General features: G+C 40.9%; 1 protein-coding gene across 1 annotated transcript; it reads left to right on the forward strand.

Annotated features, from left to right (window-relative positions):
• The first annotated feature begins 20462 nt into the window (after window positions 1-20462).
• Window positions 20463-60065, forward strand: STMN2 (stathmin 2). Its single transcript, XM_059862723.1, has 5 exons — window positions 20463-20697; window positions 45609-45704; window positions 46338-46510; window positions 56188-56379; window positions 58713-60065. The coding sequence occupies exons 1-5, from the start codon at window positions 20679-20681 to the stop codon at window positions 58770-58772; spliced, it is 540 nt and encodes a 179-aa protein (XP_059718706.1). The 5' UTR covers window positions 20463-20678; the 3' UTR covers window positions 58773-60065.
• Window positions 60066-70549: the final 10484 nt, after the last annotated feature.

Consider the following 70549-nt stretch of genomic DNA (forward strand, 5'->3'; position numbering starts at 1 on the left):
TGATTTTTGAAGGAATTCCTAAGAAAATGTCCTTTTGCTTTCTAATGTCACTCATGAAGGATGCTAGTTTAGGCTACAGCTGGCAACATAATTAGTTGATTAGGCAGAGTAATTCTGGAGCATTCAGTGATGTGATGCCTGTGATCTAAATAATGAAACATTTTGTCCCTCCAAATGAGAATGCTTTTCAAGCACATGCCAAAATTAAAAAACATGCGGTTCTGCTGTGGCAGTGTTCCAGAGATGCACCAGTGCTTACAAGATGCACCTTGTACCTTGCACTGGCATGAAATTGGAGTTCAAATGATGATTCAGTACAAATTCTTCTGAATCAGAAGTCAGTCTACAGAAAAGGTATAAATATGCCTTACTGAACAAAAGATAATAGCTTATAATACTGTATTTTAGCAAAGGGTCACCATCCTCAGTGGAAACACATAAACCATAAAAATGTCATTGTAACTGGCAGAAAAAGAAATATCTCTTTGTTTTAATTTATTCAATAATTTTGTAATTTTTGGTAGTAAAATTAAAGCAGCTGCATATTTCCCCTCTCTCCTTTTGAATAGGGAATTGGTTCCCTGGAAATGCTAAGACAGAATTTTCTAGAAATACCAATTCCATCTGACAGATTCATTGGAAAAATTCATATTGGATATGATAAAGAAGACTATTTTTGTATCTGTTTTCTCTTTCTCCATCAGCGATAGTGAATAAATAAACTGAATAACATCTCTCAGCCCACCAGCAGTAACAAGAGTTATTGATTCTAAAATAAAAAATTAAACTTTCTAAAATTAAAGATTTTCACTCCAGATAAAATCTTTGCTTTGTTATTAACAGTTCTGAAGAAATGCATTCAAGATTTTCTGGTAATCCATTGCTCCTATTTACTGATGCATGGAAATTACTACAGATTTCTCCTCTGGGTTGTTCATTTACTTCTACTGTTAATGTGAAAAAAGTGCCTGCCTACATATCAGTCCACATGGTAAATAGTCAGTGTTCAATCAACAGACCCTAACTAATATTCACAACATTCCTCTGAGGTTTTGTTTATTTCAAAAATTATCATCAAAAATTAATCCAAGATAGAAAAAAGAAAATGAATGGACCAAGATTTGAACACATTTGTTAGTAAAGCTTCAGTTGTAAGCTGCACCTTCCTGACACTCATCACACACATTTCTTCCAAGAGAGGGCCAAGAGCTATTACCTCCCTTCTTGTCAAATGTCCCATGAAAAATCAAGGGTGACCTATAAAATCAGAAATTTTCTGTGTTGTTTTCAAAGTAAGCATTTTTCCTTGTTTTCCTGACTAGCTATGAAAGATTAACTGCACTCATTGCTACACAAGTAAACATGAAGACTACTCCCAAAGTCCTTCTACAGAGACATTTTTTACTAAAATACATGGATATGAATCAGGGAGGGAAATTAATTTTATGTCAGCAAGAAGCTTCCTGACCTCCTACTATCTGGCAGCACCACATGTTCCCATTCTGCAAAATGATTCAACAACCCCCTGGAAGCACAAGAACAGCCTTCCCCTGCAAAGGGAAATTCAGAAGGCAGAAGAACCTGGGTTGTTCTATAGAACTATGAAAATCAAGATCCAGGAGCAACAGGAAGAGAAAGCCTGAAGACAGATGGAATCTGAACCTGTAAAAAGATAAGCCATATGAAATTATAATGTTATGGACATCAAATGGGGAGAAAAAAGAATACAGAAAATCAGAAGTATTGATAAGCCCTTGAAAAGGTTTCATAAGAAGCTTGAAAGCAATCCTGAAAGCCATTTGCATAGATTGCACAGGGGAAATGTTCCAAAAATACATGTAAAATAATGAAAAATACTAAGAACACGAGCAGAATAAAGAAAATGTTTAATAAACAGGAAAGTGCACCAGAAACCAAGCTAAAACCAGCCAGCTCACATGACGAGAACTCAGCTTTCACTCAATGTCTGCCTTACCATTTTGCATGCATTTTATTTGGTATTTAGGGGCTTATTGCTATAAAACCCCATGTAACAATATGTATCTACATTGCAGTTTGTGACTACAGCTAAAGATCTCTCACCACAATGGTCTCAGAAGTGAGAGGAGACATCCACTGAGTGTATGAGGGCCTGGGAATCATTTACACTGAAAATATTAATATGTTGTCAGTGGAGAGGAATGCTTGGTTTGATGCATTGTTCACAGGGGTCTTAGGATGAGGGAAGAGATGAGAAAGTTGACTCCATGTTCAGAAGGCTTGGTTTATTATTTTATGATATATATTATGTTACAACTATACTAAAAGAATAAAAGAAAGGATTTCATCAGAAGGCTACGCTAAGAATAGAAAAAGAATGAATGACAAAGGTTTGTCTCTGACTGAGACAGTCTGGACAGCTGGACTGTGATTGGCCATTAATTAGAAACAACGAGATGAGACCAATCACAGATCCCCCTGTTGCATTCCACAGCAGCAGATAAGAATTGTTTGCATTTTGTTCTGAGGCCTCTCAGCTTCTCAGGAGGAAAAATCCTAAGGAAAGGATTTTTTGTAGAACTTATCGGTGACACTTGGTACGTCTGAAGGGATTTGGGCAGGGGGTCTGGGGAGGAAAGGAGAGAGAGGTCATTCCTGAAAGACCTTGGTTAGAAGGCAATATCCTGAAAATGCCACAATGACTTTAAGAGGAACAGGGCTAAATTAGTGATGGTGTAGTAATTGTCAGACTCCAGTGAAAGCCACAGAAAACCTTCAAAATCTCTATAAAAGGGGCCTGTTTTAAAGAGGTTGTCATTGCTGAAAAGAAAAATAATAGAATAATGGGACTAATTCTAAACCCAGCAGGTCAGGAGCTGAGGCCTTGCAGAATAGAAAGGGAAAGCAATCATGTCAGATGAAAGACAACTTGTAAGGGGAGAATATTCTGCTGTGTCCTGTCAAGCCAATTGTGGACTAATGCACATCTCTCATTGCTGCCACTAATTTAAACAGGCTGAACATTCAATCACTATTATTGTGTCATCTTTTTAGCTGAAGGATGAACAAATGGGCATTGAAACCTTATGACTTCTCCTGTACATGGAAAAAAATCTCTGTGCCTACATTTGGTATGTGACATTGCATTTTGTAGCTGGAATTCTACTTCTTGTAAGTAGAATTGAAGGACATATCTGAGAAGAAGCAAGCAGAAAATTATTTGGTGGCAATCCCTCTCCAATGAGTAGGGACAGGGATCAGCCAGGTAAGGAAAGGCATTCTCCCTTCTCACAGACTTTCCCAGTAAGAACACACAGATTTGGGATGCTGGGCCAGGACTGTGGTTTCATAATAGAGCAGTTCTTCTTGTTGTGGGTCCTATGATTATTTCTCATAGAACTGTATGTAAAAACCAACACATCCTTACAGGGCTTCTCCTTTATTTATACAGTCCATGATGCAGATATTGGAGAAAAAAAAATTACAAAACAGAGCTATTAGCAGGCAACTTAGTGATAATTCTATATCTCCAAAACAAGAGCTGTCTCTGTCCTCTAAGTTTTTTAAAGGGTCTTACAACAATTTAGGTTGAAAGGAATTTAGGCCATCTAGGTGGAGCTCCAAGAGCAGGGCCAACTCTTTGTCTCATTCCAGTTTAATGAAGTTGCTCAAGGCTGTGGCCAAGAAAGTTTCAAGTATGTACAAGGATGGCAATTCACCAACCTTGATAGATAAATATTGCAGTGTTTCACATCCCCATTGTGCAGAAATATTTTCTTTCCATCTCTCAGGAAGGTTTAACATTTCTGTATTGAAAGTAAAAAAATGCTAACTCTGGTCTTTTCAGCATGCCAAATAAAGATATTTAAACAAACAAATGCCCAGCTCATTATTAGAACCTTCAGTGCAACCTGAAATACAATAATAAATTTTTAATATCATATGCCTTCCAAAAAAAAAAAAAAAGGGCAAAAAATTCAAGGACTGAGGATTTCTGAGTTATTACTCTCTCAAATTGAAAAATGGAAACAGAGATGAGATATCTTAGCTTTCTATTCTCCTTTTTAAACTAAATAAATGGAAAAAAAAAGAAAACAAACCAACCCACAAAACATTTTCTTTAGATTCTTCCAAGAGGAGGACTTTGATGCAGCTCTATCTCCACACAGTGCACACTAGTACACATAGGACACACACCATATTCATCAGTGAACTGATGGTGACTGAAGTAAACAAACTGGATTGAGTAATGTATTAGGAATTATTAAAGTTATGGTTACTTTTATATGTATCCTATCCTTAAAAGACACAGTTCTGCTATGGGCTATGCAGCACAAAACAGCAGAAGGGTTTCTGTTCAACAATAATACCTCCAATAGAGCCCTCGTAAGCATGGACTGGTCAAGACAGAAGAGAGTAGGAAAGAGGAGCTCAAATCTTCACCTCCTGACTTCTCTCCCAGCATTGGTCTTTCCAAATCCCAGTCCCAGCTGCACTGGGTAGAGACCTGCAGCAGAGGGAATGAAGACTGCAGCATGGTGTGTTTCCTTATCCCGTATTACAGCAGCACAGAGAGAAAGGATGACATCCACTCACACACTGTGATCACCTTTCCCTCCTCCTCCCCTGCCATCCAAGCTGGGACTGTGGGGATCTCAGAGCCAGATGCCACTGCTGGAGAACAGAATAGATGAAAGGGCAGAGACAGCCCTGGCATGAGAAAGTGCTACACAGCAACCAATAACTATTGTGGATACATAGAAATGACCTTCTCTCTGTGACTGGTTTTAACTAAGCAAACTACCCATGCTCAAATCATGACAGTACTCAGGGCAACATTACACAAGTCAATGCACAAAATGCAATTGTGCCTCTTGTTGTCCAAAACCTGTGAGGGATTTGGCAACTGCCAAGCAAGCCAATAGTGCTGGGATTAAGTAACACAATCTTTTTCTATTATAACTATTTCTGGAACTCTATAACTAGAGATGCTCCCTAAATTAATTTACACTAACCTGTAAAAATGCTACTAATGGTAAAACCATTACAGCCCTTAACAAAAAATTGAGATGATTAGTAACCTCCATGGTTAAAAAAGTAAACCCTTTTATAGGCTGAAATACAGGAATCTTTCAACTCCCAGTCCCAATATGTTTTTACACCTGGATCTGCTAAAATGACGGTCCCTTTATCAAACTTCTGTTCTTCATGTAAAACTACTCCAAAGTCACTTTTTTTCCTCCTCAGGGAGCTCAATGGATTAGCTGGCCTTATTTTTTAATGAATGGGTCCTGTTCTTAGAGCTGTTGGTGTTTTCACCACTCCCTGTTTCCTCAAGGCCATTTCCATAACAGGTCCCTTGAACTGTGCTTGTCAGTCCAGCAGCTGAAGCAGGGCATGCCATGGTAACCAGCCCACAATTACCTCTGTGGTCTCTGACAGTGCTGCAACAGCCCCTGCTACGGGAATGGCATGGACACATTTACTGCAATCTCAGGGAGAAACCTGCAAATGATTGTACAAACACACATCATGGTCTTCCATCTGAAGTTCAAAACCATTCAAAACACTAACTGAACAAAGTATTTGTTGTCTGCTTCACTGCTATGGCTATAGAGGTATATAAAGAAGTAATCTGGTTTTATCCTGTAAAAAGAGTGATGCACAATAAGTCTAGGGCTACAATAGTAAAAGCAGACATCTTCACCCTTAAACAGTACTCATTTTTCTTTGTCTCTCTCAGTCACACAAAAATACTGCTTGGAGACATGCTACAGAGGGAATCAATGCAACACTGTGGTACTGGGAGTGGGGCTGGCACCATAAAGCCTCATTTTGAAAAATATGGATTGCTCCCAACACTTCTGAAAGGTGTAATAACTCCCCACCCAAGGCTACAAGGATCCTGGATGGCTCTGATTTTTCTTACTTGAATGTGTGTCATTCCCAATGCTTCCACATTATAGAATTCATGAAGTATCTGCAGAAGGTTTCAAATTAACTCCAAATTTCAAAGTGATATCCAGGAGGTATTGCACTGAATTCATTAGGGTTTGCTTTGAAGCAAAGACCTTCAGGCATGAACCCCAGAGTTCCCTAAGCCTGAGTGAAGCTTTCAGAAACCACTGCAAGCAGTTTAAAATGGAGATGTGACAATGCTCTAACAGAAAAGTAAAACAGCACTGTAAAGTTCAGTCTTTCATACAAATCCAGACTAAACCCATGGAAATACATCTGCTAACTGCAGCTGGTCAGAGCTGTCATAAATGGTTTTATGATATTTAGTGAGGCAACAAACTGCTTTTAAAAAACTACTGAGAAAGCAGTGGAGCTGCTAAGCATGACAATTAATTGTTTCCACTTCAATGAGATGAGGGAAACAAACACAGGAGACCCATGGCAGATAAGCTTAGCATCCATCTTGGGAAGTTCAGCAGATAGCTTTTCGGAGTGCTGCTGCCAAAATCCTTCTGACACAAAACTCTTCAGAGATCAGCTCTGCAAGCCTTGGCCAAGGAGGTTGTTTCCTCTACCTCCTGCTGGGGATCAGCTCAAATCCTAAGGGCTGGCAACTCTGCTCATCAACTGCAGTGCAAGAGCCTCCCCTCTTCCCTGGCCCCTGTTAGTCCTTGCCTGAACTCCTGTTGGGGCCAGGTCTGTTTCCAGTTCCTCAGGAGAGCCCGGAAAGCTGCTTTCCTCCAGCCAAGCAAATAATCCACATTCCCTGCCCAGGCCTTGGCTCTTCCCACCAACGTCTACAGCTGGCAGGACTGAGCCCAAGCTTGTTCATGGTGTGTAAGGCTTTGGCTTGAAAGTTGGCAGCCCACTGTGCAGAGGATTTCTGGCACATGTGAGTGGGCATGGCAGAATCAGGCTGCTATTCCGAGAAATTGGACCAATCTCATCCCAGCAAAGCTAGTGGTGATTTTTGTAATTAATGCATTAGGAACAGTCCTCAGGAACTATGCTGAAATGCAATTTTCCATTAGCCTCAACAGGGCGGCAATTCTACAATGTGACAATTATTCAAAATAACTTCATTGTAAAAATTACAGATTTAAGCTGTGTCATGGGTTTTGACATTTGATAAATTCATGATACTTTTTATTACATGTTCCTACTCAGGTGTTAATGTGCAAAATCTCATAAATGCAAAAAAATACAATAAAACTTCTGACTTAAGATATTAATTAGGTGATTAAACTGTCACACAAGATTTGTTTGGCCTTTATAAATTAGTAACTCAACCCTCATAATTTATAAGCAGAACAAATAATAAAACAAAAGGCTTGGTTCACTAAAAAAACCACTAAGGTTTTGCACAAGGCCAAAGCAGCCATGGAAAATTGATTTTCCACAGCTTACTCAGTCTTGAATAGACACTGCTTTGTAAAAAAATTTTTATTGAGTGGAGCCAAAACTCATTATAGCTTAGACCATTAGTAAAAGTGCATGTTTGCACCATTATTTCTAATGTCATCAACATCACATTTTAATATCATGTATTAAAGTGGAAAGAGCTCAAAGATGTATTTGAATTTTATTACCAGGGTCAAAGAAGAGGACTGTGCAAGAACTTTAGTAAAATGTGGGCTGTTGGAAAAGGAAAATGATTGTGCATTTTTTCTCACAGGATGAACTGTGGATAAAGAGCAGGTTCAAGGTAAAGTGAAGCAGCACTTTTTGTACAATGTACCACTATGGAAGTCATCATCATTGAACCTAAGGACAGCCAACACAAAAACAGCACTGGACAAATTTGGAGAACAGAACATTACACTCAGCACTCCAGGTTCTGCCTAGGAAACCTCTTGACCAGTGATCACTGGAAGCTGGGAAGCCCTGAGCAGCACAGACTATCCTTTCTTCAGAATTTGGTCTCCCTGTGGGAAGCAGGTTGGACCACACACCTCCTGGGGAAGTCTTCCAACTTGAATTATGGTACATTCCTCTGTCCATGCCCTTGGCTTACACTGTTAACATCCTGGCTGGGATGAGAAAATATGAGGGCTACATAGACATTTGATTGAACTGGTATGGAAGACTTTATGCTGTGTAAATAAAAAAAAATTATGTTACCTGATCCAAGATACATTAAAATCAGCAGTCTTCAGTAACTTCTCTAGTCATTGAACTGGTCTAGTTGACTTTGCCAGGATTATCATAAAGAAATTAATCTTCAGCATACTCCACGCAGCACATATCCAATAATTGCATAGGGCTGGGCAACCTGCATTTTACAATTGATACGATTTCTGATCCATGCAAGAACAGCCCAGCTGCTCACCCAGCTCTTGGCAAAGACCTGATCTCATGGAGTCACAGAGCTTAAATCCAGAGTTGCCACTTGTGATCACCTAATCTGGACTACTTTTCACAGGCCATTGCCTTTGTATTGAGCTCAGTAACTTTGAGTTGGACTTAAATACTTTTTCCAGCATGACATCTTGTCTTAATTTGAAAACGAGAGATGGGGAACCCATCTCTTCCCTTCATCATGTATTTCAATGATTAATCACTCTTTCTGTTAAAAAAGGGCACAGATTTTCTAATTTTAATTTGGCTGGTGACAGCTTCCAGCCATTGCTGCTGTAGTATTTGGAATTTTCTTATAGTGAATATGCTCACACATTTTAATGAGATCACCTCTGAGTCTTGTTTTTAATTCACTGACATGCCAATTCCTTTATTTCTCACGGGATGAGGTATTTCTTACAGCTCATGAATCATTTCAGTAGTTCTTTCCCTTGCTCTTTTAAACCTTTGAACCATTATAAAAATATGAATATAATCTGGATACAACATTCCATTTCTCTGCAGAGAAGTAAGACATGTCCACACTCCTATCAGGAATCTGTTTTTTAATGGGCATCCTGCCATTGACTGCAGCATACAAACTGAATTTGTTTGGATGAAATAAAGTAATTTTAGAAGACTGACAGTTACTATATGAGTGAACATTCTTATATTCAAAGGTTTAGTTGAGCATCCAAATTCCTGAGTAAATATTGAAAATTTCCTAGTGAAACTTGTTGGCTGTCAAAGCGTGGCCTTTCAAAAGTCAGATTACCACCTGATCTCAGTTTCCATAACTATAAAATTGGCACAAAATCTTATTAACCCTGGCACAAGAGGAAAAAAAAATGCTTGCTGTTATACTGTCATAGCAATTCTGTTCTTCACCACCACCAAAATTTTCAAATAATTCTGCCACCAAAATTTTCAAAGAATTATGCCACATTAATGGGATTGTTCAAACTGGAGAAAAGAAGGCTCCAGGGAAACATTACAGCAGCCTTTCAGTACCTACAAAAGAACAGGAGAGGGACTTTTTAAAAGGACATGACATGATAGGACAAGGTGGAATGGCTTAAAACTGAAGAAAGGCAGACTTAGATTTGGTATTTGGAAGAAATTCTTGACTGTGAGGGCGCTGAGGGTGCTCAGAGAAGTAATGGATGTCCCACCCCTGGAAGTAGCAGAGGCCAGGCTGGATGGAGCTCTGAGCAACCTGGTCTAGTGGAAGGTGTCCCTGTCCAGAAGAGTGAGGCTGGAACTAGATCTTTCAGGTCCATTGCAGCCCAATGATTCTATGAAAAAATAATTTAATGAAACAGTTCTTTCTTCTCCATAGGCTATTCAAAGCAACTTCCTAGCCTGTAAAACCCCTACATTTGTCAGAAAAGCTTTTATCCTAGTGCTCCAATGGTGAGATAGATGATTACTGAGGTAAAAAAAAAAGGATAAGGGCTGTACTTTGTTAGTTCAAACCTACTGAATTTTGCAAACTTTAGCTGACAGTTCTCATTTTAGAATCGCTGCTGCCATAACAGATGTTTAATAATGCCAATTTAAATGCATTACCAAATTGAAAAAAGAGCTCTCTAAATGTACATTATTTACTTTAGAAATTATTCCTTCTTAGTGATAGGGATACATGGTTTCTCAGAAGTGATGGATGCTGCATTCCTTTTGCTGTTCAGGATTCTTATCATCCTTTCAGACAATTGAATTTCTTCCATTTGTAAAATCTATTACCAGCAGAAAGACTGCAAATAAAAACCAATGACTGGAATCAGAACAGTTTTGGCAATACAGTGAATGAGTATTTCACTGTTCCATATCAGTTACCCAGGAATCCCTTATTTAAAAAAAATATTTGAATGGTATTTACTTTAGACTTAGAAATTAGAATTCAAACAATAGCATGAAAAAGCTCACAAGGGATAAGAATTCATTATATTCATACAACAGATTTCTGTAAAATACACTTTAACTTGGATCAATTTGATTCTTTGATTTTTGGAATGGCACTAAGTAAATACAACTGCATTAAATGTCTAAAGGTTGATTAACCAGAGAGACTGAAGAAAGCAATAGTAGGCTTAGCAACTTTTTCCAAAGAGGTATTTTCTAGGCAGAATCTTCTTTAAATCACATTGAAGCAGCATTTCTCGGTAATCTAAGTGGGACTATTAAAATGACGCTAGTAGATACAAAACTATTTTAAAAAATTGTGATTTCATAAATAATTATTTGCAGAATGACTCAGAGAAAGTAATAGTCCTTTCCAGACTTAAAAATTTATGAACTGATGACGCTCTATTGATTGGAGCATTTACTGCACTTTCAATAGGGCTAATTAACAAAACTGCTCAGAAAATTAAACATAGTACTTAGCAGGATGACACTATGGCCCAGCTCTTTGCAAACATCCGCACAGTCAAACACTTTTATCCTCATGGAGGGGCCTGAGGAGGAGCTGACTGCTTGTCCTAGTGAAACCAGAGGGTTTCTCATTAACTTCAATTGCCTCATGCTTACCTACACAGGAACAGAAAGCTACCTAGAAGACATGTAAATTGCAGGATCTGACCCTTGGTGAAACAACACTGCTAAAAATCAGATGTAAAAGAATACTTGGTTTGTTTCCTCTGTCACTTGACTTTAAATCATTACTATAGCACAGAATATGTGGGAAAATAATTTTTTGTTATTTTTTCAAATAATATCAATTTGAATTGTTATATGTGCCAAAGCAAAGGTGTAGATCCAGCAACAGGCAGTCTAACACAGCAGAGAACAACAACCTGGAAAGCAGAGAATGAAAGGGATCTGCAGATCCCAGTGGAGAAATGGCATGAACTCTTAAAAGCAGCTCTGTTATGACAAGATAAGCTAATACAATTTTTGATCCTGTTAAAAGAAATCAGCAAAAACAGAGAGGCAGTTTTTGTCTGTTGATGACGTCATTTTAGAATAACATGTTTCTACTACTTTTTTTTTTTTTAAGATGTTAAAAAGCAAGGACAGAAATGGAGTCACAAAGCTAAGACTTAAGATAATGCCTTAAGCAAGAAACTTCAGGGACCAAGTCATCTTGGTTTTTCAGAAAAACAACTGAAAAGAGACTGAAAACTAAAACAAAAAAAGAAAATCAGAAGACAGACTTAGAAAGCAGAGAAATTCAGCTGCTGAGCTGGAAGTTTTCATCTAATGTGTTTTTCCATGCTTGATTATTACAATGGCCATGTACCATGGAGCCATTGAAAAAGACTGACAGCTTTTTTGCCTTTTTTTTCTTTTTCTGTCTAAAGTTCTTACATGACTTGAATCTAGTAACATTTGATTGAACAGGAAATCAGATGTAAGTCAGGAATTTTTCAGCTCCAGAAAAGATAAAAGTGAGTTACAGCTTTAATTGGCCATTGAATTAGCTCATATGAATAATAGCTCACAGTCCTTTCAAGTTCTGTGGCTTAATAAGACTCCCTATTCTTTCTTTATCTGAAGATTTACTGGAAAATATTAATTTCTTCTGAACTTAGTGATTACATTCCAACTTCAGACATGAAAAAATAAATAGCAATGCCAACCAAAAACCCAAGTAGCATAAGCTGCTGGGAACACGGGGTTTTTTTACCACCTTTGACATGTCTGATACAGGACAAAAACTGACAGGCCACATTGTGACATGGGATTGCACCAGACAGGCTTTGCAGGACTGCATATAAAACTAAGGAAAGACAAAAGGGGACAGACAGATATGCACCAGACAGCAGAACCATCACCCATGTCACAGAGCTGGAACTCAGGCTGTACTGGCTTTTCTAAGTTCAGAGCTGAACTAACAAACATAGGAGAAATTTTATGCCATTCAAAAACTAAATTCCTATTGAGCCCCATACCTGTAGTGCCCACAAGCATGCACTAACAACAGCCACCTTGTGTGAAACAATAATCAAAACAAAAGGTCAGTAAAGGAAACCATTTTTTATTGTCTGTCATGAATTACTAAGCCTGTAACTCCTTATTTGCATAAACTCTTCCTAAAACCCCATTTTCCCTGCAAACAGTAGCATTAAAGATGTTAATATCTGACCAGACACAAGCTATTAGTGCATTGCCACGATTTTCCATGACACAAATCAAATATCTACCTAAGTTCTAGTCATCCTTGGTGTACTTAACCCCACTACTCAGAGGCAGTGACTCTAGTGACATAGTTTAGAATAAGTTTCCACAAGAGACAGGAGCTCAAAAAAAAAAAAAAAGAAAAAAAATTAAAACACTCCAACACCTTCTACACTCAGCACAAAGTGCACTCATGAACCCTACACATTTAAAATAGGAGTATTGCCATTAAAGTACTCATCACAAACCTGAAGCTCCATACTATCCAAACAAGCAGCTCTGCCTGGGGACAGAAGGAAGCACATGGGTCATCAGCACAACTTTTAATCCCCTTCCTGGAAATCTACCCAGTACAAGGATAATAATAAATTCCTGTATCTATGTCACAGTCTTTAACTGCTATTTTTGCATATGACCACTATGCTATATTCACCAAACAGTTAATCAATACTTTGCTTTCACCTCATAATTCACTGTGTGACCTGTGCTTTGTTCACTGCTCATTATTCAACTGCCTTATGATGCCAGAAATATTAATTTCCTCCAGAGCTTCTCAGTGCTGCTCATCATTTCAACATCTGAGTGCTGCAAAAATTCAAATTAATTCACAAAAATTCACAGCAGCAAAGAAAAGGTACCACTGCTGCTTAAAATACAGGGCAAGGAGGCACAAAATAATTAAAGGCAGAGGTATTCACTGATTTTAGATCTTTATTTCTGAGGCATTACAGACATAATTTAAAAGTATTTAAAAATACTTCAAACACAGACATTGCAACATCACTTGCAGGGGTGATTGCTGAGGAAATTGGATTTTAGGGCTCTAAAAGGGGTCATTAAAAATTAGATAATTAGAAACTATTACACCATTAGAGGTTCCACACAGAATTGGTTTTAAGCACTACATAGGAAAAGTATCTTTTGTGCAACAGTGCATTATTACAGTTGCATGACCTTTCCTTCCCCTCCCATTGTTCATTATTGACTTCCCAGCTGAAGCAATAAATGAAGCAGGAGCCACACGGGCATCACTCGTCTCTCCTGCACAGCCCCAGAGCAGGTCCATCCTGCACAGAGACAGAAATCCTGCATAAAAACAGTATGTGATCACCCATGTATAATAAGGGGACCAAATTAAGGTTGCCAAGCAACCACCTCCCCACATTATGCCACAAATCCCTGTTCTTCATCTCTTCAGCAAACACATGCCAGGCCTGTCTCACAACCTGACTCTCCCTTGTCTGCTTCTGTGACCCTAATTACCCGTTCTCCCAAAGGCTTCTTCATTGCACTTTCTTTGTCCAGCCAGTGCCCATTTTCTCTCATTATTCCAGTTGTTACCCTGTCTTTCTGCTCTTCATAATTAGCATTTTGTTCATCCCATTTTCCTATTTCCCTGACCAGCTTTCAGTCTGCTGACATAGCTAAAAAAAATAAGGGGCAAACAACACTAAAAATATCAGATTAAGATCATGAAGTCTGGCAAAGCCATAAGCAAAAACAGTTGTCAAATGAAATTTCCTGTAAACATTTTAATGCACTAAGAGCAAGACTAGAACTAAAAAAGTTCTCTTACACTTCATTCTCAAAGTGATTTTCTGCTACTGTTTCCTTCCAAGTGTGAATTTCACACTAAGTTTTCAGCTAATATCTTCAAAGTCTGTTTTATCTAACCTCAGCATATTTTTACTTTACCATCATCTGTTGTTTTGCACACTAAATCACCCAGTCAAAATAAATTTTAGTTACAGAAAGAATAAATGATGTGCCTGGTATCAAGGACCTTATCTTTATTTGAGCTCCAACAATATAACACTTATTGCCCAAAAACAAATATTTCTATGGATATGCCTGTCTACATAGAGAAAAATGGTCTAGAATACACTTAGAGCAGCAAAAGGTCTGTTGGTCTTCTTCAAGGCATGTGAGAAAAAGCCATGATGAAACAGCTGATAACCAGGCAACAGTAACAAGAAATTTAATCAATTCAAAGAAGAGCAAAAGAAAGTTGAAATAGCTCAGTACTTTCTTACAGCAGGCAATAAGGAAGAGCAAAGTGAATTAGGCACTTTACAGCATGATTTTGTTGCTGACTTCATGTAACATGAGGCATTTTGCTGTTCAGAAAATTACAGTAATAAAAGCAAATCAGAACCCTGTCAGGATGCACCTCATTTGGACAGAGCACTGGGAGGACACTTTCCAACTAGGCCTCCTGGTCTTGGAATAACTTGTGATTTAGGTCTGATGAACATTGGCAACAGCACTTGTGTTTTTCTAGGAAAATTTCACTGTGAACCTCTGAGGTGCAGCAGATGGTGTTGTTCCCCATCAGCCTAATATAACTCCTTCTGTATCATCTATTTCTCCCATTTTAGGAGTATAGTTGGATCTGATATTCCTCCCTCTGTTAACTTTTACTTTAAAGAGGGAATGACCCTCTGATTCCAGGGCTGAAAGAATAATTAGTATCCACATCAAGATAAACATAACAGGTCTTGGTAAGACACATGCACAATACAAACAAAAGAAGATGCGTCTTCACACAGCAAGGAGCTGCTCTGTGGAACAGATTTCCATGAGACACTGTGGATACCACAGAAGGAAAAAGATTTGTCAAGGGTTACTGAGTATCAAAATTGCATTAAGCTCAGATATTCCTGAAAGCAGTTAGTGGCTGGAATGATCCCTAGGGAAGTTCTGCATGTGCTTTTCCTACTGTCAGCCTTCCCCCAGAGTTTACCTGCAGCCCTGTGATGATAAAGAGAAGCTGCACTACTAGAGGGTAGGCAACTATATGTGCAGAGATTACAGGAAGGCCTCAAAGTGCATATACTGGGAGAATAACAGATTGCCCTTTGCTGCTGCTCCTTGGCATGTGCTTGTGGCTCCTCTTCCTACACATTTTCTCATTTCAAACACAAGCTCATCCCGCTACAAAAATAAAAAATAAGACTTTATCTATGAAGAGTGAAATGAAGAAGAAAGAAACTGGGGATAATATTTATCTTTTCAATAAAGGGAATATTGATGTGGAAGCAAGAAGGCAGGGGAGAGTCAAAGAATTACAAATGTAAGGATTCACATGGAGACATCAGGCTGAACATCTCTAACAGCACTTCTGTGAGCACATTGAATGCATGCAAGGATGTGGGGAGGCTGCCCAGTGGTGGCTAACACAAAGATGGGTCAGGATGAGAAAACCAAAACTGTTCCACTGCCACTGGGATTCCCCTCCAAGCTTCCCTGTCCAAGAGCTGGACATGAGGGGTTCATCCGAGTTGAGAATGCCACTGACTAGAAAATTCTGCTATCTGCTGAGGCCTTGGAAGGGAAGAATATGTAATTTACAGGCTACTGGATAGATGGCTCCTTGGTTTAATTCCACACAAGAGTTCTCAGGGTCTTGTGCACATGCTACCCTCGTTCAGAATTACATTACTGGTTTCCTTCCTCCTCAATCTGCCCAGTCTTCACCCACCAGGTCTATGGTTTATGTATTTTTGGCACAGAACAGATCTAGCTGCAACCAAGTCACTCCCATCATGTGGCCTTGCACAGCTCTAGCTCACATCTCACGGACAAGGTTGCTGAGGGAGATCTCATTATGTTCAATATCCGAGCTAGCACTAAGCCATTGCTTACAGATTTCTATAAAAAAAAAAAAATAAATCCACAAATACCATAATATCATTATTCAGCTTCCCCACAGTGATCCTGAATGCTGCTGAAAGGAGCACCACGTGCAGCCATGCAAGAATAAAAGCCTGCATGAAACCAGGCGAGCGCTAAAGCTGCCTTTCTCCAACATGTGTGTGGAACAAGCAGCAACTGAAATCACTAATGGTGACATTGTTTGCAGCTGGCTTATCAAGCTGCTACCAAGCTGCTTTGCAAGATGATTTTTAGATAGTCTATGCTCAGCAAAAAAAGCACAATTTCAGAAGCAGAGAAATGCTAATGGGAACGTAACAGTACTCCACTGCGTCACTCGTCATAGCACGAGTGTTACACAGGGAAAGGAAAGGATAAGGAAGAAGAAAATGGTCACCATGCTTCAGATACAAGACAGTCATACATACATACATACATACATACATACATACATATATATATATATATATATGCTCTTTCTTTCTCCCTATGTTTTCAGTACACAGCTAATCTTTTCATCTGCTTGAACATTTATACAGTTCAACAGAAAATTTCAGAAAAAGTTACCAAAAAAATCCCAAATGTTACAAAGATTATGAAAATCACACATGCATATATTTGGAGTCTTCTCTCTCTAAATTTCACGCTAAAATATGCTTGCTTATCTGCTTACTGAAACACAAGCTCTGCTAATACCTTCAAATCTGCGGTTAACCTGCTGTGAAGAGAAAGGCAAAACGAAAGATTTTTTTCACCCATGGTAGGAAAGTATTCTGTAAACATTCCTGCAGGAAAATCTTTATTGCATGCATGCTTTCAAGGGCACAGAGGACTGTGTCAAGGTTCCTTTTTATGAGAACAAAATGAAAAGAAAATATCAAATAGTGCTCAAAAAGGGAGTACCATCCATCTTGTTAGGTATGTAGAGAGAAAAACATGGCATGTGAGTGTATAATCTAAAACTCTATCATTATATGAATGCATTGGAAGAATAATTAAGGTTGTATAGGCACCATTCTTTGAGTTTTGAAGACTTCATCGTACAGTCTGAACAAAATCTTTTATCATAAGTTCTGGTGAGGATGTGAAAGTAAGAGAGATGCACATGAACTAATAATGAACTAATTACTAACTAATTTTCTAAAATTTCATAGACACAAAGAGAAATCATTCTTGAAGGCCTTAAGAAGAAGCGAACAAATAGGAAAAAAACCTTATTTAGCTCCTCTAAATAAGGTCTATTACATTTCCTAATGACAAAGGCTAAGTGTAAACAATTATCCCAAAATTCAGTAGGAAAAAAGCTGACTTTTCCAGTTATTTAAGAAAATTAAACAAGGTGGCAAAGCCACAGTCAGCCACATTGCACAGTCACAGAAAAAGAGATTCATGGCCTATTCCCATCTCCGTGACTCACATTTCAGTGCCAATACAGATAATTTACTTAGCAGCAATTGTCTTCAAAGTGCTGCACAAACGTTTTTCTTTCCAGTACCACCTCCCCTTTTCTCTTGTCTGCAATGGGGTAAAAAGTAAAATCTTTCCTAACAAATGGAGAAAAGAACAATTGGGAAAAAATGAACAAAAGGTTGTCAGTGATATGGCCATGGCCAGATAAATGTCCAACAAAAAATGGATGAAAGGAACAGTTACGCCCCACTACTATTTAGAAGCAATTCAGGGGTGTTTTGCCCAGTAGCACATCCTTACAGGCTGCCCAGCCACAGACCTGGAGGTAGCCTGGCCTGCAAACACATTTTAATGTCAATCAAGAAAAGGCACAAACTGTGAAAGAAAATAAGTCCTAGCCTTGGTAGAACATGCTGGGGTTTAATTCATGCTCCCGTAAAATTTATGTGGAACAAAACATCAAAAAGTGGAAGTCAGTGGAACAGAAATGATGAATGAGGTGTCTGATAACTGCTCCTGTACATGCCAAGATTTGACATGACAGTGATTGCCAAGCAATTTCTTGCACCGCTTTCTCGGCACTCCCCGCCCCAGGAACTGCTTCGTGGGGGAGACCCGAACTGTCATCGTCTGCGTCCCGCGTCCCCCACGCCTGACAATCCGCGTCTGCTCCCTCGCAAGGGACTGCGGGGACTCCCTGCCCCGGCCTGGGACACCCGGGGATCGGGCAGAGGGGGAAGGGCGCGGGCAAGCGCTGCGCCCACTGCGGCGGCAGCAGGGAAGCGGGAAGCGAGGTCCCTCCCTCCCGCCAGGCGGGGAACCTTCCCACTCCCGCCCGTGCCGCTGCTTTAGCTCGGAGAACAGGAAAAGCAACCAAATAGAAGAGACAGACGCCGGGGCGGGTCCGCTGCCTACTGGGCGTGCCGGGCGGGGGATGGGGAGCCGAGGAGCAGAGATGCTCTGTGTCAGCTCAGCGCCGGAGTCACGTCCCTCCCGGGCAGCCGAGCCGGGCCAAGCCAAGCGCCGGTGCCGCCCCGTGCCGGGAAGGCATCAGGGCGACGGGGAGCGGCGGGGCCGGCAGCCAGACCCTCAGCGCTCCCCGGGGCCGCGGTCAGCCGCACCGATCCCTGCCTGCCCCCTCCTCGTCGGTCCGTGCCCGGCCTGTCTCCCGCCCCGTCCGACCCTTCCGGCCCCACCAGCACCACGGAGAGCGCCCGGGCACCCTCGGCCCGCCCCTCCCGGCAGGGACCACCCCTGCCCGGGCCCTGGAGCCTCGGCGGGTCCCGCGGCTGGGGCGAGGCTGCCCCCGTATGCGTAGTACTGTGCCGGGGCTCACCGCTTCCTCTCGGGAATAAGCCTCCTTCGCTATAGACATCCAGTCGCAATCCTGTCCCCTGCTCACCAACGCCCCTACTCAGCCACAGAACCGAGGGCCCTGAAGTGACACACCCGAGAAAACCACCGGGTCCCGGGGGCCGCCTTCCTGCTTTCCCCGCGGGCAGGGCATCTCAGGAGGGTGGGTCGGCCTTGTATCCCGATACACCCGTTCTCATGCCCTGTGCCTTGCATCCCGATACACCTGTCCTCATCCCCTCTGCCTGCACCTCAGCAGGGAGCCATCGCGGCGTCTGCCCCGCCATGGGGATGTTTCTCTCCCCAGACTCACTTCTAGCCTTCACTATTCTCATTTAAAGAAAAAACCTAGTTTAGTTTTTAGCATCCTCATTAGTGTCTCCAAGAGAAAGCTAGCCTTATGCTCATGCTCTGAATGATGCTTCACCCAAACATGCTCTTCACTGACTTCAAGGAAGCTTGAGAAGCATAATTGTGAGTGACCAGTTCTAGGGAAGAACACACGGAGTGAGAGCATCACAGTTAGGGATGGCATGCAGTGTGGGCTGTACAGCTGCAAACAGCCCCACACAAGGAAGAACAACGGTGCCAGTGCCCTGCTTTTCCCACCCACCCATACACTCACCAAGAAACTCATCAACAAGTAGTGTCCTCCAAATTGCAAGCTGAAAATTTGCCCAGTTGCCTGTCTGTAGGGAAGCAGTGTGGGAGTTTGGTATCCCTGAAAGCTCTTAACAATAAAGCTGGTTATCCCCTGGGAGAGGCAGATGAGCCCCAGCTGGACAGTGAGATGAGAAGGCAAAGATGGAGCATCCTTCTCTTTGTGCCAAGGTCTTGGATATTGGCTCCTCTAGGCCAGCAGCTGCTTCCAGGCCTATGAGATGTACAAACACGTCTCATCACTGCCCTGTTTCTAGCAGCGTTTCAATTAACCTCTTCCACATTTGTTTAGTGGCTGCCTGTTATGTCACTGGCTTTCCTCTTACCATGGATAGAGAATTCTTAAAATTAGTGTAGGGAATTCTTAGAACGTGTCCATCCCCCTTCATGTAATGACCATATCAGATCCCACCCTGCACACTTTATCAAGGGAATCAAGCTCACATCTTCCCAGTGACTCTTACCATAGTGCATCAGGGAAGTAGTTACTGACTTCTGTCCACATTTATCCTGTTCTGGGATTTCCAGAGCCCTTTGAGACTGTAAGCAGGTCTAGCTGCCACTTCCCAAGGTTAAGAAAAGTTTGAGATGACCAAGGTTAGTTCTGGCGACAGTAAAACAGGTACTAAAATGCAGAAACATTCAGTATAAAACAATTGTATAGAATAACTGTGTACCCTTGCAGGAGGCAAAAATAATCTGAGCTGTTTTACTGAAATGGTCTAGGAAATCCCTTGCAATGGTCCCTCTTCTTGTTGTATCTTTGGAATGAAATATGTTAAAATGAATTTGTGCATGTTTTACAGGTAGCAACAGCAGAGCCCTCAACACCAATAGGCTTTTTTCATGTAAGACATAAAACATTTGACATGGAATGTACTATTAACACCAGACCGAGGGGGGAGAAGCATCCGAGGACTGATTTCCATTTCAAACTGCATTCTGGCACTTTGTACTCCAGCACCATTGGTGGATCAATATTTAATGCCCGGAGATTCTGGCTCTGCAGGAGTCATGTCAGGGGACCTCTCGAGCCAATCTGCTTGGGTAGAGGAGTGATAATTATTCATGGGCTCCTGCCTCTTGCTCCTTCTCTTGCACAGCCCCACTCTGCTGACTCAGTGCCTTATTCAGTCTTCTCTCCCTCTCTCCACTGCTGTAGCTGGACCCCTTTGCCTTCACTGCCTCTGAGAGCTGCACATCCCAGCATGGCTAAAACAGCAATGGGTAAGAAAACGCCTGTCTTTTCCTTCAGCCAACACTACGGGCACTTTCTCCTAGGTCTGCTACCTACACTGGGTGTTCTTCTCGCTCTCCGAAAAGTTTAGGAAAAAAAAAATCAAGAGAACACTGAACGTATTTTTAATTTCATTGATCAGAGAAAAAAGGAGAGGGTGGGTGGGACATGGGGATGTTTTAGTATCCTAATCAGAGATCGGATTAATTATATACCGGTGGGTGAGGTCGGCACATGAGCACAGTGTAATTTTGAAACGGTTTTCATTATTTTAAAGGTGAATAGATATTTTATATATATATATATATATATATATATATATATATATGCATGCATATATATTATACAGATATAGATAGATATTATATATATGTGTGTGTGCATATGTGTGTGTATATATATATAAAAAAGAAAGAAAAAAAATAAGAACACAAACGAACGGTAAAGTTATCCCTATAGTCAGTGTGCCTCCACCCATCCCCGCCGGCCGGAGTCAGCGCTCCCCTCTGCCTCTGAAAGCGCGTGGGGAGAAGAAAAGAGGAACCGGGGAGAGGCTCCGCCGCCCGAAAGGGGCTCGGCGCGGCTCGGGGGCTGCGGGCGGGGCCGGGCCGGGCCGGCGGGGCCCGCGGTGCAGGGCGGGGGGGCTGCGGCGGGGCGGACCCCGCCAGCCGCGCACTGCGGCCGGCCGCGCCCAGCCCAGCCCAGCCCTGCACGACACCGCGGGGCTGCGGGCGAGGGGAGACGGAGCCGCCGCTCGGCGCTGCCCCGGCGCTGCCCGCACCTGCAGTCTGCCGGGGGGGGCCGGGGGCCGGCTGAAGTAGGTCACTGCATCACGGAGAGCTGGTGTGCGCTAGCAGTGCCCGCCCTGCTCTCTCTCCCGGGGGGCAGCTACCGGGGCTGTTGTTACCTCGCGTTTTCCAGCGGCACGGAGAGCATCCCCCCCCACCCCCACCCCGCAGGAGCCGCGCCCTGCCGCCGCGGCTCTCCCGCCCCCGCCGCCCCCAGCCCGCCCCGCCGGGCCCGGGAGCGGCCGGGAGGGGCGCGGCTCCTCCGCCCTCCCCGCCAGCTCCGCGGGGCTGCCGGGTCTTGGGAGCCCCTTCCCGTCGGGTTCCTGTTGGTCCTGGCAGGAGCGAAGGGCGGTAGCCCGGCACCGGCCCCTTTGTTCGAGGGAGGCTGCTGGGTAGGGTGGGAGAAAAAATCCCAATGAGGGTGTGGAAGAAGGAGAGGGAGAACAGTCGTGGAGTCGGGCTGCTGAAGGCGTCCAGACCCTAACGCTCCTTAGGGTTGGGTTTTGTTGGTTTGGGTGTTTTTTGTGTTTTTTGGCGTTTTTTTATAATTTGGTTTTTGGCTTTTTTTTTTTTTTTCTTTTTGAAGAGGAAAGAGGCTGGACCTGCATTTGACGCATTCAAATTCAAGTTTTCACCATCGCTCACCATTAATGTCATGCACACGCAAATCCCACAAAATAAGGATGAAGTGCTCCCAACACAGTTAGTGTCCTCCCCAAGAAGCAAATCCTGTTCAAATTTTCATTTGTGCAGATTCTTGTTACCACTCTGCATCGCATTGCACGAAGTTACACCAAACCCTCCTGGCACCGGCTGAAACCGATGCATTATACCAAAGCATTTATCTGAATGCTCATGTTCCGCTCCCAAGGAACAATTGGTGTGGATTGAAAGCATTCTAGCCCGGCTGTGGCACCCTTGGGAACAAGGCATGAGACAGCTGTAGATGCAAAGAGAGGAGGGAAGTGAGGGCTGTGGGAGCCTGGCCAGCCCTGCAGTGCCGAGCACGCCGTCCCCTCCCCACTGCAGCAATCCGGTAATCAGTATTGATAATTTGTAGTCGGTCGGGGACTTAGCGCTGCAGAAGGCCTGTTAGGAATTCTGTCACAAGGGAAGGAAGGGCTCCTCAGCCTGGTGTTAATGATCTCTCATCGCACAAATATAAAGATTTCTGCGGCAAGAGTGATGCCAGGAATCATTAGGTTTAGCTGGAGACAGAGGGACTGTGTGGCGCCAGTTTGTCTGTTAATCCCTCTTTAACGAGCCACCTATACCAGCTACAAAAAGCTGTGCAGCCACCTAGCTCCAGTTTCCAAAAATACTAATTACAACAACATTCAATTAGAAAATTAAAGTTACTTCATTAAAAGCATCTCTCGTCTTTAAACTCACAAAGCTTAAAGGATTCTCCTCACCATTTCTTTAAACTATATTCTTCCTTGTCATAGTTATAAATAGACAAAATTTCTATCTAGACAGCCTTTTAGAATAAACTACTTTATTTCAAGAGTTACAGCAAAGCAACAAATTTTATTTTCATGTGGAAAAATAGATGCATTCTCAGTAATGCACATTTCCAGTTAGGGCTAAATGAGCTATATTTGTTCTGTACTCAGACTTTACCCAGTAGAACACTGAAAGAACTACAGAGTGCCTGATTTTTTTCCTGTTGAGCACCAGATTTTGCAAAGTGGCAATAAAGGCTGGGTCCTGCCACCACTAGAGCCAGCAAAACATTTCTAATCAGCTTAACCCAGCCCACTATTATGCTTCTGGCCCTGGTCCAGCAAGGCATTTAATCAGGTGTCTGAGCATGTGAATAGTCCTACTGGCTTTGGACAGAACTCTTCACATAACTCAGGTGAGGCAGATGCTAAATACCTTGAACAAGCCTGTGTTTATATTCTGCCATAGAAAGCAAAAATTAAGCCTAAATTTCTGTTAAGCTGTGTAAAATAAAAGGTTTTCATGGAAAGCTCCTTTTGCGTTCATAGGAGTTTCAAAAGCTGCAAGAACTTCTGGAGATCATTACACTCTGAATGCCCACAAGATTCTTCTTTCTGTTTAGTTTACATAGTATATGAATGATGCATGCCACAAGCATCTTTGTTTGTTTTTTTTTTTTTTAAGTGTGTCTTTTCTTGAAATTCCATGTAACACAACTGTACAGAAATTTTGGGGGCTTTTAAACGTCATCCTCCCCCTGTCACCATCTTCACCATCTTCCACATGAGTTATGTATTGGATAGAGGGACTCCTTCATGCCTTAAGCTCCCAAGCAAACAGAATGTGTGTAACATAAATCAGGCCCTTTGCCCTGATTCGTGACCCTGAATCAGGGTCACTACAGACCAATCAGGCCACATATCTGGTTTGATAAACTTACTTATGTAAGGTATAGATGGCAGTGTGAAGGTGAAGCAGTGTGTGATGCCATTGGAACAAAAAAAGTGTTTGAAACCATTATTTCATTGTTTTGGTGTGATGTTTTGTTTAAAGAATATTTATTGTTCTAACATCTTCAGACAACCATCATATAGAAAATTTCAGTCCCATTTATAGTTCTGGTTTATTTTATAGGAAGTTAACAGAAATACATGGGGTATGTGTTAGGAAAGTGTTTTAATGTCAACTCCTTTTGAGATAGTCAGGAACCTTGTAAGGTGATGAATGGGTGGGATTATGAGGATACAGGAATTGAGGCAGCACCATGCTCCCTCTTTCTCAGATATAACATATCTGAGTGAGACTGATAAAGCCATTTTAGAAGTGCTTCAGAGTTGCTCTTCTGCTTTGTCATTTGCATTTTAGTCATAAGCTCAGACCTCAGTACTTAGCTTGATGGATGCAAGGCCACTGATGAGTTTTTCTGTTATCTAACTACTGCATTATTGTTTTATCTGGTATGTAACATACATATAAAGTCATAAATAAGTGTATGGTGGATGAGTTTGACTGGTTCCATTATTTTAATAAGAAGCCTTTTTTTACTGCAAAGGGGTAAGAGATCTGCCTCTGATCTGCCACTACACTTAAACAATTGCTTGATTGTCAACAATTGCACATGAGTAGTCATCTGAATATCAATGGCAATGACAAGCTTCAAGTTAAACAACATATGGCTAAGTGCCAGGCTGAACACACTTCTTTCCACATTTTTCAGTTTTTAGCTGAAGGTTTTAACCTTCCCCTTTTATCAATAAATGAATATACGTCAGCTCTGGATTATTTCCAACTGCCACAGAATTACATGTCTGTAAATAGGAAGCTACTTTAAGAGAAGAATGAACATAGGCAAGAAACAGAAAGTTATTTATTGTATCATAGTGTTGGCAGAAATATGATTTGACTGAGATACGACTATTCCAATTTTTTTGAAGAACTAGGAGAAGAAATCACAGAATATGTTGGGTTGGAAGAGACCCATCAGGGTCACTGAGTCCAACTCCTGGCCCTGCACAGAACCATCCCCAAGAGTCACACCATGTGCCTGAGTGCATTGTCCAAACATTTCTTGAAGTCTGTCAGGCTGGTGCTGTGACCACTTCCCTGTGGAGCCTGTTCCAGTGTGCAACAACCCCCTGAGTGACAAAAACTTTTCCTAATATAATTTTGATGTGATAAGGAAACTAAAGTGGTAATATTTCAATTAGTTTATTTCTTCTGTGAACTTGTATTACTGAGCTAATATAAAAATGTTGGTAAGTAAAATTCACTAAAGAACTGAGGTTAACACCTATTCACATTCTTTTCTTGGTTTTTAAAGATTTGATTACTTTTCCTACTATTGAGAATTAAGACAGGAATAATTTTTAAAACAGTCCATATGGCTAAGGATTTCTATTGCCTCATAGCAGTTCTTTACTTACCCTGAGGTGTACAGGCAGGAGGGATGGAACGTCATCTATTCCATTTTCTTATGGAAGATATCCCATAACACACTGAGGAAATAAAAATAAACTTCAGCAGCTTGAACACTTCCAAAATGTTCTCTCACCTCCACCTCCATTACCATCACCTCTTTGTCCCAATATAAGCTCTAGTTAGGCTAAAAACTTCCCTGTTTAATAATGTAATCCTGTAATTCATTCACATAGATTTTTGTGAATTTGAATTTTCTTTAATTTATTATTTAAGATTGGAATTTTTTTACTATTGGTATTTGTTCAACAATAGTACATTTCTCTAGATCACCTTTTGCATGCCTGTTTTTTATTATATATACAGTGTAATCTAACCTCGTGGTTAGATTTATCTCAGGTGACATTTTTATTAATTTCTTTAGAAAAGAATTCTCCATTTTCAATTTAATAGCATTAATTTGAGGAAAAAAAAACATTGCAAAAAAGAGATGGGGCACTCACATCCAGCAATGTATTTAGGTAGTGTTTTAGCCTTCAAAGACTGTATTGATTCTCCTAATTGCTTGCAGAGAGAAGTCAGCATTATTTTGTAGTCTAAAACACAGAGAGCAGAAGGTTCCCATGACAGATCAGTCTGGGCAATACTTGACCTGTGCAGCATTTTCATGTAGGTCTAATTTAACTACCTTAATAGTTCACAGACAAAAAAGGCAAAGAGATGCTCAGCACTCCTGAAAAACAGCAAACCTTAGGAGTCCCAAAGTAGACATCCAAAAATGGTGTCACACCACATAATTGGTATAGTGAGTCACTAAAAGCTTTGCTAAAGCTGGTACAGCAAAAATAGCTGAACATAAGGGACTGAGGGTGGCATCTGGCCCTGTGACCAGTGGACAAAGAGAGAGAGTGTAAATTTGCTTTTCAGCTCAGGATATCAGGCTTCAAAACCCTTTATCCTGGCACTCTCAGTAGTTCTGCCCAAGGGGAGGAGCAAATGGTACATCATGGAGCAGTAGTGCTTCCTTTCCTCTACAGTAACTGCCTTCAAAAAATCCACTGTCAGTTCTCCTTACCTCTCATTTTAGGCACCAAATAACCTTGAAACACAAAAAACTATTGCCATCCTCAGGTGGCTTGTAGAGAGCATGCCTTCTTCAGCATTTATCCATAAAATGCATGATAGATTAACCCACTTTGCAAACGAGACTTGCCTCGCTGGAGCCAATGGAGCACAGTACAGCCACTGGCCTCAGCACAACCAGCTGGTCTTTAGCCTATGGGGACACAGAAACTGGCAGCTGATTTGGAGGAATGGCTGCTATTCACAATTCCTTCTAGGCTGCACACAACCCTCACTCTATTGTATGGATACAGTCTGAGGTGGTGCTGGTTTTCATTCTGTTTAAAAGGACTGTTGCTCCCACTCAGAAGGGTGGGTCCCCAGTTCTACCAGAGACAGCTATCTCAGTCCTGCAAGGTGCTGGGTACCCATGACTGCAGTGCAGACAGTACCTGCTCCTCTAGTTGCTCAGAACTTTTCAAACATGAACAAAAATTGCTTTGGAGACCTCAATCCACATACACCTGCATCCTGAGTAAAAGAAAAAAAAAAATGGACTGATGTGTAAATACTGGCTCCTGGGAACTAAATACTTATGACATCATGTGTCTGACAAATACCAGCATGCAAAGCTGATCTGAAATTATCTCATTTTCTCTTCCACTTATGTTTTTCTTTTTCCTGTCTACTAATACATAATTTAACCACTGAAGTAAATTTAAGCTATTTCTGCCAGGATGTGCAGTTAAATTGGTGCACAGCATCTGCACAAAATATTTGGCTTTGCTGAATATATTCAGAAATGTTATTTTTCTAAGTTATAGCTTCCAATCCAAGCAGTTCATAAATAAATTATGATTTATGCATTCATTCTAATGCACAAAACCTATCACTGTTGTAGCAGTTATTGTGTGAAGTTGTGATCCTTCACAGACACAAGCACAAAACAGGATTGTTAGGAGTTTTTCACCAATTTTGCCCCAAGCAGTAGTTTAGTATGGAGAGGTGACTGAGGATAGGGTTAGTAAATCCCCTGTGGTGAGATAGAGGCATGGCTGTACCTCCACAGCACACAGGGAGAGGTCAGCACCTCTGGCTATGGTCAAGGTTTGCCCAGAGTAAATGTAGTCATAATTCAGTGGCCCAGAGGAAAATGCCAGGAGGAATGGTGAGAATTCCACTGTCCCTTGGGCTCTTCACACACAGCCTTAGGGAAGCCCTGGCTCAGTCTCTTTCATTGTGGTGGGTGGAGAAGAAGATGTGGCAATGGGTGCACTCCTGCCCCTGAGCCAAACAACTGGTGGTTGGCCTCCAGGTGTCCTGCTGGGGTGTGGTGGCCCTTGTCCCTGTGTGTCCTCCTTCCCCACAGAATACCAGAGCCACCGAGATGAGTCTTCTTTCCACTCTCCCATGGGAAGAACATCATGCTAAAGAGAGGACAAGAGCACACAGGAGGGAGGATGACCTACACCTAGGAGCTGGAGATCCCAGGAGCATTGCTGGATTTTGCATACATGGCAAAATAGCAACAGTTGTGGAAGCAGTAAATAGAACATGAGTTCCTTTGGGTGACAGGATGCTTTGGCTTGAGTGGAAATTTTGAGAGTTTGACCCCATCTCTGGCATTTCCCAGTCACAGATGTCACTGTAGGCAGTTGCTCCAACGGGCAGGAGGAAGACAGCCAGCAGCATTCCTCCTCAGCTGCATTTTAAAAGAAAACTGTGGCTTGCTCTTCTGTTTATGAAGAGCCCTGTGCTACCTATGTGTGCCACACACTCCCAGGAAACAGGCTACACAGATTTCTTCCGAGGACTGGCTGTGAGCTGGAGGAAGACGTAATTCCCAATGTTAGGGGCTTAAACATTTCAAGCCTCAGCTATCCTTGCTTTTCCAAAGTCTAGCACCCTGTAATGCACACCAATTTAAAGAGCACAAATTGTGGTTTTCTGTATTCTCATAACCTCTCCTCATCTGTGTAGGAATTTCCAGGATCCAGATTCTTGATTTAGAAACCTGAGTTTTCTTAAGCATCATTTTAGGCACCTAGTTCCTTTATTGGATTTGTAGGTTAATCATTTTATGACCTGACTTTCCCCTCTTTAAGATGAGGATAATCTTGGGTACTTACCTCAGAGCTGGGATATGAGGTTTTGTTCCATACTGCATGAAAATGTGTAACCATGCTCTGATGCTGTAGAAGTGCCAAAATCCATACTGATCAGATTAAGAAGCAGAGCAACTTACCTTCTAAAGCTGTATTAGCATTTTGTGCTATTGAGGTACTTTTCTGTAATCCTTAGGGAATTTCTTAGGGAAAGAAAAAATAATGATGTGTGTATTTTATGCTACTGAAGGCACAGAGTTCTACAAATTTTGAATTTACCCTAAGCTAAGGTATACTCCACTAGAAGGTAGATGAAGTATGTACATTTAAATATATTCACTTATCTCTAAGTAGCTATAACTTTTGGTCTTTAAGCTATTTTTGATGCTTTAAAAATTGCTGAAAACACAAATTGTCCTTTTGGACTAAGATTTCTGATATATACCTGTTCAAATTCATCCTCTGGTTTCCAGTAGGGTGACTCTGGATGTCATTTCATTGGTAGAGCTCCCTGAAGTGACTAATATCATCACAACTACTATTTTTTCTTTTTCAAAAGACTGTGGAGACCATACCCATGTCAAAGATGCACAAAATTTTTTTAGCAACATTGCTATATGGAATTACAGCAGAAATTTCTCTTTTTTTGGTTTACTAGTAGTTTTGTACTGCAAATCCTCCAGTTACCTGAATGGAGCTGTAAGAAAAGTTGTGTGTACCTAGGAAATCTTAAAGAAAATGCATCAATATCCATAATTTTTCAAAGACATTTTTTGGAAGTGAAATTCACTTCTATAACCCATTTCATTAGTCTGTTAACTGTTTTGATGTATTTGTTTCTTACTTTATTCATGTGAAAAGAAAGGGTAGCTTATGTCACTCAAGTCATGTTTGTATCACTTGAATAGACCTTCTTTGTCTCCAGGTACAGGTGTTTATTAAGTAGGTGTAGTTCAAAAAGCTATTTCTAAGCTGATATTTTTTCTATGTGCTCAGATATTTTTTGATGCTGTCAAGACTGCAGTTAGGGGACTTTCAATATTATATGCTGTAGGTAGGAATGAAACCCTGATTCCTGATTTAGAAACCTAAATGTTTAATATTTGTCAACAAACCACTTGTTTTCATGGCAAATAACTTTTACTGGGAAATGATGTTTTCAGTCTAAATATAATTTTCCAAGTAAAATATCAATAATGACCTCTTAAGAAAAGTAATAGAAAGGTATTTTTTTAAGCTGCATTGACAATCCAAGTTACTCCATTTTTATTTTTTTTTTACGGTGAAACAAGAAGGGAAATATCTTACTTAGGGAACCATACTGCATTTGATTAACAGTGTAAAGTATTTCATCTTCTTGTTGTGAGAGGCCTGAAAAACAGGAATAAACATGACAGAAGTACTTTCAAGTCCTCTGAAAAATGGTAATTATCAGTTTGCATCATTTGCTAGTGCTGTTCTAGAGGTCTCATCTCTGCTGGCATCCTGGTTTCTGCACAAAGATGTAAGGGGTCTGTCAAAGGTAAAAATTGCAATAAGAACAAATACTGAACCCATACAGCAAAATGAAGGCATTTAGGTAAGCAAACAGGTAATCTACAATACAAAGGTTGCAAAATTCTATTAGTGCACTTCTAGTTATTTATACAAACAGAATTTCGAAGATCAAAAAAAAAAAAAAGAAAAAGTATAATGGAAACAGAACATTTTTTCAGATGGACCCCAGTCGGTCCCTGAACTGTGACTACTATTTTTATAGTCTTTTAATGTAATTTGTATGTAGGGGAAAGTCTGAGATAGCAGTTAGGAAAATTTCTATTTGATAAAACTCTCAATGTTCTTGTGAACAATCTACCATCCTAATCAGTTTCCCATCTACTCCATCCCCATGACCTACTGCTTTCCAGTCTCATCCATTTCCTTGGTACCCTTTCCCTGATTTTCTCAACCTAGTTTCATTATCCAGTCAGTCAGGTGTTACCCTCATTCTTGATCCAGTTTCAGTCATCCTGTTCCTTGACTGGCTTTACCTGCTTGGTTTTCCTTCTTTATTTATTTATTTTTTTAAATTTGTCTGCTCTTGGCAATTACTTCCACAATGCAGATTCAGCTCTCGTCTCTTCACGCAGCCTTCATTCTTGTAGTTCTTCACACTTCTATGGGGTCAGAAGGGGAGGAAATGAGACCACAGGATAGTGGTTTCCTCTTTTTTTTCCAGTTTCCAGTGCTCCTCTGGTCCATAACATCACTCTTAGCCCACAGGGGATCAGAATCCAGCACAAAGTGTCTTGAGAGAAACTGGTGGTAAAGCTGGATTTGTGTCTCTCTGACAAGGCTGAAGGCTGAAGTCTGATATTGCACTGACTTATTCCCAGGCCAGTCCTGGACAAATTTTTCAAATGAAGAATGATTCCCTGGCACAAAGCTCTAGAACCTTTCAAACAAGTTCAATAATCACTTGCTTACCTTACCCACACGCATGTATTTTTCCCTAGTCATCATCACGGAAATAGTGAAATGTTTTTAGCTAAAACCTTCTCCAGAATGCAGGAAGAAGCAGCCTTCCAGCGAAGAAAACTGTAGACCAAATTTTAGTTTAACAATGTGATGTTCAGTGGAAGGACATATTTTCTGATGCAGTGGGAGAAACAGAGCAGCACAGGGTGGGAAGAGCAATGGCTGACAGTGTTGCATGTTTGAGTGGCTAAGATGTGCAAAGGCCAGGAACACCAGCCTTGGCAGAATTAGATACTAAACTAGTGGAAGTCTGTGGGTGAAGTAGACTCATATTGATTTACATCTGATGAACCTATTTTCCCCCTTTAAAACTCCCAAAGCATCAACTTAGGAGGAAACATCTCCTTTATTATTTTTTAAAATCATGTAAGAGCCAGCTACACTTTAAAAACAGGAGAATTTTATTACTCAGAAAAAGAAACTTCTTTTTATACTGGAAAAAGAACTCGATTGTATAATGAAAAAGACAGAATAGACTGTTAGAAATTGACATTTGGGGGTATCTAACTCCAGCTGCTTTTAGAACATATTAAAAATTCGATGGACAATCCAGTTCTGGAAGTTTGATAAGTCTGTTGTAAAGGACAGGCTGAACAACAAAGAAGTTCTGATTTGCTCTTAATGGCAGATTGTTGATGCTGGTGCACAGTGCCCTGAAAATTTCACTATTGCAGTATCCTTTTTTTTTTAAATTCTAAATGAGACAAACACCCTTACACCAACAATCAGTGGAGCATCTCTGCAGGGGTCAGCTCCTCATGTGGTTAATTTAGTGGCAGAGCAGTGTCTCTGAATTCATCAAGATTTTCTGCTAAGTGGAGGCTGGTATTGCAGAAAAAATAGAGAGGCACAGACAGAGACAGCTGCAGAGAGAGAGACAGACTGACAGAGCAAAGGTGCTCTAGAAATTTTCAGTAAGATTTTGGGATGAGAAAAATACCACTAAATTGAAAAACTGTAAAAAAGAGGGAAGGAGAAGAGAAAGATGAAAAATAGAGGTGAGTCATGAAAGAATGGGAAATAATTGGGAGCAGTCGCATTCCTGCAAATCCATATAAATTGTTATAGCATAGACATTTATGCATTAATTTTACATCTTCAAATATCAAAGTGCTTCTATTATGCAAATCAGAGCAAAGCTACTTAAAACACAAGTCACCTCACTGCAAGCAGTAGCTCTTGTTCTAGTTTTATTGTAGCATCAATTGTAATAAAAATATCCCACCAGAAAATGTTCTCTCTCAGCCAATTTAATCAATTCTGAATAATATACTAATTTCTTTGCTCAATCAGTGTTTCCAAGAAGTCATCATTCTTTATCTTTCTTTTTTTTTTCTGGTTTATTTTATGCATCTTCTGGTTAGCATACTCAATAATATTTATAATCTATGCCCAACCATGATCGAGTTTGTGTGCTGTTGAGAGGTATCATTACTTTCATTATGGAAGCAATCAAATGTTTGCATGTATGCATAAAGTCATGGCAGGATACAATAGTAGAAATATAAATCTGGCAATTAGTAGTAATAACTGCATAGATTGTTTAGGTAAAGGTCACAGAGAAAACTCTGAAAGCCACAGAGTGACAGATGTATGCCACATAGAAGGGTTTGTTTCTTTCATTTCATGAATTTGAGCACCTCATGTAGTGTGCTCACTAACTTAAGCCACCTATTTGCCCAGTTATCCCTCACCTTCCTGGCTAGCCCTCCACTGGACTTTCAGGTGTTCCTCCATGTCACTCTGAAATTGGGAGATCCAAGACTGGATTTAGAACGTCAGGTGCAGCTGCATAGCACCAAACACCTTCAATCAAAGGTGAACCCAACCAGACCCTCCTGCTGATTCACACACACCTCTGCTGCTTCTCTCTGTCTTCCAAACCTGGACATTTAAAAGAAAAATTGAAGAAATTAAAAAAAAAAAAACAAAAAACCAGACTCTCCCTTGTAAGATTTTTGATGCCAACCTACACATGCTGAATTTATTTCTGCAAACTTATTTTTTTTAAAAGTCACTTCGCCAGGATCCATTCCTGTTTTGGTTCTTACACTTCATCCTTCAGCATTGATAGTTATGGGTTTAGGAACCCATCATCTGAAGCCTCCCTTGGGCATTTGTACTTTTTTTGGACTGTGGAGAAGACTAACAGAAAATTATCTTATCCCTTTCAATGTTGTAAAAATAGATTTCCATACTAGCCCCAGTTTCTAGATTTGGTGACCTGCCAAAAGATACTTCTCCTAGTCATTCTGCTGCCCACTTGCTAGCAGAAAACACCAAGTGAAAAGATGAATTTTACAGAATCTGCTTTGTATCAACATGGTTGGTGAGGGAATTGCTGTCATTTTTGCTTACTCTGTGCAGTGCTTTCAAAATTCTTTCAAAACCTGAAGACATTATTTTTTGAATCAAAGGATTTCTCCAAAGATACACATGCCTTTGATAGGCTTCCTACATAGGGAGACTATTTTAAATTAGGGATTACATTTCTCTAAACCCAGAAATTGCATCCTTTGTGATATCTCCTAATTAAATACAGCCCCTTACGCCCACGTATATCCCACTGAGTAGACTTAAAATTGTATAAAAACATTTACATTCCAATAGTCTTTGTTATGAAAAAGGGGAATTAAGCCGTACAACATAAAGCATCAGAGTAAAACAGTTTCCTTTATCACACCTCCTTGGGTTTAAAGCAAAGTCTTCCACAATTATGAGCTATGTCAACAGGCAAAATCTAATATCAAACAGTTTTATATGGAAACTCAGGAGTTATTTACTAGGAGCTTATTTTGTTCTGGCATTCACATTTAAAATACTACTGTTAATTAACACAACTATAATGTGTGTCCCATTGTATAATTGCAAGGATTGGGATTCTTCCTTTGTAAGTAATCTACTTACATATGTCATTTGCAATTGTGTGCAGAAAGCAAACACTATAAAGAAAATGCCTTTATTCAAACTGATGAGACATTCTTATTTTAAAATGTTCCACAAAATTAAAATTCCATTCAAAACCCAGAAGTAAATTGGATTTTCCAGACTGCCTCCTTTCATTGTCTTTTGCATTTTGACATTTAGTCGGTAGCCATGGCAGCCAGTAAGAATGATTGTGGAGCATAAAGATGCAGTTACACATGTTAGGCTTTGGGTTAAGTACATTAAATACATGGGAATTGCTCAAAATCAACCAATAAACTTGCACAAATCAAGCTTTATAAACATACATACATATATACATATATACACACACACACATATATATATATACATATATACACACACATATATACTTTTTTATGTATGGACATATACATAAATGAACTAATTAATGATTCTGTGTGTTTGGTTTTCAGACCCTATAAAATGTGTTTTCTAGCCTATATGGAATGATTAGTTTTGAAAGATACTATCTACAGCACTCACAGCAGTATATTTTCTCTTAAATGGATTCTTCTGATATTTGTGGTGTGAGAATAACTGTGACAGGTTTTGCATTCAGTGCAATGACTCAACAAGCAAGGAACACATTTAATTACTGGAATGCAAAGACTGAGAGTCCACCCTACAAGAAATATTATTTGCATTTGTATCATATCATATCATATCATATCATATCATATCATACAAACAAAAATTTCTACTTAGCTGATTGCCCGGCTTCTTTTTTTTTGCTTTTTTGTCTAGAGAAAAAAATTTTAAAAAGGCACCTTGCAATTTATTAGGCTTATTGTTCTGAGCCTCAAGACACAGCTAAATAATATTTTGGTCTTCATCAGTTCAAAGGAAAATTTTGAAAATACTGGAAGAGATTAAAGGTATCTGCACTTTGGAATGGCACAGGTTAATGATGTGTTTAAAAAATGTATGTGAGTTATAAAAATGTCATATTTTATATCAGAGCTACAGTTCTGTTAAAAGCATGCGCATATCTGAGCCAGAAAAATGGCAAGAACCAGCCTGTCTGATAATGGAAACTGTCACTGTAGTAATGTATCTCTGGTCCCTTGATTGAAGTACTCCACAATAGCTGAATGATGAAAACAGAAAAAGTTTCATTCCTTGCCCATTCTTTCCTAATTGCTTGCTTGTCCTGAGCCATTTTGGGCCATTCCTTTCCTTGATGCCGTATCAATGGCTTGCTTTCAAAACATGTGGGCAGTTCTGCTAAAACGTGCTTTCTGGGGAAACTCTGTGTGAACAACTCGACTGTAATGTCAGCACAGAGGTGAGGGGAGGGATTTCATCATGTAATGCCAGGTACAAGTCCAGGAAGGATCTGTGTCCAGATGAAAAGAAACGGCGGCAGAACTCCCATTTCCACCGCAAAGATCGGCAGTATTCAAGGTTATGTCATTAGTCTACGAGTATGATAAAAAAATAGACAGCTGGGAGTAAAATGACACTCAGTGTCAAGTGTCAGTGGGTGGTGCATGGCCAGGTAATTCACGACCAGAAAGTGTTTGTCAAGCCAACATAAAGGGATCATAAGGGTGATGCAATTTTAAGTCAGTGGAAGGAAGACTCTGAAGACATCACCGGGAAAAACGAAATAAATGCCTCTGTTCCAAATACACACATGGATGACAGTGAGATTCAGATAAATAAAAGTAATACTGGCAGCCAGCTCTCACACCCTGCTCTAGTAACCCAATCTTACTGTGCTGGAATAGAACCCATATGTGATTCATACCTTGGGAAGATGCTGTTTGATCATAGTAGGCTGCGTGACTGAACCATTGCCATTCTATTTCATCATATTTGATTTGCATCCTCCCTCAAGGCTGCAGACAGCACCTGTATTGCTTTCAGCACTTGCAAAGAGGTGTCACTTATACAGAATTCAGGAGAGCTCTGTTCCCCATGAGGCTTTCCTACAGAATAGGTCTGTGACCCAAGGCATTTCTTTTTTCCTGTCTGTGACATTTTATCCCCCAGCATCCCTTGCCTCTCCTTCTCACTCCATAAGCTCTTTGGCACAGGGTGTTTGCATCTGACACATTTTTACAGAAAGTAGTGCAGATCTCAGCTGGGCCCCCACATACTCCCACAAAGCCATGAGGACCTTAAGAGCATACTGGGAGGTAGCAGCCATCTCTGATAGCCCAGTCCTGGGCGTTCTGCTGGGTTCTCTGCTTGAGACACCAGAGGAGATTGGAGTGCTCAACACAAGGACTCCAAATTTCACTTGCCACCAGTGCTGGGTTCAGCACCAAGCTGCAGACACCGTGCTGCTGTGTTGGGTGAAGTCTGCATGCTGCTGAGGTAAAGTGGGCTGCTTGCAGGCTTGGCAGCCTCCAATCTGTAACTCACTTCTCCCTACCCCATCCTTAGTAAGACACTGAAGAAGTTCCATCTCCTTTGCACACCCTTCCCTGGTGCTTCAGCCACCTGTGTGGCCCCAGAACCAAGCCAAGCGCCACAGGAAACAGCTGAGCTCAGGGAGCTCCTGAGCACTACATGTCCACTTCTGAGGGAGGGATCAGCAATCTGGGGTTGTCCTATTGCAGGGAAGTCCTGAAGCAAACTCCACTATGCTGGTGTTATGGAAGGCAAGTACAGTGGGTAGCCCCCATCCCAGGAATGCTGAGACAAAATAACCTGCATACAGCAAGGCTGGGGTGTTGAGAAGAGTCTTTGAAAATCCCTCTGCTTCCCTGGCCTTCAGACATGTACATCAGGACTCCTGAAAACACTGCTTTTTAGCCTGCATGGAAATGGACATCATGGTTCAGTGGTGCCTACCAGGAGGGATCTTCAGAGCCACGTTAATGGAAACTTTGGAGTGAAATATCAGGCATTTTAAGCCATTTTATATGTAACCTGTCTCAGAAATGTAAATGAGATTAATGTCTTATGTCCTGGTAAAAGGGTATGCCACAACCCTTCAGGCATGCAATGCAAAGGAAATACATTACACACCATGAGCACTAAATCATGGCAGGCAAATCCACCCATTCAAAAACTCCAGAGCTCAAGGTTTTGTTTTTTAAATCATTCATATAAGACTCTAAGTGATAGATCAGGAGAGAGGGATTTTTCTTGAGAACAGGAAAATTAGTGGTAGAATCAAACCCGGAACAATTCATGGAGATTCCTTACTACTACTCTAGCAGGAGTCCTCAGCTAAAAGTAAAATAGATTTTTCTGTAAGGCATGACAGAGCCAAGCTTGCTACAATGCCAATCAAAGGAAACTGTTGGCCCCAGGTGCAGATAACCAACACAGTTCTTGAGGAGGTAATGTGAGCCAAATAAGGGAGGTTATTTCCTCCTGGTCTTGTGAGCCAGATAAGGGAGGTTATTTCCTCCTGGTGCTTGCTGAAAGCCTATTCACTTTTTCCATCCAGTCCACATTCGGGAAAATTACTTTGGTTCAAATCATCCCATAGCTGAATTTCCACAGACTTTTTTGCTTCCAATGAATACAGGAGACAGTGGATAGCAGAATGGTTCCCAGCTGGGGCTGCCTTAAAAATTTTTAAATTTTGATGTTTGCATGACTTTCACATTTACATGATAATCAGAAATTATCTGTGTCTTTGCCTCTTATGAAGGTAGGAGTAAGATCAGCATCTTAAACGTCAGTATCCTGCCAAATCATCTGAATAGCAGGGTTTGAGCTTCTGACTGCACAAAAATTAAAGTCATGTTCAGTTAACCAGCAGGAAATAAAGCTGTCTTAGGACTACTGTAGCCTTTAAGTTCATTCTTCACTCTTCATCCACCCCATTGTTGTCAAAGTCTGTTTTAGTAACTTACATTGTTTCCTACACAGAAAGTTCCATGGGAAGAAAACTCGGGGAAGACAGATGGGATGTAGAGGTACGGAGAGAAATATGGTGAAGGGATGCCTTGTAAAGGCAAAGCAGACCTGAAAGAAGGCTGTATTTTCCCCTTGTGAGAAAAAAATATCTCTGGATTTTTTTGTTTTCACCTTGGTTGAAGTTCTCTTAAGTTCAATCAAATTTGAAGAGGGCCACAGTCCTCTATATTAGTACTGTCTTCTTGGCCTTCCCCTCAGTCCCAGAGGACTTCTGGAACTGAGCTGCCAAGGGCTTCTTCATGCCACCGTGATTCACAGCTCTGCAGAGGGGTGGCTCAGAAGAGAGTGCAGCATCTGGCTCTGCCACTGCCATGGACCAGTTTCTGCAGAGCTGAAGAAGGAGGAGCTAGCCCATGGCTGTCTTGTCTTGTCTGCCCATGTTTACTCCAGCACACAGTGTGGGGAGGCTGCGGGGCCCCAAGTGCACCGACAGGCTCTGAACAGGCACACGTCTGCTGTGTTCCTTCCACACGAGAGGGAAATGTGTGTGTTTTCATTTCAGTGACTGGAAAGCACAATGTGACTACAACAAAGAGTCTGCATCAGTGTTGGTTTTGAGTAATTATGACAAAGATGTTGGTTTTTTCAAATTCAAAAACCTCCTTACATCAAAGCCTCATTTTGGAAATGGGTTTGCATTAGCTCAACAAAGACGTCCCATTAACTCGTGTCACAGATGACTGTGATAGCCAGGGTTCAGTAAATGGGCTTTCTCATTGTTTCAGCAGTGAAAATTACATACATTGAAATAATACAAAATAGTAATTTTACCTCCTAAGATTCTGACATCATAAAGTGAGCGAAGACATTTGACTCTCACCTCACACAGCAAGTAAAAACCAAAGACATGGTACCTGAAGTACTCCAAAAAGCTGTAGTCATGATCAATGATAGATTAGGTTGTAAAATTAGGAGCAATTTTTAATGAGACTTGTGCCACTCTCCAATCTGCATGTTTGCATGCATTTGTATCCCTGCACCAGAACTGAAGAAAACCACTACTGGACAGTCTTTCCATAAGCAAACAGCTTCTTGTGTATTCCATGGGATGGGTTTTCCAGCCAGATCCCATGCTGTAACCTAACTTATGCTGTGGAAATGGTGTGCCAGGCCTTGCACTCGAGGACAGGGTTCAGTGGTACAATCTGACACAGTCTTAATAAGAAGCTGAAGGTCAGATCTGTTGCTTGCATTCATTTTTTTGTGTATTTGAAGAACTGATGCTACAGTGATCCCTGATTTCACAGCCACTCTGTGCTTTTATGGATGACACTAGTGCTCCATTCCCTCCCAAACCATTTTAAAGACTTTTGTTAGGAGAATAAAATGGATGATATTTCTGCCAAAACCCAGGAACATTAATGAGGACTAAAGAAATTAATGCCTAAAACTTTTTTTTCAAAGCCTCAGTTGCCACAAAGGCAGATTAGAGCTGTCCCAAGTTCTTCCTTTCTCATTTTCTGGGCATATTGTAGGAAATTCTAGAGCCACAGTTGACAGAGGAAACTCAGTGGTTAGCTCCTTTTTTTGCATGTTTTCTGTTTCTTGTTACTTTTTCATAGTACCTGCTTGTTCTATTGCCTAGATATAGAAATATCAAAAAAAAAAACCAGGGACAGGGGACAAAACCAAAGCTCTATTCTTATCTCTATCTTAACCTGCATTGCAGTATATTAGAGTGCAATTTTAAAGACTTGGTCCCCAAAGAATGGCCCCAGGTGAGTGGGAGTCCTGTGCCACCTTTCCCTACAGTGAAGCAGGCGAGCACTGTAGGGCATTAAAACTGTAAAGCAACTTTATTTTTGTTGGAAAAAATAACAATAAACTGGAAAAGCACACATATGCATAGGGTTGTGAGATGGACTCAGCCTAATACTCTGGTGGGCAGTGTTTTGCATTCAGAGAGTAACAAAATGAGCCCCACCAATGTGAACCACCAAAATGAGATGTCCCTCATGGCTGAGCGTAAGGGGTGGATAAGATATATTTATTGCAGGGGCTTTTGCTTTCATTTTCTCCATCACTGGTGACTCCATAAGCCTATAAACATCCTTAGGCTTCCTGACACTTAAGAAAGATTTGCTGGTCTTAAGACAACCTAATTTGTTTAACTTCAGACATCTGAATGGGACCATCATTCTCTAGTAGTGCTAATCTCTCCCTTGACTGAAAAATAAGCTTTCATGATTTCTGCAAAGTAGCTCTCTTAAATAATGGCCAGCCTTAATTAAAGCGAATCCCAGGCTAATAGATCTCAGACATGCTAAAAACTAAATGATTCCTAGAATCTGTACTACTCGTGCCCCATCTTGAATTTTAATTCTCCCAGGCCCCTGTGATTGTCCCAATACTAGCCACCACTTTAGCAGCACTCATCATGTAACTTTCTTCAAATACCCCACCAGCTAGGGTAAACAGTACAGCTGGGATTGTATAATGTCATCTTGTTTGGCAGAAAAGGATGCAGCACATTACTAAAATGGATTAGTAGAAATAAAATAGTAAATTACTGGTCAACAGATTGTGGCTGTTGGTGTTCACAAAATTATATGATTTAAAGCATTGCCTTGATAAACCAAAAGCTCTAGCACCCCAGAGGGAGCATTACCAAAATGACATTTGTAACAAGCCACATTGTCAAGAACATCCATCAGAAATCCATAAGAAGGATGGGCGTGATAGGTCTTCTCTATCTGCATGTCATGCTTAATCCTACATCTTAATGCTTCAGTGTCTGCCAGAGGAGAAAACTAAGCAGAATTTCAGTTCAGTCTCAGAAGGGCAACAGTCACACAGGCTCCTGGCAAGGGAGCACAGGGCTGAGCTGTGTTATGGGTTCCACACTCTGACCATGGGCAATGCTCCAGTTTCCTTTTCCTTCCAGGTGTGCAGAACTTCGAGAATGAGTTGGCAAGTGGTACTTGAAATGTTAAAATACAGTAACATTACAAATTAATGCACATGATGTGTACATATTAATGTATGTGATTAATATTTATACATATTGATGTGTGTATGAAATACATTTCTTATATGTGGACCAAATTCAGTAAGGCAAAAATAATCAACACATTTGCCTATATCAGATGTTAATTATAAGTCACATTAACACTTTTCTCTTTCCTTTTACTTGTTAAAAATAGTCTTGCATATGAATAATGGTCTCTGCTGTGACACAGCAATCTGTCTGAGCTGTGCTTTGCCAAGGAACAAAATGTGACCCAAATTGCCCATGGCCTGTCAGTCAGGACAAATTTTCATTTTATGGTGTAAACCGTAAAAAATTCCTTATAGCTATTGGAAAGCAGATGAGGATAGACAGTAAGGATTTAGCAGTGCTTTCCTTAACCCTCCTATTTCTCCCAGCAGTAAATGTAAATAAATGGTTGCTGACTTCTAATGGCAGCCATAGCATTCCACCTTAGCAGCTTCATTCATTGGGCAAGTGAGGGCAGGACTGGCAATGGATGCAACCCTATTCTGTCATTAGCAGAAAAGTATATAATATATCTGAATAAACGTATTATTTGAGATCAGTAGAACATTTTCAAAGAGGATCATCAAAACACCCCAGCTGACCACGCTTTGGTTCACACATCAGAGCAATCTTGGAGCACAAGCAAGTTTAGGTACTGAAACTGAAAGGTGAGTATTAGCAGTATATCCACTGTGCCCCAGGCTCGAATGATTGTTCAGACCATGGGACCAGACTAGCCTCAAGAAAAGATCTCCAAAATTATACAACATGGACATGAAATCATTAGAATTGTTTCCTGCTGTCCTTCCCTTCTTGCTCATGCAGTTCTAGGACTGGAGCCCTTAAAAAGCCCCTGAAGATCTTACCCCTGACGAGCAAGTAGAGCCCAAAAAGGAAGAGCATGGATGTTCACCCAACAGAGGGAGTAGTTTCACAGTTTCCAAATACAGCTGTTGAAAATAATTTCAAAAGTTTGAGAAAAGGGTGAGGTTGGTTTGAAACAATAATATTAAGATACCTTTGGGACTTTTTCAGAAAAAAAAGAAAATCAGGCTTTTTTGATTTTCAAAGCCATCTGAGTTCATTCTGTTTTGAAGCTGTCAAACATTTAGGGGCATTTGATAGTATTTCTAAGGTTTTCCCTGCAACTCTGAATATGAGGAGTTTATTCTTAAAAAGTAGATGAAGTTCTGGAATAATCACACAGTTTCAGAATTTAAGACCTATGAATACTAGTATATTCACAGCAAAACTACAAGAAATGCTAATACTGAATTCTCTTCTGGTCTTTGCAAAAATCAGTGTTCTTAATGCATATAAACATTTAGATCTTGCTGCATATAACTAAAAAGATTCTGTTGCCATCTTTTGTCAACATCGTTCTTGCCCAGCAATTTCCCTTTCAAAGCTTTTGTAGTATTACGATTCCCATCATTTACTCTCCTTCATTTAACTTGCACAGTTAATGGAATGATATGTAGCCTACATGACTGCACAAGGAGGGATATAATTAGAAAGCCAGTGGAAACACATTTGGAAAATAAACTTCATTGCAATCACTGCTGGTCTTCAAGGGTTTTGAAGAGCTCCACTATGAGGCAGGTAATTTTTGTGCCTCTTTCAGGTTACGCAAGAAGTCCTGTGCAGATTGCACAAAGGCTCTGCCCTTGGTTGTGTGGTCTGTGTGTGCTGCTTTCTTAACCGAAAACCTTCTTGAGATAACAGGCTTCCATTGCTAAAACACTAACCCTTGGGATTTGGGAAAGTACAGTTATCTTCCTGTCTAACCTGTGGGACATGGGTTTTTAACCCGACTACTTAAATTCAGCCATTTTAATCTGACCACCAGTTGGGCTAACATTACTGCTCTCAGATTTTTTCATGTGTTTTAAGGAAATGTTTAAGGAAAGGAGAGCTGAACAAAGCAGGGCCCCTGCTACTCAGAGCTGAGTCTGATCAAGGGGGACAGGTCATCACAATGTTGATATTGGACACCAGAGGAGGTATGTGCCTCTTCAGGTCCTTTGACACCCTCAGCCCTTAAGTCTACAACAGGAAAACCAGTGTTTGCCACCATGGAAGGTTGTTTGGTTCCCAGGGCTGCAGAAGCCTTCAGAACCTCTGTGAGTATTCATGCCAAGTTCCAGCTACAGTTGAAGGAGTCTCTAGGGCAAGTGCAGACTAAATCAATACCACAAAAAACCAAAAAGTAATTCTTGTGAAGGATGGAAAGTCATCTTAATTCTGCCAGTGACCAGAATGAATTAAGACAATGATTTTGCCAGCATGCTTTCAGTGCAGCTATTGTACTGAAGGAAAGACAGCTGGGCATGTTCTTATCTTTCTCCTGCTGTGTTTTGCAGATGGCAAGCTGGGGAAAAAAAACACCTTTCTCTAATCATTTAAAATGCTGTTAGGAAGCAAAACACATTCAATGTCAAGCAAAGATAAAAAATATTAACAAAGACCCCAAAAGGCAAGATTCCTAGGATGCGGCTTTGCATGCCTTTTTCTACAAAGATATTTCAAGATACACATTTTAGCCGTGATTCAGCAGATCTTGTACAAGATCCTGCTTGTATCATCAATGGCCATGTCTTTAACACACAGCCCAGTGTGCATTTTCTCTGTGTTTAGCAGCCTGCCAGGGTTTGATGTGCAGCCACTCCACAACCTTTCTGCTGGGAAGAATGCGATTCCAGTGGTATGGGCAGCTGGCTAGGCAAGCCCTCCTCATGGAAACATCTGTAAAACCACACCACACCTGTGTGCTTGTTGGATGGAGGTCTAAGTGAACAATTCATTATGTTTATCATTATTCATAATTCAGCATACATCAGATGGACATGATTGTAGTAAAATTAGGGAGTTCTCAGTGTCTGGGAAATGACTGGTCTCTGACTCTATGGCTTTGGAATGCTGAACGTTCACTTCATTAAAACCATATTATATTACATTATACTATATTATAGAGAGATACTATACTGCATCATACTTACTTCCTGACTTCCAACTACTAAACTGAAAACCTTGTGACTCTCTGTTTGAGAGTCCCGACTTACACACGTGGATCTAATTGGTCATCTCGGGTAAACAATCTCCAGAATACATTCCACTTGCCCACAAACACAGGAGCAGTAAATGAGATAAGAATTGTTTTGGTCATTATTTTCAGAGGGCATGTGAATACCACACATGATTTTTCTCTTCAGAAGATTTTTGAGTTATCCCTTGCAAGTTGGTACTTAGGTTTCAAACCAAAATTATGTCAAGGCCAAGCTTTCATGACAGTCTAAGTTCACTGAAAGCAAAGTCTTCAGTATGTTCTTAACCTCAAATCCTGTCCTTTACCAATGGTTTCTGAAAAGCTCTATCTCCTTTAGGTGAGTTATTCACGGTACATGATTGTACAAGAGGCCCTCATGCGAAGCCTAATTAGATTATCTAATCCTTTACTGGCAGCTAGAAATTTTTTCTTGAACCATGGATTATTCAGATACCACAATACTGAGCAGCACGCAAAGGCTCTCAAGCCCTCATCATCAATCTTAGGTTTCTTTCTGAGCAGGAAAAGCAAAATCAAAAACCACAAGAGCATCCGTGAGAAAGGCTGATTGAGAATTTCATTTGTATGCACAGTTTGAAGATCCAAGGACCATCTGATTTTCCTTTAGCAACAGCAAGGGCTAATTTGGTCTAATCTGTTAAATACAATACTTTGAGTCACACATATTTTAAGCCATGTTTTCCCATGCTGGCAGCAAATGAGTGTCTGCCTCTGTAGATAAGATTTTGGTTATAGCAGGGATTTGTGTGTGCCAAGATGAATTTTGAAGCACCCTGCCTTAACATCCATGTGTTGTGGAATGTGGGCAGTGGGCAGGGTACTGCCCCAGGACCCAGGGGAGCCAGCTCCAGTCTGGGCTCTGTCATTGGCTTGCCAAGTGACAAAGTATGAGACTGTTTTCTTTCTTACAGGCAATTAGGAAGGGTGAGCACAGTGCTCACTGCATAATGATTATGTATTGCTATGACCATTTTTAGACCAGTGCCTCCTCAGTTAATGACGGGGGCCTACAGGCATTATAAAGTCAGCAAAGATAGCACCATAAAGGTAAATTACAAGGGTATTAATGGCATCTGCTAATATAGACTAGACCTGAGTATGAAAGCCAGATATTTTGGCCAGCAAATGGGGAATGAAAAGCTTTGTTTCAGGTAGTTAAGCATATTAAGGATATTAAGGACATTATGCAAATGGTTTGATAAATGTATCCTCATTTCTGGTTTTATTTTTAATTTTCTGGATGACATTTTCGTTTGCAAAATAATGTCTTTAGCCTATGGCGATATATGGCCAGCTTTTCATAGCTGCTCTCAATTGCATTTGGATACGTCAGAGAAACTGTAAGAGCTTCGTGTCTCTCCACCTGCCAGGGGAGAGTGGAGTCATGGCACTCTTCCAATGCTAAATGCATTTCCTGGTAGCCAAATTCACTTTCTATAAATCAGAGAGGACTGCCTGAATTATGCCCAAGACTGAGGTCATGTAGAGGACCAGAAGCCAGTTCTGAGCATCTCATTTGTGATTTGATAAAGGTTCAATGTTGAGAAGAAATAGTTGAAAGTAAATATTCTAGAGAAAACTGCCAGGTGGGTGATGGAGTAGGCTTTCTGGTCCCTAGCCACTCATCTCAGCTCAAAGTTCACAGAGGAGGAGCTGGGGAAGTGAAGCATGCTAACAAGATCTCTCCTTTCAGCTTACAAGGAAAAGATGAAGGAGCTGTCCATGCTCTCCCTGATCTGCTCCTGTTTTTACCCGGAACCTCGCAACATGAACATCTACAAATATGATGGTGAGTGATGTTTACTGGAAATCATCCTGCAGGTCAGATAATGTGCTAGTGCTGGGAAATGACTCAGTTCTCCTCCTAGTCCATGGTGTTAGTTGGCGAATATTTTGCTGATTTAACAATTTAATTGCTGGTTTGGGCTATTACTTTTTGTGGAGTGTGCAGTAGCCACGATGCTGGTTATTGCTCCTAATAGGAGCTAACTAAACTTTTCACAATAACCCTCTCCTACTGAGCTGTTCTTTCACTACTTCCCATTTGAGAATTACAGCCCTTCATAGCTGGCATAATTCCCAAGAAAATGAAGAAAAGATGAAAAGATGCCTAAAAAATTAACCAGCTTGGGCATTGCTTGCAGGGGGTGTGAAATGGCACAGAACCCCAATAAGCATCCAAAATTGCTGTACATTTTTATCTTTATGAGATTAAGGTATAATTAAACTATTACAGATAAAATGGAATGTACTCCTGAGAACAGTTTTCAGCCCATAATCTGCCATTGCATTTAAAATGCCCAAGGCAACGATGCTAAATCATTTGTCTGTGCTTCTGATCCTACTCTGATATCAGTGCTGCTTCTCTCCTGAATACTGCTGGTGTATTGAAGGACTTACAATTTCCTACCTTATTGTGCAGACATGGAAGTGAAACAAATCAACAAACGTGCCTCAGGCCAGGCCTTTGAACTGATCCTAAAGCCGCCATCTCCAGTCTCAGAAGCACCACGAACTTTAGCTTCTCCAAAGAAGAAAGAACTCTCTCTTGAGGAGATCCAGAAAAAGCTGGAGGCTGCAGAGGAGAGGAGAAAGGTATCTTTCCTTAAAAAAAAATATGTTAGTTATTAGACATGATTTAGTGTACAGAATAGCAGTCGAGTTTCCTGTCTGTGTGTTTTCCATTGCCATCACTGACTCGTGGTAGCCTGCATGGACAACAACCATCAATATAAAGATGGTTATAGGAATGAATGAGTTCATTGTCCTTCAGCAGCTTGCAAGCAAGCCTCACTGGTTTCTATGCTGGGGGAAGCGTGCATCACAAAATAGACATAGCTTCAGACAGGGGCCAAGTGGGCTCAGATGCACTTGCTTACAATGTGAGCATAACTAATGCTTCATTCAGGGCATCTGTAATAGTTGCTCAAAACCAGTGCAGTTATTGGGTCTGAGTTTAGGAGGTACATCTGCAATTCAAGCAGATGCTCTCTGTGCTTCCAGATCTTGACTCCTCGTAGCATAAGGCAGCTAAAATGTCTTATTTATGCAATATAGAGGAACACGCTGAATAGAGTGAGTTTGGATCATTCACATACACTTGAATGAAGACACTAGCATAGCACAGATGCTAAGAGGCATTTCTAGCAGTTTCAGTAGTGATGGAAATTGACTTTCTAGGGTTTTGCACAGACTAAGTCTTCCCCTCTTTATGATCCTACCCACAATGGTAAAGCTCTGTTTCGTAATCACTGAGTTTATCACATTGGATTTGGAAGAGTTGTTACACCTTTCTCACAAATGTTTGCACAAAGGCAGCTGGAAATACTCATTAACTGCTTATTTGACTTTCATCATGACTGATATGTTGAGGAGGTCTTCCTTTTCTCTAAGTCAGAACTAAATCAGGCTGCTTTTTCTTTTTAGTTTTTACAAAGAGAAAAAGACAAAGTTCAGATCAGATACATCAGAAGATGACAATGGGACACTCACCATAGCCAGCCTGAATTGCCAGTCTGGAAATTATCAGTGTTCTATATAAACACAGCATTGGTGCTGCGTTGCACCGTTTCAGAAAAGTCATGCCTGGCTGCAATGACCACAGAAAAATTAAAATTTATATATATTGTCCTGGTTAATTCATGTTTGTTTTTGCTGATACACAAAAGGAGAGCCACAGAAGCTCTAGGATCTTAGGGCTTTCTGTGTCCTTCACCCAGGAGATCAATGTTATTTTGAGGCAAATCAGCTTGCACAGTTAAATAGGCATTAAAAAACCCCTTCTACCTGCCCATGGAGTCCCTTGTAGAGGGTTTCTGAAAATGAAACAAACTTTTATGTCTCTTAAGCCTTTTATTTGTCTTTTAAACAATGTGATTTCTTGCTAAAACTGCTGTTAACACAACTTTTCCTGATGTCGTCAAAAACATATACAGAAATTCAGGTACAGCATCTGTGCCACACTTAGCACATGGATCAGATCCAGGAAAAGCAATTTCATTCTCTTTCACTCCTGTCAGACCAGATCAGGGTCACTGCCGAGAACCTCAAGGGAATGATTGCTCTGGGGTGTGGTTTGTTACATGTCTGCTGAAGTCAGTAGATCTGGATTACTGACAGGGCTTTAAAACCCACCCTTAGTTTGGATTTGCAGTGAAACCTGAGTGTTCTGGACCTCACTAATTTGAACAATTCATCTAGATGATTACTGCAGTGCTGCTACTTCTGTCATTTTTGCTGGCTTGCTAACAGTGACTCTGTGGTTCCAGCACACACTCATTAGCACTCTCACTCCTTTCAAACAAATATTTCTGCCAGAGCATTCATTTCAGTAAGAGGACATGGCTGTGTATCAAAGGAATATCCATTTGCACTAGCACCTGGTGAAAGGGGTGAGCTCTCACTCATCCGAGTTATGATATTCCCCAAAACTCAGTCTGTGTAGGTCCTGTGTGCAGAGTACAAATGTTTGAGTACAGATACAAACAAGGAATGAAATGACAGCAATAAAAGGCCTGATATTATGCATATACTTGGTGGAAAATACAAATTGATTGTATCAGAGATTTCATTCCATTGATTTCATTACTGTTCATTTCTTCCTAAAGAAAAACTCATCATGCAATAGATTGTCAATCAGTGATAGCAATACAGACACCTGCCATTTCTTCCCCTTGATACTATATTCATTTTAAATGAACATATTACTGAGTTCTTTTAATAGACAAGATCCTCCACATTAGCATTGCAGCAGAAATTGCTGGGAAAGGAACAAAGAACAGAGCAAAATGTTTCTTAACATCACTGTTAAAATCCCTGGTGTTCTTACATCTTAACTATTTATTTCATTTTTGCCCCAAAAAAGCATAGTGCAAAGAAGGATAAAAAAGCAATTAGAGGAACAGAAAACCTTCCATAAGAATATAAATTAAGCAGTCCACTTTTCAGCTTGGAAAGAGACAACAGATGAAAGATGAACAAAAGTCATGAATGGTAATGAGAAGATGAATAAGAACAATTATATTCTATTTCACACAATCCAAAGGGGACAAAACATTCAAAGAAATCATCAGACAGAAATTTCAAAAAGAAATAATATTTTCATGTGTTGTTTACTTAAGATATACTTGTTATCATAGACTGTTTAGAGACTATTAAAATGTTATTTAGTTCAAAAACATAATAGCAAAATTGATAGAGCACTGCCTTGTAGGAAATTACTATGTGAATTACTTGTGACTCAGGAAATATGGAACTTGCTGACTGATGAAAGAGATTTGCTCGACTTCATCTAGAGTTTCCCTCAGCATCTTCTTCCACTTTCTGCTGCTAGACAAACCAGGCAGACTTTTTCCAAAAGCCAGCATGGCTGTTGTTATCATATTTTTCCATCTATGTACAAAGCTGCCAGGCGTGGCCATTCTAGATCACAATTTTAACTCAAATCAAGTATAACTAATGGATGAGAATTGCCTTCTTGGAAAACAAGTTGCTAACGAATTTTACGCTGCTTAGGAATTAGGTTCTGCTCTGTTAATTAGGCAGTGCTCATTAATAAATTTTCAAACTCATGAGACCATCTAGAGCAATACATGCACTTCAGCACTGTCCTGCTTAGGCTTTTTCCAGTTTGACATTCTTGTTTATTTCCTTGTAAGCTTTCACAGGACTCCTTTCCTTTTCTCCCCTTTTTTCTCTACCTCACCTGACAGTCATGACCTCATACTCTCAGAGAGTTTCACCTGAGGCATTTTTTATTTTTTGCATTACACAGCAAAGCCCATTTGGGCTAGTTACAGATTAGTCCTTTCCATTTATAGAATTCTCTTTACAGCATGTCATTATTATCCTTTTTTTTTTTTTTTTTTGGCATATGTGTGCTATATTTTCCTACCTTGGTGGATAATCAGAAAAATCTTTTAATCCTTTTCAGTTAAGAAATTAGAGCACTGTGACATTGTATGCAGCAGAAGTTTTTCTTACAGAATATTTAACATTTATCAATTTTTACCCATTGGCCTTGAATGTTCAGCTGTTATTATTAGTGGTGCAGAGACTTCAAGGGGCATATGTCAAATTATTTGGTTTTATTGCCTATGTTCAATTTACTTAGCAGCATAAAAAAGAAACACTAAAGGGATGTGCAATTCTTCCAAATTTTGGATTATAGACGAGAAATTGTATGTAATTAAATCCTTTTAATGGCTTTATATTGGGATGAAACTGAATCAAGCTCATCCCTAGAGCTTAGTGTGACAAGGAATGCAGGCAAACAGTCTTTTTTTTTTTTTGTCTTTTTTTTTTTTTTTACTTTCATGCTGTTGGATACAGACTTCTAGCTGGGTTTTCAATGACAAGCCTGCTGCCCCTGGGCTGGGCTGGGCTCACTGTGCCCCCCACAGCAGCAGCCAGCCCAGGGCACCTCTGCCAGCATCAGGACCACACTCAGTGCTGGGCTTCAGCATCCAGCTCACTGCCCCTTTGAGCCAGCCCCTTTGAGCCTGCCCAGAGGTGGCTCTTGATGCTCTTAACCCATCTCTGCTTTGGCCACCCATGTTTACTGCTCTGCACAGGAGGCTGCTGGGGGAAGGCAGGAAAGGCAGCAGAGCTGGAGGACAGGTGTTCCTCCCTGGACATTGCATGGCACCTACAGAACTGCTGCTCCAGGTGACAGGCAGAGAAGGGATGTGCTCCTTCCCTGTCGAAAGTTGAGCTTTTTTTCTTCCATCTCATTTCTGTTATCCTTTCCCACCAAATTTTAAGGGAATGGGAATGAGGACAGCCAGTGCCCAAGACATATGTCTCCTGTCTTGCCCATCTATTCATCTCCCTTTCTATTGCTGCTGGCCCTCAGCTGTGCTTCTGTGGAGAAGTAACACAGCATGAAGCATTTTTCCATGAAAAGGTCCCAGCAATAGGTGTAATCAGCAGCAGAAACAGATGTTTCTGTCACATTTTGATTTACACCATAGTGTGTCAATACACAGTGGTTCACTCCTAAGTAACCAAAGATAGCAAGAATTCCAAGAAACTTCACAGTTCCTCATACAAAACCCCACATTAGCCTATTGAATATGGGCCTGCAGGAAGATGTTTGCTACCAACAAGGAGAGGATTTGGTGTTAGGCACCAGGGTCTGTCTCGGAGCGCATGGAGCCAGGAGCATACATCCCAATGCTGGCAAACATTGTCTCCCCACTCTGCCATGGGCTCTGCCACTAATGAACAACCATCAGACAATTTTATATTGATCTTCATTAACTTTATAATGCCAGGCCTCAAACTGCAGCAGACCACGAGGGCAGAGGCTCAGGTGGTATTTCTTGCATGCCCCCATCATGCCTTGTTCACCCCCACAGGTCAAGCCATGAGACAAGCAATTTTGTGCCAGCTGAGGAAGAGTAAGTTTTCTTGAATCACAACATGGATGGGATTTTTTTTTATTTTAATCCACATCCCAAAGGTTGTTTGGCAGCCTGTACAAAAATACATTGAAAAAAGAAATCCCCACCTAAATTTAAGGAAAATTTTTCTTTATCTCACTTCACTAGAAGCAGAGCTTCACCCATATTTACAGATCACATGTCTCTGACTCTCTGGCCAAATGGGTATTTCTTGAGAGAAATCTAATTTGAGACCATTCCCATGCTTTTACATGGAAAAATCCCAGCCTCAGTTCTTTCCACTGAAAACATCAGTACTTTGAGACCTATACCAAGGCTTCACCTTGGCATTTACATTGCAGTAGGAGCCTTTCCTCCCATCTTCACAACCTGTCCATTAACAGCATCTTTTAGATACAGTGTATTGAGGAACACCAACATTACTGAAGCTTCTTCTGAACAACTGCATTGTAAAAAAAAAACCAGTCAGTGAACAAATGTGTCATGAAAGAGGAGCACTCAGACACCCTAGTAACTAAAGGTATCTGAGGTTGAATGCATTCAAGTGAAATTTCCAGCTTAAAAGCAGTTGTCTGAACTCATTTCTTGTTTAAGAGCAATAAGGGATTAATTTTATCTCTGTATCAATTACTTCAATATTTGGATATATCTGTCAAACAAAGATAGACGTGAGAAAACGAAGCACCGCTTACTCAGATAAGGAGAACTTTCTTCATGTGAGTAATAATTAAACAATATTACTCCAAAGCCAGTTTCCATAACTAATTTTGCTCTTGAAGTGAGTGTTTAGTAGTCTGCATCTATCTCCAGCCATCTAGGTGCCAGATGTAGATTTCCTTTTGGACCACTCATCTCTGAAAACTGAAGATGCACATGATCCCTTAAATAAATATGACATGAACATCACAGGGGTTTGCCTGCACTTTTAGCACATCAGAATGTTTCTTGGAGCAAAGGTATCTGTACCAGGACTATTCTCCAGTATTTTTACCCCTCCATATTTAATTATTAACAAATAAATATTTTTGTTTCTCCACATTATTTTGTGGCCTTTTAGTACCTTAAGGAGGCTTGCAAAATGGAAGGAAAGTGATTTTTTTTCCAAGCACAGATAGTTATAGAACAAGGAAGAATGGTTTTAAACTAAAAGAGGGGAGATTTATATTAGCTGGTAGGAGAAAGTTCTTTAATGTGTGGGGGTGAGGCAGTGACACAGATTGCACAGAGAAGCTGCTCCATCCCTCAAAGTGCCCCAGATGAGGTTGGATGGGGCTTTGCACAACCTGGTCTAGAGGAAGATGTACCTGCCCATGGCAGGGGTTAGAACTGGATGATCTTTAAGGTCCATTCCAGTCCAAGACAGTCTTTGATGCTTTGATTCTCTGATGTAACACTAGATGCTGCAGCTGGAGCTGCATTAGTTATGCCTTGTTATACTTAAGTGTTCTGAATATTCCCCCTTGAATATTGCTTTTTTGCTCCACCATTTCATATTTTTCTCTCTTTATTAGTCTTCTTTATCTTTCACCTTGTTTACAGCCTTTTGTTTCATTTTCTCACCACATCTGTATAAGAAACACCATAAGCAGTATACAACTGTGTTAGAACTATCAAAAAATTGAAAATATCCTTTCCAGCATTTCAAAGAGTGTTGAAAATAAACTTGAAATAAAAAGCTCCTACGTATGTTGGAATCCTGCATCACTGTGGAGCTGTGTGAGTCCAAACACAGCCATTTAAAAGCCAAGACAAACAACAAAGGGAGTCTATTAATCCCAGCTCCCCTGGGTATCCATGGTCATTCATTTACTCATTTCTGCATGTGTAGTAGACTTTGAACAGACCGGGTGGCCAAGTTCTTTTGCCAAATGGGTTGAGAACAGAAAATAATTTGACAATCCAGTACAAACACATAGCAGGCGCCTTCCAGAATTGTCATAAGGGGATTTCAGAATGATCTGAACACCAGGGAAACAGGCAGACTGACAGCTGGGGTACAAGGCCATTAGAGAAGGGACATCAGTCTAAATGACATTCTACCCTGTGGATGTTGCATGGCAGGGAGGGGGGTTCCTTTCTTTTGAACCAGTCCTAGGTACCGGTGATTTTCCCATCTCAAAATCCGTCACAATGTGCCATTAAGGACATATTGTAAAGGAAAATCACATTAGGGGTTTACAGTCACTTCCTGAGGCCTGGTTCAGCTTTCAAGCAGTCTCTTTCTGGTGCCAACCCAATTTGCATCCAGTAAATACTGAATTAGAGGATAAGGATTTTCTTCATTATCATGAATTATAGGACAAATTACTTTTGAATGTGCTGTCTGCCAGCACAGCATCCAGAAATGCATGTACTTTGATATGAAGCTCTAATTTTTCACTCTTCTCCAGGATTTATGGTAAAAAGTGTTTCCAGAAGGCAAAGGGTTTGAATGAAGAAAACAAATCTTGAAAAATGGGCAAGTGCCTCAAAATCTCAATGGCATTTTGCTACCTTCATTGAAAGCAAATGCTCTTTTAAAAAATGCTTCTTATCTGCATAGTCCAAATCTTACTTTTTATTAGTGCATGGCTGTGTCCTTGAAAATTGTTTTTCAAGTCTGAAAAGGTCTGATTTTATAATTCATTATATATGCATATTTAAACACCACCAAATGTTAGCCTTTCAAATTAACAAGTCACTTCAGCAATGTTTCATGGGAAAGGACATTACAATTACTCTGATGGTGTCTTTTCTATTCAAACTCCCTACCGGAAGAGAAATGCATTCCCAGATTATCCATTACTTTTAGATCATTTAAGCAAAGGGTTCACAAAGTTCATATCAGCAAACAAAATTTAATGGTTGTAACTTTTCCAAAAGCAGACTTTTGAGAGATTGCTGTTGAGTAGTAAATTAAACAAAAAATGCAGAATAACTTTAGAAGCACTGGTCAAACTGAGCCACTCAGGTTTGTCCACAAGTGGGAAAGAGAGATGGAAATATTTAATTATTTCAGGTTTACATTGCATCAGATCTCTTAAAATAACTTTTTCACTTAGTAAATTGACCTAGGGTTGAGAACTGTTAAATGCTAAGTATCTGAAATCAAACATTTTGTTTCAAAATAAACTGCTTTTATTATATTATTATTAAAAATTTTGATATTTTTATTAAACTTATGGGGCTTATATGTTTTTTAATTGCTCTACAAAATTCCTTCTTTGCCTAGCTCTACTTGTCTTTGGCTCATCCTTCTTCTATATTCCACCAGTGAAATTCCCTCTGCATTTGGCTTCATGTGTCTGAGGGGTTTTGTTCCCATATTCAACATCTTCCATCTGGCACAACAGAGTCAGAGACATGAAAAATGCTTGCTCTATTATCTCTTCAGCATATGCTGTAAGGGAGAGAGGAGCCAGGAAGAGTCCCAGGGAGATACCAGCCTTTCCAGAAGACCATTCCTGCCAGCAGGTGCTCCAGAGATCAGTTTGAGAAGGGAGCCTGTACCTGCAGCCAGGCCAGAGGTGAAACTCATTAAATGATAAGGAAGGAAGGAAGTGGCTCTCTCCTATGATCTCAAGCAGGCCATTAGAGCCTTTCAAAGCCAGATGTGTTTTACTCCAACATCTTGCTGCAAGATGTTCTGCCTGGCCTTTGCAGCCTTTTCTAGAATCTGCTTTATTTGCCCTGTCAGTGCATTTGGTTTTATGCATATCTTACTTTCATTAAAATATTTGTTTTCTCCTAGTTGAGTCTTGCTCATATAAAAGAATTGAAGCCTTTTTCAGTCCATTTAAAGCCACATGATAGAATTTTAAAGGTTTCATTATCACTGATTGTAATTAATGGTTAAAACCCTTAATTTAAGCCATAAACTAACTCATTTTTATGGATCACAATGGCAACAGTGCCTTGGGATCAGCACTGAAATACACATTTAGCCTCCCAGCATCCTATTTCATTCTCTGTTTTTCTGTTTCTTCTCATGCTGCGTCTCATTTATTTTATCCAAAAGCATATGATGTTGTTCATCCTTTCCAAATAACTGTCTTTGCAACTAGACTTGCCTGGAGAATGGGCCCAGTGCTGCAAGTTTTTGGCTTCTTTCCTAGGATTAGTGGTTTTCCTGTTAGAAATTTAATTGAATATACATAACAAAGCTTGTGCTTCTGAGAAGTGAGTTTTCAAGGAAGAACACAATATTAAGCATAGACTGCGTCTGTTTAACTCCTACTCTCAGTTTTCATCTTCCTTGAAAAACAAAAAAATTAACTAAAATTTTTTGCTATTTTCTATGCAGTAAAACACTGTTTTCCCCCTCCTAATCAGTGACATTAATCTGAATACAAGTGTAATGGAAATATTGTCTGAATTGATGCTGCCTGTCTTTCATGTCAATAAACTTCCAAGCCTGTTATTAACTATTCAAACACATTAAAGAGGAGTCCAGCCTGGGTGAAAATGGCACCTGTCCTGCATCAGTAATCTCCCTTTTAACTCTGTACATTTCTTCAGCCCCAGGTCCCTATCTCTAAAGATAGAAGGCGTGTAGCTAAGAGACTGCAGCTGTCAGAGGTTGAGCAACCACTGCAGCAATGCAGGCGAGCCAGGGCAGCAGCACAACAGCATTCCTTGTCAACAGAAGTGCTTTGGACATTTCTCTGCTGCTGCTGCTGCCTCAGGCGTGTGCCCCACATTTGGCCAGTGCTTCTAAACCTCAGGCTAACCTGGTTCAGTCACAAAGTGACCTTTCTAAAAAAAGGCAGCAAACTTTACACAGTTTCCACACTCAGGGAATGGTTGCCCTATGGCAACGCTCCCCAGCGACATGACAACATGGTTTGCTCCACATGAATATTTCTTCTCAGCCTGTGTCTCTGTTTCCAGTCCCAGGAGGCCCAGGTGCTGAAACATCTGGCAGAGAAGAGAGAACATGAGCGAGAAGTGCTTCAAAAAGCTTTGGAGGAGAACAATAACTTCAGCAAAATGGCAGAGGAAAAGCTGATACTGAAAATGGAACAGATCAAAGAAAACCGTGAAGCTAATTTAGCTGCTCTTATTGAACGCCTCCAAGAGAAGGTAACCACACCATCACTCCTCACCTTAGACAAGAGAGGAAAAGCTAATCAATATTTTGCAGAGATGCTGTGCCTAGTCCTTCTCTCAGCTGCTACACTTGAGCTAATTTTAAGTCAGGGCTACTGATGCCTGTCTAAACCCCCACTCACTTCAAAAAAGGACTGAAGTGCTGCAGTCACAGGATGGGTGAGGTTGGAAGGGCCCTCTGGAGATCATCTGGTCCAACTCCAGACTCAAGGGGGCCCACGTAGAACCAGTTGTCCAGGGCCATGTCTAGGTGGCTTTTTAATATCTCCGAGAATGAAGACTCCAATTCCACTCTGGGCAACCTGTGCCAGTGCTCAGTCACCTCACGATGAAAAAGTGTTCCCAGATGTTCAGAGGAAACCTCACAGGTTTTAGTTTTTGCCCATTGGCCCTGATCATGTCACTGGGCGCCACTGGAAAGATCCTGGCTCTGTGTTCCCTTCATTCAGGTATTTTTAGATATTTGTAAGATCCCCCTGACCTGTCTCCACACTGAACAATCCAGCTCTCTCAGCCTCTCCTCATAGCAGAGACTGAGAGATGCTCCTTAATCCTCATGGCTCTTTGCTGCACTGTCTCTAGAGAAAGGTTGGTTTTCTAGCTTTTAAGAAGTTCTGTGAACAACTGAAAGGTCATTTGTGTTTAGACTTCAGCTTCTAAGAAAAGTCACTGATCAAATCAAACAACTGCCCCATGTCTGTAATTCTTGGTTTCTCAGAGGAGAAAGATGAAAAATTATGGGGAAAAAATTCTTTCCTATACAGCAAAAGAGGTCTGTCCACAAGTCTTGCAAGGGAGAGAGTAAATTTTCCTATGGAAAATTTTTGGTACAGCCAGAGGAAACAGGGATGCAGTATGAAGTATGCCCTTCTCCAAAGAAAACCTTCCACACAAGGGAGAGAAACATGCAAACAAAGATTTAGAAGAGTTAAGAAAAAATTAATTAGTGCTGCATGAGTGATCACTTGTTTCTCTCAATAATGAACTTTCTGATATACTCTGATATACTATTTCAATAGTAATGTGGCTAAAGAAAATAGCTCTCAGAGGTTTTCAAGGCAAACTTCATAAGCACCTCTACATCTGTGATGGAGACAAGTCTTTGAGAGTAGGAAAGAAGCAGCAAAATCCAAAGGATGATGTTACAAGTAACTACACAAACAGGATAATTCTTGAGCTTAAGAACTATACCCAGATTGCTTGACATTTTTGCATTAGCTTCATTTGCAGGCACGTACCCAGACCTTAGGAAAAGAAAGGGAAAAGCAAACTAGTTATCCTCAAGGTCCAAAAGGAAGTGGGAAGGACAGCTGATGCTCTGATCTCTCTGTCCTATGTTAATGTTAACAGACTGTTAAACCCTGAATGTCATAGCATATATGCATGAAACCCAAGAAAGACTTCTGAGGAAAGATGACAGTAACTTACTTGGAAACATTTGCACTGACCAATAATTAAAAAATACAATTTTGCCAACACCAAAGCATTAAAAACAAACATAATTTGCCAACATTAAAAGTGAATCCTTAATATACAGAAAAAGAAGTGAGATACCTGGTTCCAAGTCTTCCAAAGTTACACAGAGATGTGGGTTCCCCAAGCTATTGGTGTCTAGAAGCTACTGCAGGAGATAACTTCTGTACGCTGCAGTTAATAGGAACACCAAGCAACAAATCCCTTATAAAATCTAGCATTCAGTATTATAGATCTTTCAAGGACTGATTTACAGGTTAAGCTAGTGCAATAGGTGATATTCTTCGTCATAGCCAGAGAAAGACTCAAGAGGACAGGCAGCTTCAGTGCTCAGACTAAGGAAATGATTGACATGTTCAGATTGACTCAGTTATTGAAACTAAGTTCTTGGATCTTTATTAAAGTTCCTAAATGTGACAGATAACAGAGTAACTAACATACAATGTGCAGGCAATTAATTCCTCGCTCATCCTTCCCTATATTTAGTTTAATATCCAGGAATTCAGAGGGCAAATGTGAGCATGTGGCACATTTTATGCTGCAAGCAGCACCTCTCTGTGTGGCCCTTTTAAATGAGACTCTGTGAGGCACTGAGGATAATAAGGCCATATCAGACAAAAGACTGAGCTCTAGAGCAGGAGTAGAAAGTAAACACAAAATGTGCCTCAGGCTGGTCTGGTGGATGACACCTCTCCTGTGTTGCTTCTTTTGTGCTGTGAAACAAGTTTTGCACATGCATCAAATTCATGACCTAAACGGGTTGTCAGCATGAACCTCCCTGGGCAGGTGGAATGAGAAAAAGATTTGATTTTTCCTTTCTTGATGTTTTCCAGGAGAGGCATGCTGCAGAGGTTCGTAGAAACAAGGAGCTCCAGGTGGAACTGTCTGGCTGAAAACAGCAATGGTGGATGTGACCCATCCCCACCATTAGTAAACTCCCCCTGCCTATATTATTATGGATCATGCGATATAAGTATGGGAAATGTATGACGTGGTTTAAAAAAAAGGTAAAAACAAGAACTCAATAAAAAACTTTAAAAAGAAACAAAAAAATAAAAACAAAAACAATGCGGTCTCTTTGCAGAATGATTTGTTTGATGTTTAAAAAACTCGGATCTTATTTTGTAAATACTTACATTTTTGTTAAAAAATACAATTATTGCATTATGCAAGTTATTTCATAATCTTACATGTCCTGTAACAGGCTTCTGATGTTGTCTATTTCCACTCGGTTGAATTTGCTGGGTCTGCTCATTTGAAGCACCTCGTGTCTAATTCCATTCCCTGCGACTTCTCATTCCAACCCACCATGAGGTCAGTAGTAGTTCTATGGTGCTAGAGGCCAATCATTGCCTAATAACCTAGACTGCTTTGCCATCTATAAGCTTTCTTGAAACAGTGACTAGATCACAGGTATTGTGACTTCACGTTCAGCTGTCCAAGACAAAAGGCTCCTAAAATGGTTTTTCAAATGCAACTTATGCTGCAGGGCTCTGTACTGTGCTGTACAATTGAGGTTGAATAGCCACGTAGCGTGTTGCTTCTGCTTTTTGAGGTGAGAGGCAACAAAAATATCTGTGCAACAGAATGAAATCAAGCAAGATCAGTTTGAGACAAATTTAAGAGGCACGTTGTAACCATCAAACTATGGCAACTTTTGGATGATGCCAAACAGCCATACAAATGCTAATTGTGAAGTGAGCTTAATTCACCACTTGAAAATTTATTGATGGAGCAACTAATAGATAGCATCAAGTGGCTTTATCTGTAGGTGCCATGATCTATGATACTTATCTGATGCTACCACATTACATGCGTAATAGTACAAGAGGCTACCAAGTATTTCACCTGGAACCCATGAGCCAGTTGTTACTGTTTTTTTATGACACTGCTGACTTCCATTCATCATGACCTTTACTCTTCAGTGTTAGCCAACCCTACCTAGGGACAGACATCTAGGACTAAGAGGGCTGAAGCAGGAGGAATGACTAGACAGGGTGCTTGTGCCAAGTACAATATCACCAAACCTAACACATCGTCCCCAAATTAGCTGCAGTTTTGAAGTTGTCCCTACCCCCCTGGAGGTTGCTGCCTGCATATTCTACTCTTCATTAGTGCTATTTTCCTGTATGTCATTGTGAGCAAGCTGTGATTAATAAAGAATTGGGGTTCTGTGAACTGAAAAAGGGCTTGTTTCTTCTCTCGCTCCATTACGTCTCTGGCGTGTGCCCATGTAAGGGGAAAACCTAATGTAGTCATAAAAAAATTATTAATGTAGTCACTTCAACAATTATTAATAGACCAAGCCTATTTCTCTGCTAATATGGGACCAATCCCTGCTATGCATTTTCCAGTGCTTAGGCTGGCTGTTTTTAAAGATTACCATATAAACTGAACCTATAAATGTGACCTCTGGCACTGAGTTTATTAAAAAAGAACTAGCTATATACACATGCATTCCTCAACCCTGACTCAACATTGAGGGAAAAATGGAATTTGGGGAAAGAAAAGTAAATAATCTGGGTACATACATCAATAACTACAACAAGATTCTGGGTGTTAACACACTAGTTTTCAGGGTTGAAAACATTAATTTGTAGGATTTATGGAAGAATAAAATCACTTGGGTATCTGCTGAGCTAGAGAGCTGGGATGTAAAATTGAATCAGACCCCATTTTGAATTGGACAAGTGGTAAAGAATTATCTCTAGGATTAGTAGAAAACTAAACTAATTATTTGATGTCATCAAAGTTGCATCACTTACTTGCTCTTTCAGAGAGGTGGACTTTATGCTCCAGGTCTGCAACAGTCAGTTTTTTATTTTAGCAGACTATTTTGTTTCGGGGCCAAGAGATGGCCTGCAGTCAAAAAGCAGCAGAAGTTGAAAGTGGAGGAAGGCTGTGAGCTCAACTCTGGGTGCAGTGAACTCAGTACCACAGAATGAAATGAAACAGTACTCCAGCTTGTTACAGCAGCTAAATTGCTTATCTTTCTCATGAAATTACCAGAAGTAAACCTGGCATGGTAGCCAGATAGCAGACATTGAGTCTGGAAGACATGAACGTCAATGTTGCCAAGCCTATAAAGTTTGTATATTGCTTTAAGCCCCAGTAAAAAAAAGGACATTATTTAAGGTCACGGATCTTAGCTTGAGGGCTTGTGGATTCTGTTTTCATTTCCCAATGGCAAGCCACTTACAATTTTCCCTGTCCATTGATTTAACAAATTCTGGAAGTACTACAAGGCCTTTTCCTGTTTGTCTTCCTGGCTGTGGTTGCTCAGAGAACAAGCCAAGAACAAATCTCTGCTGCTGAGCCAAGCAGGGCAACCTGCATCACTTCCATGGGGTTCAACTTTCTTCCTCCACAAAAAAGAGTGTCCACACCCAAAGTGCCAACTGGGATGGTCTCCAGCACACTCTCACTCTGCCACAGAACTGGGCTCTGCCTGGTAAGTGCTTCTCAACAGGTACCAAGGCTGCACCAGGGAAAAGAGTGAAGAACTAGACAGTGGGAGCATTGCTGCCCCAGGTCACACGCCATGCTCTACCCCTGCTCACTTGGATCTTTGAACAGTGGAGGGTCTACAATTCATTTTATTAATGTATAGCTATGCTTTGAAAGCCTGTTTGCAAATACACTCCCTATTTAATCTCTAATAGCAAAAAGAAATAGCTAGAGACCTGCAGCATAGCCATTTCCTTTTTTTACTCCTGTTTCTTTACATTTCCTCATATTTTGCCTTAGTACTGCCTTTCTAGCTCCTCCCTGCTTGTGCTAGCAAAAGTGTATTGTGGCATGGGTCTCTCTTCATGTGTAGTTGCAGATAAAGAATCTCCTTGAAAAGTAATAAAATATAAGTATAAAACACCTGCTTTTAAAGTACTGCCATTTGGGTAAGGCAGGGCTTTTTTAATTCAATGGCAACCAGAGGGCTCAGATCAAAAAAAATTAGGCTTCTTCTTTGATTGACTGTAGATTCCCAAGTCCATGCCATGAGCTGTGAGTAGCTGCTGCTGACTGCAGAAGATTTTCCATAGACTGCCTGAGACCTCCCACAGGACAGGAGGGAGGCTGGAGCACTGGCATTGCACCACACAGATGTTTCCTCCTTTCATTAGGCTGTATGATGGCTCAGGAGCAGGGCAGAGCTGTGCAGCACATCTAGAGAGGCACTCTGGCCTCTGACCTCTGCAGAGCCAAGGACTGCCACACCAGGCATGGTTAAGGTTAGATCTCCTCTTGGTTAACTCATCAGTTGTGTCAAAGCTGCCACGAGGTGACAGCCTGAGTCATCAAACAGGAATGGCTCAAACCTGTCACACTTCTTGTGGTCCTACCCAAGGCACAAAATTTATGGTCAAACCAATTCAAAGAATCCTAGAATATTTAGATTGGAAGAGGCATTTAAGATTATTGGGTCCTGGCATCATTAACCTGGCACTGCTAACTGCACCACTAAACCACATCCCTAAGTGTCATGTCTCCACATCTTTTAAATATCTTCAGGGATGGCAGTTCAGCCATTTCTGTTCCAATCCTTGATAACCCTGTTATCTGAAGAATTTTTTTCCTAATATCAGAGTCACAGAATCATTTATGTAGGAAAAGACAATTTAGTCCAACCTAAGACCAAACATCACCATGTCAACTACACCATGGCACTAAGTCCATGTCCAGTTTTTCCTTAAACACATCCAAGGATGGTGACTCCACCACATCCCTGGGTAGCCCATTCCAATATCTAATTACCCCTTCTGTGAAGAATTCCTTCCTTATGTCCAATCTGAACCTCCCTTGGCACTGCTTTAGGCCATTTCATCTTGTACAGTCACTTGTTACCTGGGAGAAGAGACCAACCCTGATACAACCTCCAAATATTTACAGAGTCATGAAGTTTGGATGTGTGGTTTAAATCCATCACCAGTTCAGAACTTGAAAACAATGCCTTTTCTTTCCCCTCTGTTATCATGCTTCTTGTCACATGAAGGGTTTTTGGTTGCTTTGTTTTTGAATGACTGGAAGAAAATCCTAACCCTTCTATAGCCAAATAGCATTGTCTGCCCATTCCCTCACTCCAGAATCCCCAAACATGTGACTGATGTACAGCAGCATGGTACACACACTCAGAGCTGCCTGCCTGGCTGCCATCCAGCAGCCCTGTCAGAGAGATGGGCTCTGATCAGCACAGGAAAGAGTTTTACTCCCAGCACCTAAACCATGCAGAGAAGAGAGGAGCTTCTCTCCCCTCTCCCAGAAGGAGCGAGACATTAGGGCAGCATGAACATCTTTCTCATCCCACTGTTGCCAGATCCCATCATACGAAGTCAAACCCTCCCATCAGGTTTTGATGGAGAGAAGCAAGGATTGCACAGGAACAGGCAGGCCCCACATCCATCTTGCACCACATGCCTTGCTCTGAGCATATTCCAGTGGTGGGAAGAGGAGACATTTGTTACTATAGGACCCAAAAGAACACAAGCGCACACTGCTGCTCTCAAGGTGAAGAAAAAAGGGAACGTTTATTTTTTGACTTTAACATTTATAGTTTTCCAAAAGTGACAGTGGATTAGAGGGTGACAGTGCCACCTCTCCAATGACACTGGACAAACCAACAGTCTATCAAATTTCTCTTCTTTTATAAAAGAATGCAAAACAATGAGTTATTTACAGAAAGCTCGTGAGAAAGTTCATTACAAGAATGTAAACATCAGAAGGCTCAGAAAATCTCAAAAAATCAGGGTGACAGATATTCACTCAGCAGAGGGGATATTACCAGGGGGATATTGGGACAATTTTAGGCAACTTTCCCCATGCCTCAGGGCTGGTAACACAGTGATGTTGGTGCAATACTGCCATGCAGTGGTCAGAGTTTACAAGAGGGAGCATCTCTGAATACACCAGAGACTGCTTGCAATGATTTCCTCTGAAGAATATCCATTCCATCTGCTGCACAGTTTGCACTTTATATAAGGTAGACGGTGGTTTTGAAATCTAAAGCCTGAGTCCAGACATTTTCAGGTTTAACTCCTATGTAACAGGAGTGGAATGACCACGGATAGCTGTAAGTCCAAAGAAAGGACTGATATTTGTGGGTGGAGCATGGAGCAGCCAGAATCACAATTATTGCAACACCACCATCAGAAGCACTCCTGACAATGATAATTCCTGCATTACTGAAACTTCAAATATATAACGTAGTGCACAGCAGCCAGCTCAGAAAAAATACTGAGACAATTATAAAAACAACGTCTGAAGTATGGGGAAGGGAAAAGAAGCTACATCAGAAACCATCAGCAGATTAGGGGATAAATGAACTGTGAAAAAATCTCACATTTTAAAAGTAGTTTTCATCTCCCAGTGAAGGAGAGAGCATGGTCATCCTTGAAGCTGTCTCCCTTGAAAAACACTGAACTCTTTCTCCATCCCCACACCAATTCTTGGAACGAGGGCACAAGACAGAGAAGCTTAAAATGCAGCCCACATTATCTCTGTGTGTGTGCATGATCCATAGCTCTGTGAGCAATAGGAACCAGAATATGCTTGGATTATCCATGGATTAGGGGTTTTCCAGTGTACAGTAAAATGCCTGTGCTCTAGCTATTCATAATTCCAGTGCTCTGCTGAAGCTCTGATGCCATCTGATCTTTTAGCTTTCCTCCTGGGAAATTCATGGAGATTCCTTTTACTACTCAAAAACCATAGGAATGCGTTACAATTGATAATTTACTTAGGGAAACATTTGCCTGCTTGAGGTCTACAATACAGTGCCATGCTCTCCTTCTTTTGGATGGCAGTAAGTAGCTGCTGGAAAATGTCTTCCTGCTGTAGCAGTTTGGCTTTGGTGAAATGGGTCACAGAAAAAGGAGATCCTGGACAACTCGTGAAGATGGAGACATGAAAGGCATTATCCCAGATACAGCCCAGACAATGTGATATAAGGAAACAGCCAAGCTACAATTTGAATTTCTTTTAGCTATTGTAGTTGCAATAGATTTTTAAACAAACTTTGAAAAATAGGTTCACTCTATCAAAATACATTTTGAAGACATTAGCTCTTAACAGACACAGCTTTCCAAGAAGTTATTTAGATAATAATTCCTAAATATTCACAAAAGTTGACAAATATCCCCATGTACAACTGCTTCTGACCAGAAGATGGCAATCTCTTATTATTTAATAGGGAACTACAGAGGGTAAATTTTATTTTGAAGAGCCTTTCAACATCTGCAGAATCAAGAAATCCTACTATGTGGAGTCTGATGTTCTATATTTACCCTAAAATATGGGCTTGGGTTTATAAAAAACATAAAAGATAACACTTTTCCCTTGGGGCAAAATTCATTGGTTTTGCTACATTTCCTTAAAAATACAGCACTGGCAGACATTTAAAAAAACCTGAAGGATAAGGTGGCCATATGAATAAACAGGTTAATATTACCTGTTCCTTAGTCTGGAGCTTAGAGGCTGATTCCTGCTCCTAGCAAGTCTGACCCAGCTCTCCTGAGGGCTGGGTGGAAGAGGGAAAACATCACTGCTCTTCAGAGAGATTTCACGCAGGCTGAGAAAGGGTGATGCTCACAGCATAAAAAAGTGGAATATCCCTTCCTGCACTGTGTTTTACACTTAGATGTTTGCAAATGATGAAATAAATGGTGGAGTGCAGTGGCATATGAAGAGGTGTCCATGAACTGGTTGCACAGAGTGCATGTTTTCCTGACACAGGTATTAGCCTGGGAGCAGCACTGGATGAGTGCACATCTTCTGCCTCCAGGGACGAGTTTGGAGGCAGCACAGCTGCTTGCTTGCAAAACACAGTCTGTGCTCAGATTGACAGTTTCTGTCAGACCTTGGATGCCCCCGTGAAGGGCCAGCTCAGTCTGCCTTGTGCCATGCTCCTAGGACACCCTACCAGTGCTAGAGGGAGCCTGGCTCACCCAGCATCACCTTGGGAGCCTGTCCATGCAGACACAGCCTGCAGCAGAGCTGTAGGGAAAGATGCCATCTGGGAAACACAGAGAAGGAGGAGGCTGATGGCTGCCACTGAGAGACAGCAGCAAACTGGCAGCAGCAGCCAAGCTGGGGGAGAACAAGGGTGAAGCTGGGGGATGCTGCTTCTGCTCTGAATTTCTCCAATCCCTGGCATCTCAGGAGGGGTCTTGTGGGAAGGTGATCCACGCATGGATGTCATGGTTTAATCCAGCAGGCAGCTAAACACAACACAGCTGCTGGGGCTCGTTCCCCTCACCAGTGGGATGCAGGAGAAAAAAGCAAAATTCATGAGTGGACAGTTTTATTTAGAAATGGAAAGGTAATAATTAATAATAATAATAATAGCAAAAAATAATTATGCTACACCAAAAAAGGGATGCACAATGCACTTGCTCACCACCCACTGACCAATGCCCAGACAGTTCCCAAGCTTATATACTGAGTGTGATGTCATAGGGCATGGAATATCCCTCTCAGCTGTTGGGGTCAGCTGATCCACTGTGTCCCCCAGCCTTCTCAAAGGGGTGTGGTGTGAGAAGCTGAAAAGTCCTTGAATTAGAGTAAGCACTTCTCAGCAAAACATCAGTGTATCAACAATGTTCTCACCCTAAATCCAAAACACAGCATGGGACCAGCTCCTAGGAAGAAAATTAACTCCATCCCAGCTAAACCAGGACAGCAGGGTCCCAGGACATCCTGGGAACTGCACTCTGAACCCATCCAAGATGCTTTCCAGTACTGACACCACAGCAGGGGTGGGTGTCCTGTGCTCCCCAGCTCACAGCAGGTCACCAGCACTGGGCATTATCTGCTTGTCTTCTGACCAGCTGTTGGCTCCATGTTAGAGCTGACTGTAGAAATGATGCCACTTCTGCATTTGGCAGTGTATTTTCACCCTCATGTTTTACACAATAATCAGGTGCTTGGACTGGTTTTAATTTATTTTTTTTTTCCTATGAAAGGATTCATGATGACTTTTTGAAGGTATGCAGGCATCTCTGTTCTCTAGGGAGTGTACCTCCACAGCTTTGATACATCTCATCAGCAAACCAAGCTCGAATTTACAATGCTAATATCAAAGAGATTCCTCCTCATTGTTTCCCATTTGTTTTTTTATGGTTATCCAAGGTGTAGAATTTCTCCACATCGAAGCTGAAGGCAAAACTAGACATCTTCTTCCAGAGCTCTGGAACATGCAGAGTTTACAGTATTGACAGGACCTCCTTTGGCCGGTGCAAGATGCTGCTGTGCCTGGCAGATCCCAGGCAGGGCTGGGGAGTCCCCCATTCCCTCCAGGCATCCTGGTGTCGGGCATTGGGACCATTCCTGGGACACAGGGTGTCCACACCAACTGGCCTCGGTGCCATCACATGTTTCACGCTCCCAGAGGCACCAAGAGGTCCTGGCTACACGGAGTCCCCTGCATTGCCCAAGGCACCTTGCAGCACAGTGTGAGGGTGTATTCAGACAGCCCCACGCTCCTGGCCTGGGCTCAGAGCCTGCTGAGCTCGGCCAGCTTGAAACCAGGATCTTCCCCAGCCAGGCTGGGAGTCCCAGGACACTGGAAGCAAGCACTTGGCTGCTGAAGCACAGCGACACAGGGTCCTGCTCACCCAGAGAGGCTACTGCTTACTGCTGCAAGCAGGGAGCCTCTCACATATTTTATGGAAAACCTGAATATTTTCTATGTTTTAATACTGGGAAAAGATCCCCTCTTCTTATTTGGACCAATAAAACATAGGAACTGCTTTTTCATCACCCCACTTTTCTCCTTTCTGAGAGAAATTAGATCTTTCTTAGTTTAGAGGAGAAAAATTCCCTGCACTGAAAGAGAGTTGCTCCTTTCTCGTGTGCTGCACAGGGGGAAAACTCTGCAGTCAGGTACTGTTTTACCTGCAGTCTTCTATGGATTTCCAGGCAAAAAAAAAAGGAAGGGAAAGAGGTTTCTAAACTGAAGATAATTTCTTCCCAGGTATGTGGAACACATAGGTGTAACCCTTTTCTTTCCATCACATTTCAGACTACTTTCCAGTAGGCTTAAAGGCAGGACAAAAGCAAGAATCAGCCAAATTTATTCCAGTTTCCTGAAGAACTCTGTCTGCATTTTGGAGCTCTAAAGTCCCGTGCCCAGCATAGGATGATGTGCAGATCTGAGGTGTAAGCAAAAATGAATGATTAAAACAGAAACACACCATTTTCTAAGCAGCATCTTGATTTCTGTGGAAAGGGGTATTGTATTTTTTTTCCCAGCAGTGGAAATCGACCACAAATACTTCAATTATGAATCCTGGCATGGCCATACCCATAAACTTATTTTTTCTTGGTTTCCCCAACATGGGGAAAATTATCTTTCTCTTTATTCTGCTCAGTGATTTATTCATTATTTTGGTGCTAACAATGATTTATTTTCTTCTTGTTAGCCTTGCTGTAGAAGATATAGTTGTCTGAAATCACAGAAAAACTTTTGCACAATGCATATTATCTCACTAAGAAAAAGGTTCAAAATAGGACTTTGCATCTTTGCATCACTATTGAGACTGTATTGTCTCCAAATGACCACTGTGTTCACAGTGGCCTTAAAAGAAAGCAAATAGAAATGAAATAAAAAATAATAAATGAAATAAAAAATTATCTCCATTACCCTTAGGCAGACAAGAACTGGCTGAAAACAGAGGTGGAAGTAGATAGAGCTTTATTCAGCAGCTGGACTTAAAGAAAGACTACACATTTGAGATACTAAAATGCCTAGAGAAGTGTCAGAACAACTTCAGTCTTTCTCAGAATTAGGTAAGACTCATGAATGTCACCATCATGATGGGTATTTCTGAGAAAAAGCCTAGAGATGGTCATAAATAAAGCAAGAGGCTTTAAGAAGACAAAATCACGTGGATATGTGGGTGAAAATACAAATATTCATGGTAGTCATGGCATTGCATGGGGTAGCTGCTCACATCAACAGAGGTAACCCTGTCAGCAACTGTAGATATTATATTAAATTTAAATATGAGGAGTCCACTATGGCATTACAAATATGGCACTTTCCATAGGAAGGGTACTGGAGAAATCATTATCTACATCTCTTCATAGGTGTTGGTTATGATATATCCCTGAAGTCATACAATCTAGAAAGCATCAACAACTCCATATGGAATCATAAATTATTTTCACATACTTATCAAAACCAGATAGGGTGAGTTCACCAGAACCACCCAGCCAGATGGGTGGGTGGTTCTGGTGAAAATGTCCTGCATTCAGGCAGCTGCAAATACTCAACCACCAGTAACAGATTTTAAAGTGTCTCTGGAAAGTTGCTGGAAGCACAGATAAAGTTCCTATAAATGTTATTAAATCCAAAGCCACTCAAAGCAGAAATTAATGCTTCTCTAATTTTGCCTTCTCCCTCACAGTTCAGAGGACTCACATGCTACCTATCTTTGTTAAGTGGGTTTCTCACAACCCAAGTCCCAGACAACTGCCCTGGGTACCCTTACAAGCCACTCATCCTCTGTGTATGGCACTGGGCTTCATTTGGTACAGCACCCACATGAGAATGAGAGAAATCCATTAAATTCTCGAGTGCTATTGAATATTTTGAGAAGGACACTCCCCCCTTACCACAAACTGCTTAATATTTTCTGGCAAACGAGCTCTCAGAGGCCATGGTAGAGAAAAATACATAAAAGAGAAGGCAGAGAGTTTCTAAAGTATGTTTTAGCTTACTCCATGTTATATATTTTGTCCATCATGACACAAAACATCTCAAATACTGGTAGAAGTGTTTCAGGGCAAATGCAGGTCATTCTTTGGGATTTGGAAGAGGGAACAAAGTAACAAATAACAGGGTAACACATCATTTTTGGTATTTGGACCTCATCAATTTATGTGCACTTCTTGAAACAGTGCCCTGTGGAAACTTGTTTAAGTCACACACAAGGAATTGCACAGAATCCAGTACTTGTCAAACTGAAGTGTTCTACTTTGTGAAGAATTAACTTTGTCTCTCAAAACCAGCTGTAGATCTGCAAAATTACTTATGGATAAGTTTATTTCCCTCTCTTTCCCATTAATCACAATCGATTAACTTAATTTACTTAAGCCAGGACCTCTTTTATGGATTCTTAAAAGGGAATGGACAACAGGGCAGACTTAGACTGGAAGCATTTCTTCACCAAGAGGGTGGTCAACCTGACCTCAGTCTGTTGAAACAGACTTCACAGGGAGGTGGTCAATGCTCCAGTGCTTGCCAGTGTATAAGAGGCATTTGGACAATGCCCTTAAAATCATGCCTTAACTTTTGGTGAGCCCTTGAGGGATCAGGATGAGATGATCACTGTAGGTCTCTTCCAACTGAAATAGTCTATTCTATTTCATCCTGTGCTATGCCATTTAATTGTTTTGGCCATTCCTGGTTTCATCCCTGAGAGAATACTGAATGAATTTTTGGTGGTGAAACAATATCTTGGTTTTTCTTATTCTAAAGAAAAATTGATGGTGATATAACAGCCACTACAAATGCACCTTCAAAGTAAATTCTTTTCAGTTATAAATTTAAGCATTTGTATTTTGATCACACTTTAAAAACCACAAAGTTTAAAATTAACTGTACACTTCATAAAAGAAAAAAATACGAAATAGCACTTAATAGGTATGGCTGTTCATTTGATCTTTGCATGGCATA

Source organism: Haemorhous mexicanus, chromosome 1, assembly GCF_027477595.1.
Source record: "Haemorhous mexicanus isolate bHaeMex1 chromosome 1, bHaeMex1.pri, whole genome shotgun sequence".
Lineage (NCBI taxonomy): Eukaryota > Metazoa > Chordata > Aves > Passeriformes > Fringillidae > Haemorhous > Haemorhous mexicanus.

Coding starts and splice junctions, on each gene's coding strand:
- STMN2 (XM_059862723.1), top strand. Junction 45,705..46,337: donor GAACATCTACAAATATGATG/GTGAGTGATGTT, acceptor CTTATTGTGCAG/ACATGGAAGTGAAACAAATC. Junction 56,380..58,712: donor TTGAACGCCTCCAAGAGAAG/GTAACCACACCA, acceptor GATGTTTTCCAG/GAGAGGCATGCTGCAGAGGT.